Here is a 66,451-nt window from a genome sequence, read left to right on the forward strand (position 1 = left end):
GTCTTCTTAAATTGTCCTCAGGTTTGTATACAGCATTGGAGAAGCTATCCTTGGAGCCAATAGCGATCTTATTGATCTGTGAGAGACAGAAAAGTGTGTCAGACTCGGAGGGTGAAGTGGACAGCAGCCTGGGGACAAACCTTGCGTGAACTCTTCCAGGTGTTTTGAGGGTGGCTTGGAGAAGGATATATACAGATTGGGTTTGTCGGCAATCAAGAGAAGCTGGGCCAGCTGGTGTGGAAAAAATAGAGAAAGGTCTCCCTCATGTGGTGAGAATGTGAAATGAATTTACTGTATTTTGAACACCTGTAACAGTATATATACAAAAGATCAAATAAATATAAAAAAAAAATTTATATATATATATATATATATATATATATATATATATATATATATATATATATATATATATATATATATATACTGAAACCCTGAAACCCATGGTATTTATGGTTGTTATTTTATTATTATTATTATTATTATTATTATTATTATTAGTAGTAGTAGTAGTAGTAGTAGTATAGGAATAAAAATAATAATAATAATCTTCATCATCATCATCATCATAATAAAAGGACAGACAAATTGAAAGCTTGTACAGAAGTTTATTTGATTCTACTCAAACACAGTTGAAAAGATTATAACACACTATTTTCTACAGAGTGTTGTGGTTTGTTCTAGGGGCTGTGCGGTTGTGAGAGTGGACGTTGGGGTTGTATGGAGACGGGCCGGAGAGCTGAGTGGTTAGATTGGGGTGCAGACTCGTTTGAGGGGCTCACTGCATTCTCCCTGTGGGGAGGCGCGGCAGGCAGAAGTACGCTTGAGGGAAGTGGCTGAGGTTGATGGGATTGCCATCCAGGCGGATGTCCTCCAGCGCCTTCCGCTGGTGAGTGGTGTCGTGGCGGTTGCAGAACGTGTCTCTGTGCATCGTCTGGATGTTGTTGTGCTTCGGATAAAAACAGAAACAAGACTGTGAGAAAAAGAAATCCCATCCCACAGAGATAGAGTCATTTCCATATAACTCATACCATAACGAGTCAGTAGTTTTGTCCAGTTTCTACATTTGTTTTTCAGAATCGCTTGCCCTGATTCTGTAAAAAGAGGGCCTACAAGACCCACTCTACCCTATTTATACTACACTTATCTGTATGTGAAGTCTGGTATTCTCTGGTTTTCAACATGTTGGTATTAACCTTCATTCTCATCATAGTTTGACTAGTATTTAAGTTTTGTCTCTGTTAATTCTGACATAGTGGCACTCAAGCAATGAATGACAAAAGGAGGGTTGATGTATTATTATTATTATTATTATTATTATTATTATTATTATTATTATTATTATTATTTTATTAGCAGACACCCTTATCCAGGGACATTTACAATTGTCACAAAATAACACAGTACAAAGTATCACATTTCAGAATATCTCATTACAGATAACTGCAGTTGTAAAGTACAATACAATGTGACACAGGGATGATTAATATGACTGGTACCTGAATATGAAAACTTCGAAGACTCTCAGGAAGCGGTATAGGAATGAAGTCAAGCCGGTTATAAGATAGGTACAAGAACTCTAACTGCGTCAAACCCTGAAAAAAGGAAGAGATTACATAAGGCTTTGCAATAGCAAAGCAATGGACCTGTATTCAGGGGTAAAGGCAGATGCACTGGTATGAGGTTCTGGTAGAATGGCACTGCAGTGGTTGCCCTTCCCACTGTCACCATGCATGTAAGTTACCTTTCGGATTATGAAGGCTGTGTGCCAATATTCAAATACCCCTGAAGTTCAGAACATGACAAGAAAAAGATAAAGCCCTAAAAAAACGCCTGACACATGCATGCAAAGTGCAGAGTCTGGTAAAGGGTGCAGTCAAGTTTGAAAATGAAATCGTTGGCTTTTCTTCAGACTTTCCCCCCTCCCCACCTTGAAGGCCTCCGGACGGATGCCTGCGCTGAGGAGCTGGTTGTTGCGGGCGTCGATGTATCGCATGGTGACTGGCAGCTCTGGCAGCGACCGGATCTTGTTCTCTGCAAGCAGGAGCTCCTGCAGTGCGGGCAGCTTCAGGAAGGCATCCTCGTCCAGCTCTGTGATGTGGTTTCCAGTCAGGTCAATGCGCTTCAGCTTGTCTGAAACACACAGCAGGGCAGTGAAGATGTGTCCCCCAGGGTGCTCACAATAACCCAGAGATGTATATTAAAGGGCATAGGTGCAGAACGGCCTTGCCACGCTCTTTGCCTGGTGCAGAAAGACGGGCCAGTGTGAAACACATGAAACGTTTTCTTTGAACCCTAACCCTAATTAAGAACACATTTCAATCTTAAACTCTGTATTCTAATTCTCTCAGCTGACCCGTCACTGAAAAGCCTGGCCCGTCTTTCTACACCTATTACAGACGAGCACGACAGCGGACGTACTTAGGTTGAGAAAGTCGTTGTCACCGACTCGCGTGATCTTATTGAATCGGGCGTAGAAGTAGGTGGTGTCTTTGGGCAGCGGAGGAACGTACTCAAGGTCCACATCGTCGCAGTAAACAGAAGTGCTGAGACACACACACAGCAGGCAGGTTGGCAAGCCTGGGGAGACAAGAGCATAATGTGAAGACCCAACACACACACACACAATCATGCATGCAGGCAGACAGGCACGCTCACACATGCATGCCTATGCATCCACTTGACACACTTTTGCATTTTGTTCTTAAGCAATATTTAGTAAATTGCCATAAAAGAAATATTGCCAAAAAGACAGAAGCAGACACATTCTCTCCCACATACAGATATAAATATTAGGCATGCATCATACCCATTATCTGATAATATCTAACAAGGACAGGCGGTCAGGTATTTTCCTGCCAGAATAAAACAAACTAAACAAAAACCACTAGAAATGATTTTGTTAGAAACTGCTGTAGGTTATTTTCAACAGTCCTTCATCGCAATTCTGTCCCAGGACTCACCCAGTCCAGTCTGTGGTCCGAACAGTCCTGGTCCGGCAAAGTCCAGTCTGGGGGGTGGGGTCGTGGATCGAGGGCGAAGAGGCACCTCCTCTTCCAGGTCTGGAGGTGGAGTTTCAGGCGGTGGCACGTTCTGACTGGCCGGTGTGACTTTGGGAGGTGGTGCTACTGTCCCAACTTCAATCTACCCCCAGAAACAAGTTTCCAACTGTCAGCCTGCAGCTCATGTAATAAAAAATAACTTTCCGAAGAGTGATATATCTCACCACCACCCACACAAATTGTGATTGTAGGCCCTGAATGAATTCTGTGTCTGTTGTAAAACACATCCTATGTATATATTGCTGCCATTTCCTTCCCCACTGCATATAACATATAAAAGAAACTACTAACCAAGAAATCATGAAGTTAAGGAATTAAAAAGTGTAATCTGAACAATGTGTACAATTCAAAGAGATTTGTGAGTCACTGTGACGGGGTGCCCACCCCTTCTGTGTATTATTATTATTATTATTATTATTATTATTATTATTATTATTATTATTATTTTGTGTGCGGACGGTCGAAAGCTCTCCGTAATTATTATTTATTATTTGAGACCGGCGAAAAGCCAGTCTTATAAAAATGTGGTTTGCATGAATGGGGTTGAATCCCCAGCTCGTGAGAATGTGGCTGAAGCCTTAATAAGGTCACTGTTTAATAGGTAACTAAGGCTCCAGCCAAAGTATAAAGACCCACTCGGGCTCAGAGTACAGGAATGTTAGAGTAAAAGAGAAAGACAGAGCGAATGCTACTGTATTACAGCAAACAAACATACTCGTTTTTTTTTATAAGAATTGTTAGTGTGTGTGTGTGTGTGTTATTTTACTTTCGCCAATGTGCCATTTTCTTTAGGTGTGTTTTGTTAAACTGTTTTGTTTTTATAATATAATTTTAAAATAATTTATCATTTTTAACACCTTAAGCACTCTCTGGCTTTTTGTTTTTAATGTTGTCAATTGTAGGCTGAAATATATGCGTTGAAATATATGTACTGTCGTTCCAGTAGAATGGCGCTGTGTGCTGTACAGCAGGCGATGCTCACTCTCTCTCTCTCTCCCACCACGCTCTCCAGGTCCTCGTAGTCATACAGGTCCCCATAGTTGTTGAGGTCAATGTTCTCCCAGTCTGTCTCGCCAGTGAGGTGGTAGTTTTCCCTGGGCGGGGCGCACAGACACACCTCCAGCAGGGACAGTGCTAGCGCTAGACAGATCAGGGGCTGCTTCATCCTGGAAGCAGAGTGAGGGTGAACGTTTAGACACAGAACACAGAAACAACCCCAGTAGGATTACTGATATCAATAAATCATTACCCACCACGGGGTTAGGTGGTGAACTCGAACCCTAACCTCAAACCACTGTCATCACAATCATCCAAAAAAGATACTGTAATTCTGAATACACTTTAAAATACTGGTACAGTAACTACATGCACACACTTTAGGTATTATTTACTACATGCAGAAGAACACCAGTCTGTGTCTGTGAGAATGGAACGCCCTATGTTAATAATACGGATTTAAAAATATGATCTTCACAATCACATCCTTTTATTACAGCTGCAAAAATAGAATGCTGCTTGCAATAACGTAGCAGCGCAATGCCCGGGTGCCTTGACTCAATTCTGACATTTGCGCGAAACACAACCAAGTTCAAATAAACCAAATATATATATATATATATATATATATATATATATATATATATATATATATATATATATATATATATAGTAATCGATCCCATTTTAATACATGCAACATGCAAACGTGTCCACTGGATAAAGAAGTTTCTTAAGTTTTACTACATTTTAATAAAAGTGTATAAATCTTGCAACCAGTACTATATAAAGAATGATGAACACTCGGATATAACGCTCCTACAAACTGTAAACTGTACTTGGTCTAACTTCCGTTTCTGCCTCTCCCTTTTGATACAGTATGAACTGATGGAAAGCTGCGCTGGCACTTTATAACACAGACATCTTATTCAGCATTCGTTGTATAACTAAATAAATATTAGGCCTATTACGCGGTTATCTTTCCTAATGTATTTAATTTTTTTCTGCGAGAGAAGCTGCGGCTTTCTCGTAGAGACAAGACGCTTCAGCCCAGCTCAAGCAGCCAAACCCGGGGCGAGTCCATTCCCTCTCCCCATCTCCCCATCTCCCGACCCGCTCTCCTTCTCGCACTTGGTTTGATTGTCTGTCGCTTCGAACTGAACTCCCAACCCCCGTTTAGCCAGGCTATTTATCGCTTAAAAACTGCACATTTGTAAAAAAAATATAGCGTTGATTACATGCTGCTTCATGCATGGTAAATTCGCTGAATGCTGCGTTTTTGCTTCACTGTATGTGCATTATAGAGAGGGAGTTATTTTATTTCGCATTTTAGTTAGATGTGTGCTGTTACGTGTCCTGCGGCGCTCCTCACCTCCTGTGCTGTGTGTCCCGACGAGACCTTCAATAATACATACCTCTCTTGTTTTCTGTGTGTCTGTGTCTCTCCCTCTCTCCCTCGCTTTTTGTGTCTCTCTTTATTTTCAGAGGTCTTGCTAGTATAGGCTCAACTGTCTAGACCCCCTGTTGAATATTTTTTTTCTCCCCCTGAGTGACACTAACAGGCTACTGTGTTATGTGGAAGGAGGGTTCAAGAAGTTTGGGGGAGGTAAGGCGAGACAGGCTTATTAACTCACTGCCCCCTAATTTAACCCATTCTAGCCTCATTGTTACACTGTGCTGTTTACTGTGTAAGTCAACTGCTATTATCTAACAGGGGTGTCAGACTCCAGTCCCCAAGGGCCACAGGGTCATCTGGATCTCATTCCAACTTAAGCTCTCAATTAACACAATTGATCTAATTATTCGTTCAAATGGACACGTTTCATATTTTTCAAGGTCTTTTACAGTTGATGATCAAAAAACAAACAAACATTTGGGTCAATGTACAGTAGCTATAAAACATTGCAAGACCTGAAGAGAAGTGTTACCTTTGTCCAGTTAATCAAATCATTAGACCAACTGAGTAATTGAGGGTTTGGGTGGAACGAAAACCAAGAGACACTGCGGCCCTCCAGGAGCCCAGTTTGACCCCCCTGATCTAGCAGAATTATACAATACCTAAAATGCATCTAAACATTATTATTATTATTATTGTTATTATATTATTATTATTATTATTATTATTATTATTATGGACATATTTTGTAAAGCTCAACACATCTAAGTTTACTAGTTTAGGATAATTTAAAAAAAAAAAAAAAAAAAAAAAAAACAAACAAATGGTATATGAACATAATTTAGACGTTTTATTTATCATGTAATCAAAGAAACCACAAAAATCTACTGGAAGCCATAATAGTAGTACAGTATTTTATATACATACATTTTTCATTTTTTGACAGTTTTTTGCTCAGTATATGGAAAACTACAAAGCGGTATGGGATTCAATGTGTGAGACATAACAATATTCAGCAGGTTTCATTCAGGTTTCTATATGGAGGGTGCTGCAAATTGTTTGGCCATAGCTGAAGATTCCATTTTAAAAACTGGCATCACTGTCCCTATAACACCAAATAACCAAATAACAAATAACAAACAATTCAGTAACAATTGTTGTATTTTAACTCTGCAGGTGCAGAGCGTGTGTTAAGCAGAATATAAAAGCAAAGGCGTGTATGCATATAAGAGTTCTGTGCGTTGCTGTGATGGAATAAACTGATTCAGTTTCTCGTTGTTCCCGGTCACCTTTATCTTACTAATTACAACACAATTTAACCCTGCTAGAATGACTAAATAAATCATACATTATGTTAATCACAGTTATCGTTCTTGTGGCTATTTAAAACCTGTTAAAACGTTGCTATGCAGCAAGGAGAGTAGAACCATGACAACAGATGGAATTGTAGGGCAAGAGTAACTCCCACAGATAAAAATCTTGCACTTAGAGACTATCATCTCTTCAACTGGGGCCCTGGAAATAACCTTGATGTTACTGGTGTTTGCACTGGTCCCTGCCAATGGGATGCCGGGCTGTCACAGAGACGTTGGCTGTTTGTCCACTGTCTGTACAAATAGCTTATTTTCTTCTCCAGGTTTAACAGCCTGGTATAAACCTCTGCACTCAAGCACATTCCAGCGGTCGATCTCTGAGAGTCTGTATTCATCGGGGTGATGTGATGGTGCATTGTGTTTATCCCAGCTGCTACCATGCTTCACTATGGGGCTACCCATACTCGACTAGGCATCTGCTATCCATGCCTCACCAGGCTTAAAAAGTAACAGAGCATGTATTTTATAAATGCAATAACAAATATTTCTTCAGATTTCTTATAGTTTAGGACAAAACATATGCTATACAACTATCACAGATCAGATAGTTTGCATCAGATGGAAATAATGTCACATTAAAGTCAGGGGGCTTAGGGTTATATCTTGCAAACAGATTTACATGTTAAGTACACTGTAACTATGCATAACAGCATTGTAAGTACATGTAAGCACACATGTGTTTACTAAGTCACTACAATGCAAATACACTTTAACAAGAGACACCCTGTGAAATGTTCTCATTTATTCTTTTTCTTATTTAACATTATACAGTTTTATGGGAATATGGTAAAGGGTGCTGTGTAAGATCCCAGCTGATTTATTTGATTTGTTTAGGATTATGCAGCTGGGTAGCAGGAGATCTATCCAGCTGGAACAAGCTGCTCTGATTCTGTGCAATCTGGTTGGGGCACTCTAGCTCTTGCTGGGTCAGACAGAGGATTATGGGACCATGCTGTGACAACCTGTTATGTTTGTTACATTAGATTAGCCATCAGTATCAGACTATTGGGAAGCCCAAGACTTATTGGCCAGACTTCCTTTGTATGCTGATAGACCAATCACCACCTCAGGAATCTTGGTTTCTCCCTTAATGGGATAATTATGATGCATCAGTGAACCAAATATACTGTTTTCATGGAATTGCCCTGTGGGAGGAAAGCACCTGTTTTTAAAAAGCATTTTCTGGTTTTCTTGTAATCAGAACAATGTGCACCATATTTAAGCCCAATTAACATTAGCACATACCCCGGAGGTACTGAGGCAGAATTTCAATAATTTCTTGCAAGAGGAAAAAAAAGTAAAAAAAAAAAGTACAAACTAGAAAACACACTGTGCAAAGATTACTTCAGAGCTGCTTGTGCACGCTAGGAAAATAATGAGTCACTGCTGGCACCATCAAGACTGCTTAACACCATCAAAAAAAATGCTAACGGTCTTATTTTTGCAATGAGGTGCACGAAATAGGGTTTCAAATGTTCTGACAGATTGGATCTGGTTATCCAAGTTGTCAGTTTTCTCCTCATGATATCGCTCTCAAATATGCTTTAAGAAGGAACCGTTTGAACTTTGAGCTTTTGTACCTTCAGGGGTTAAAAGTTTACTACATGTATGCATCTCATGATTAGAGAACCCGAGAGAAATAACACAGATGCATGTGAAAAGCCAATAACATCTGTAACTATCAGACACTCAATAATGCCGAATGTACTGCAGAAATACAAAAAGAAGCTTGATAAACATATTGATAAGAGTGCTCACCAAGCTTTCTAAAATGATTTTTTTTTAATCTGTTATCGACATTACAATAGTCTTCTGCTGAAGAGCTACCGGTTCTTTATTTGTATTTTGTACTTTAATTACGCAGACATTTAAAAGACAACACTGTAGATAAATAACGTTGCTGCTGTTTCCTCATAATTATCACTTCATCTGTATTAGCAGCTCCAGTGGTCTAGATGCAATCAAACCCACAGCAAGGTACCAGGATGCAGCGCTTCATAGCGTTATAGTTGAAATACTGAATAAGCCTGAATAATAGTGAATCCAAATCACATTCCTAGCACATTCAAAGGAGACAGAAGTGAATAAGCCATTAAAGTGCTCTGTCATGTTCTCATGTGAGACTTGTCTGAAAGGCAGACAAAGCGAAGAAGAAGTGACATTCATTTTAAAGCATATTATTTAAAGTAAGAAATTCCCAGGATTTTATCTTCAGGATAGCCAACATTCCTCACTGCCTGTCCTCCATGAACTGCTCAAACAGGAATGTCTGTTAATCTCTGCCGAAAGCAAAAGTTTAAAGCACAGTCACTAGAATGCACGTCTATAGGCCTCTGTATTCCTTCTCTTCCTTCCCATTGTAGACATGCAATAAATTTCTTTTAAGTAGATATTTCATTATTATTATTATTATTATTATTATTATTATTATTATTATTATTATTATTATTATTTTATTATTATTATTAATAATAATAATAATAATAATAATAATAATAATAATAATAATAATAATAATAATAATTGTAGCAAAGCAGTTGCTCAGATATAGGTTTGTTTTTTTCACTTTTGGCGCGGATTATGGTAAGCCACATGTTAAAGAACATCATCAACATTTTCCAGTGTAGGATCTTGCGTAAATGCTTGCAACATCCTCCACTTCTCTTTATCTTTAATCAGGGGCAATCTAATCATCTATCAGAGCCATAGGCAAGGCAGGGTATTTTTCAGCAGAAGCACAGCATCTTGTTTTAGGGTCAGGCTCCGTGGGCTGACCGCTGTAGGCTGGCCGCTGAGAATGGCGGTGCTCGGTGCTTTCGTGCTGGAGCTCCTAGTCTTGGTCACGGTGACAGGTAGGGACTCGCAGAGATCTATTTTGGGGTATAAAATAAAAACTTAAAAAAACACAATAGTTAAACAAGTATTTCTGCTGCTACAGTGCAATAAATTTAGAGCTTTTATTTAACATCATGTAACCAAACAAATTACAAAATGATATCGCAAATGTCTACTGGAAGCCATAATAGTGGTACAGTACTTCATGTTAGATTTCAAAATGTAAATTTTTTTTTCAATTTCTGGCAATTTTTTGTTAAGTATATGGAAAACTACAAAGCGGTATGTCATTCAATATGTTAATGTAACATTATTCAGCAGGTTGCATTCGACTTTATGATGCAAAATGAGTTAATTCTATAGGATGATGTAAAACGTTTGACCATAGCTGTAAACACATTTGTATAAATGTAATTTTATCACCCTGACTATATGAAAATGTAAAAAAAAAATGAATAGGGTTTTATTTTTTAAAAGGAAATAAACAGAGAAATGTTTCATTGAAAGTTTCACGGATGCAGGCATCTAAAATGTCGGTCTGCTTGACTTATTTGAACATGAAAGCAGACGAAAGAGCTAACAGTAATAACACATGTAATTACATGTACACAACCACATGTATACATGCAGCATTATTCAAAAGACATTAGCAAGTGCAAGGATATTACCATGTAATTACCTATAATTAAAGCAAATGTATTTTTATTATACAGTCTTTTTCCTGGATTTTTTTTTTTTAGAGTTGCATGATATACAGTCCTGTCTCTTAAGATTATTATAACATACATTGAAAACCTTCCACTTGGTAGTATTGTCTGCTACTATAACTTAGTCATTATTAAGGTATGTAGAGTATTTACTAGCTTGTGTTAGTTTACTACTATCCATGTTTCAATAACAATGTTTTCATTAACACTGTCATTCAGTTCAGAACATGGATGTACTATTTATAAGGACACTGCAATCACTCACTGCACTGCTGTATATTATTGTATGTAATGTACAGAAGTAAGTTATTTAACTCTTATTATGCAACTGCACAATGGGGTCTATTTTACGACAGATCTAGCTAATGGTTTAGTGATGGCAGCCACAGGGTCAGTAAATCACCCCTTTAACGTAATTAGTCTGTGGGATTAATATCATGTTAAAGGTTGGCAGGATTCAGAATGATGTCTGTTTAGATCATTAAAAACACCCCAAACAGTGCAATTACAAAAATGAACGTTTTGTTTGTAAAGTTTTTATAGATGTGGTATACGGAAATTCTAGTGCAGAGCTCAAAGAGACGTTATAATATTCAAAGTGGTCCCATGTGTTTTGGTGTGCTTCCCTTTTATAGCTGCACCTACCCACGGTCCTGTGACCAGCACCAGCTCTATATCAACTCCCAGCCTGTCAGACACCAAGACCCTTATTCTCAGGTGAGCTTCTAGCATTGTGACAGGATTAATAAGCTTGACAGACGTCAAAGGGAAAATTAAATAAAAGAAGAGGTAACACTTTACATGAAATGTCTCTAATTGTTGTGTATTTACATAGTAGCTACACTGTGAATACATGTGTACTAACACATATTCACAATGTTATTATGCATAGTTACAATGTACTTAATGTGGACATATTTTTGCTTGATATATGTAAGCACACAATTGTATCTGAAAAGAGTTAGGGGTAAGTTTAGAGTTAGGGTTAGGGGACTTAGTCAGTTGCTTCTCCTTTAATAGTTTTATCCTGGTGATGTAACAGATGTCCCTCGAGGTCACAAAAGGAAGGATCTGTGACAATACAGACCTATCTGAAAACTAGCAAGTTTTAGAAAAATCCCATCATGGGTCCAATTTTTGTCCTGTTTGAATTGACGTAAGCCCCTCCATTTTGTTGTGCAAGAATGATGTCTGGATGTGGCTGAGAAAGACAGAGTTTGAATTCAGTGCAATAACCCATTGCTGCTAACACACTAAATCAGTCTCTATTCTGTTTCCAGAAAAGGAGCCCCGGTATTCTTTGGGATTATCGGGATCCTGGCTTTTGTTTTCCTTGTGATTCTAATCTTTTTCATTAGAAAGATGCTGAGAAACCGAACAGGTGAGTTCCCGAGCCCCAGACCCTTGGCCAGCAGGCTATTGGTTACCGTGGAGGCGGAGATAGAACCTTCAGATTTCACACAACAGCATGTCTAATCAAATTAAAGTGATGGTGGATGATTTGTGGTGGCAGGATACTTGAATGAAGGTTTGCATTCTTGTATATTAGAATAAATGCTTCCTTTTAGACTGCCAGTGTTTCTTTATTAAGACAAACATTTTAAAAGATTAGAGAGACCATATGGCTCACGTTTCACAAGGACATACATATAGCGATTAATCTAGGAACCTGTTACCTGTCTCCTAACTGTTGGACCAGCACACTAAACAGCAAACCGTAAATTGATTCTTTGAGATCAGAAAACGCAGAACGCTTAGCTGTTCCAAAAAATCGTCTTAAATCAACTGGAGCTTTTTGTAATCATTTGTGGAACTCTACTTCGGTTGATCAGGCAGTTTGAAACATTGGATTCTTTAAGGTCAAAATTGAAAACATGCTTTTTATTAATGTGCTTTTATATAACTGGAGTGTATTGTACAGGTGAGCTCTCTTGTTTTGTTTATAGCTCTATTTGATTGTGCTCTCACTTACTACTGAATTTATTGTATTGTATAACTGCTGTTATCAGTAATGTGATTGTAACAACTGTAAGTCGCCCTGGATAAGGGCGTCTGCTAAGAAATAAATAAATTATAATAACTTTGCCCAGTGCTCTGGGGTGCCACGGTGCCAAGGCTGCTATATAAAAATAAAAAGCATTGGGGCACAATGGAAGATGTATCATTTTTTTTTTATTAATTGCAGGTGTTACACTTACTGAACAGAACAATGGAAGCAATGTTCGGCTGCAGGACTTTCATAACACAGCCACCTCCCAAGCAAGCAATAACTACACATTCCCTCAATACCAGCAGCCCACCCCTGGCACCAGTAATGTCTATGGTACAGCTGCTTCTATTTCACATCTCATTCCACGGGTGCATTCTTCGATAGTGAAGTTTCCATCCAACTCAATGCCCGATCCCAACTCAATTTCCATGATAATGCGTCCTGCCATTTACCACAACTCTGTTCCGTTTAACCAGCTAGTCAAATTAGACGATGGATGTTAATATTTAGCATGGCACCATTCATTTTGGGATTGCGATTCATAAATGGATTTGGCAGGCATCCATTTATGAATTTACCTTCTATCTCACAGTTGACAGGCTGACAGTTCATTTTATTTTCCCTTCTTGATCTTTCTCTTTTTTTAAGGGGATGATGACGACACTTCCACAGACAGCTCAGGCAGTTCAGTAAGTAAACTATAGTGCTAACTTTGAATGAATGAAGAAGTAACAAAGAATTTGCTTTAATTCGATTTCTTTATCCCTCAGTGCGTGCATCCTTTTCATTCATCCATCCACTGAATTCATTCATTTCATTCATCTTTGTATAAGGGGCACATCTAAAAAAAAAAAAAAAAAAAAAAAAGATAAACACATCTGATAAACTATTGCCAAGCTACATTCAAGACTTTGCAATTGGGTGTAATCTCTGGGTTGGTAAACGGATATCATTGATGGGGGAAAGATTGTAGGGGAAATTCTCAAGCATTAACAGTGCAATTGTACACTGATTCCGATGTGGCACTTACGGCTAGACTACTCAGTGTCACAGAGGAAGTCTGATAGTGCCATCTTACTGCATGTGCACTTGAAGAGTTGATACAGAACATTGCGAGGGGTGCATGAGAACTTCAACTGAGAGCACTGCTCCCTTCACACACGTGTCTTTACATTGCAGTCTGCAGAGGAGGCCAGCAGAGGCATTGGCTTCTTCAGTGAGGTGAAGAGGGACAAGGCAGGGCAGGAGGAGGACGATGCCAACGACTACGTGAATGTTTCCAAAAGAGAGCCGGAGGAGTCGGCAGACTATGTGAATGTAGACCCGTCTGAGGGACGAAGGAGGGGTTCTGATGATTATGTCAAGTTGGAGTCTGCCACAGAGCCTGATGAAGAGGAGGAGCGAGCGTCTAGAGGACTGGAGGGAGGGGGAGAGAACAGCCAGGATGCTGTTGATTCTGACACTGAGAGCGACGAGGACACTGTGGTTTACACCCAGATTGCGTTCAAATAGGGAGGGCCACAGTCAAGCTCTGATGTCTTATATCTGGATTGGTTATCTGCACTATTCACGCAACAGTCACTCAAAATAAGACAAATATTCATTCACAAAGTGAAGACATTGACAAGAACATCTACATATAATGCCAAGACTAAAGATGTTTTTTTTAATCCATTGCTTATTTTATGAAAACTTGTTTTCCGCTGACAAATAAAATTGTGAACTTTATTTCTGCTTTTAAAAAACAAATACAAAATAGCATATTCTAAACCCAGATCTGAACCCCGTTCTACAGTTGATGACAAAACACCAGTTAGTAACGTTAAGGTTACATGTTAAGGTTACATAATGTTGAAGCCATGGGTGTTCCTGCATCTAGCAGACGAATCAATAACCTGCTTAGAAGACAGTACGAGACCCCGTCCAGCCAAGGAAAATGTAAACAAATCCTGAAATAAAAACAAAACCTCCTCCCCCCCTTCCCATTTCCCTTGGTCACCACAGAATACGGGAATCTAAAAAAAAAAAAAAAAAAAAAGATGTTTAGGGACTCATTTCCAAGACTAAAGAGGCCCTACAAGCTTCTGAGATTTTTTTTTACTTTCTGAAGAGCTAACAATTGTCTTTCAACAAAAAACCTAAGAAAAAATGGAAACTCTGTTTCCCATCTTGTCTGTGTGTTTTTGCACAGACAGCTGTGATGAAAATTGATGGGTAACACTTTGCATGAAGCGTCTCTAATTACTGTGTATTTACATAGTAGTTACTTAGTAAATGCATGGGCACTTAAACACAGTTATAATATAATTATACATTGTTACAATGAACTTCATGGATTTTTTTTTGATGATATAACATAAATCCTTACCTTAACAGCAAACCCTATCCCTAACCCTAACCCTTTTCTGATACAATTGCATACATATGTCGTGCAATAATATTTACACATTGAGTACATTGTAACTGTGTATAATAACATTGTAATTATTTGGATGTACACATGTATTTACTATGTAACTACTATGTAAATCTACAGTAATGAGAGACACTGAATGGAAAGTGTTACCCATTGACGACATCTCAGCACCTCAGCAGGTTTAGGCCACAGTGGGACTTTCAACCCCAGTATGCTTCTAATGCTATAGACTGGTCACAGCAGGTGGAGGAGACTCATATGTACATTAAAATTATACCTTTACACTCTGAATTTGCTTGAAATGTATATTTGTGTGTGTGTGTGTGTGTGTGTGTGTGTGTGTGTGTGTGTGTGTATATATATATATATATATATATATATATATATATATATATATATTTGCAAGGCAAAAGAACTGAGAAACAAAGCTAATTTATTTTATTATAATAAAAGAACCATTGCTAATATACAGCTCTGGAAAAAAATAAAAAGCCAATGCAAAATTTTTCTTAAATCAACATCTCTATATGTACGGCAGCCATTCCATTCCAGTGTCTGTTGAATTCCAACACAGGCACACCTCATTCTACTGAATGAGATACTGATTAGGGGATCACCTGAACCAAATCTTATTTAATGAGGAAAAGTATAAAAACCACTCCTGTGGTCATCACTATCCTCTTGCAATAGGACCAGCTGGATGGCAAAACAGTGCTAGTAGTAACTCAAAAGTAATTGGAATCAAAAAATAACTACTGACCATGCCCAAAGAGTTGAAAAGGAAAGTTTTGAGTGAGGAAAAGAAGGGTTCAATTCTGGCTTTACTGGTAGAGAGATACACTGAGCGTCGGGTTGCTTCCATCCTTAAAATTTCAAAGACGGCGATTCATAAGAACAAGGTCAAGCAGCACACATTGGGGACAACAAAGCTACAGACCGGCAGAGGGCGAAAACGACTCTCCACTGACCGGGATGACTGCCAACTCATTCGAATGTCACTCAGCAACCATAGGATGACATCAAGTGACCTATAAAAAGAATGGAAAACGGCAGCTGGGGTGAAGTGCACGGCGAGGACGGTTCGACAGTCGTGCAAAGCTAGAAAACAGCCCTTCATCAATGAGAAGCAAAGAAGAGCCAGACTGAGGTTTGCAAAAGACCATAAGGATTGGACCGTAGAGGACTGGAGTAAGGTCATCTTCTCTGATGAGTCCAATTTTCAGCTTTGCCCAACACCTGGTCATCTAATGGTTAGACGGAGACCTGGAGAGGCCTACAAGGCACAATGTCTCGCACCAACTGTGAAATGTGGTGGAGGATCGGTGATGATCTGGGGGTGCTTCAGTAAGGCTGGAATCGGGCAGCTTTGGCATGAATCAAGCCAAGTTCAAGGTTGTCCTGGAAGAAAACTTGCTTCCTTCTGCTCTGACAATGTTCCCCAACTCTGAGGATTGTTTTTTCCAGCAGGACAATGCTCCATGCCACACAGCCAGGTCAATCACGGTGTGGATGGAGGACCACCAGATCAAGACCCTGTCATGGCCAGCCCAATCTCCAGACCTGAACCCCATTGAAAACCTCTGGAATGTGATCAAGCCATCAAACAAAGCCGAGCTGCTTGAATTTTTGCGCCAGGAGTGGCATAAAGTCACCCAACATCAATGTGAAAGACTGGTGCAGAGCATGCCAAGACGCATGAAAGCTGTGCTTGAAAATCAGGGTTATTCCACCAAATATTGAATTCTGATCTCTTCCTAAGTTAAAACATTAGTATTGTGTTGTTTACAAATGAATATGAACTTATTTTCTTTGCATTATTCGAGGTCTGACAACAATGCATCTTTTTTGTTATTTTGACCAGTTGTCATTTTCTGCAAATAAATGCTCTAAATGACAATATTTTTATTTGGAATTTGGGAGAAATGTTGTCAGTAGTTTATAGAATAAAACAAAAATGGTCATTTTACCCAGACACATACCTATAAATAGTAAAACCAGAGAAACTGATAATTTTGCAGTGGTCTCTTAATTTTTTCCAGAGCTGTATATATATATATATATATATATATATATATATATATATATATATATATATAATATATATATATAATATATAAAATGATGCACTCAAACTGTATACACATGCTACTGTACATGCCTTTGTAAACACATGCACACATAGACACGCTGTACAAGCATAAATATTATATCATTTTCAGAATATAACATGACATTTTGAAGAGAATTTCTGCAATATATATATAAAGGCTGCTTGTTGCATACAGTGAGTAGTATACTTTGATTACAGAATTCCATCTAGTATACTTTCGGTTTTTTGAGTATAGTATACAAGAGATGTAACCCAAGGCATCTTAGAGCTCATACACAGAGCTCATGTTGTATATAGGTTATTATAGTACAGACATACATAGGCATGCTTCTAGTGTGATATAGAAGAAATGTATATTGCTTTGTTGCATTTGTTTTTAAGAAAATGTTTTATTGTTTATAATATTGTGTATTTCTAATCACTTTCCAATTGTAGGATTTTTTTTTTCTTCAACATAATATACACGTGGCTTCGTCCAAATAATACACATTAACAACAAATGCTACTCTTTGTGCGCGTCTCTACATTGAAATACTAAGCTGCTGTTTCTGTTTGCCTCTGTGCCACTGTTCTGGTTCTGCAACCTCTAATTTTAACACTGAACTGTAATTCTTTCCTGTTGTTTTCACTGCATAACTTTTTAAATCTTTGATCAAATGCATCAGGAAGGAAATATACAGAAATAGACACAGCCAGAACATACAGCTGTGGCTATGAGAGGATGTGGGGTATAGCATGCACTTTCGGAAGCTGTGCTATCATAAAGGTGATTATTGATTTGTTAGGTGGCATGCAATTATGGGCAAGACTGAGGTGTCTCTAATTACTGTATTTACACAGTAGTTACTTAATTACAATGTTATTATGCACAGCACTTAACACATAAATCTTTTTGCACAATATATGTAAGCACCCAATTGTATCAGAAAAGGGTTAGGGTTAAGTTTAAAGTTAGGGTTAGGGTTGGAGATAGCATTATATCATGCAAAACTATACATATATGACAAGCCAAATTATCAATTTAGAGATATCTCAAACTGATTCAGAGATATCTTTAAATAGTGTTTTGCTAGCATGGTACGCCAAACTGTCATTTAGAGATATATCGAAATAACTTACTTCTCATTTAGAGATATCTCTAAATGATTTAGATACATCTCTAAATGAACATGACGTTGTTTCAAGATATCGCTAAATGATTTTGAGATATCTTAAAATGATTTAAAGATATCTGAAAATACATTTTAGATCTCTCATTTAAAGCTCCATTTAAAGATATCTGGAAATCATTTTGAGGTTCTTTAAATGCTTTTCTTAAAATTATTTTGAGATATCTTCAATATTTAGAGATACCAGGAAATGATTTAGGGATATCTCTAAATTAATTTGTGGTATCTCTAAATGATCATTTGACCTGCCAAATGCATGATAACATTGTAGTTATGTGTAAGTACACATGTATTTACTAAGTAACTACTATGTAAATACATAGTCATTAGAGACAATTAATGTAAAGTGTTACCAACCTTCGTGTGAATAAATGTACAAGAATAATGCAGTAAAATACATTTGGAATAAAAAATGTATTTTGCAAAAATCATTTTTAGTATTAAAACAAAATTCTGTATCTTTCAATGTGATTAAACTTTCTAATTAGTCGCTTTCAGGGACATTCAAGTTGGCAATTTTCTGTTTTCCAATTAATTGTTTTTTTACTGCAGGAAGCAACCATTTTTCTCTTAAAATAAACAAACAAATGCATAAATAGATAAATAAATCAGTCCTGTTAGAAGTATCCTGGAGGAAAGGGCAGAGGAGGTGGCTTTTGAAGGAATCTTTTGGGTGGTGAAGGTTGTTTCTGGTTTAAGAACAATATCTGAAATACACACATTTCAAAAGAAAGAAATTTATTTTGAGTATCACTGCTTTCCTAGTTAATAACTGTATCTCAGGAATAGTCTGTTTCTCATGGACTGATGCGTCTACCGGCAATATGGCTCAACTGTTTATAATACCACAAGCGTGTAATTAAGGTTTTAAAATTCGTATTCTTGCCTCTTAGAATGATCAGTATCACCAATGGTTCCCTTTTCCACTGTTAAATATCTTTTGTTTTTTTTTGCTTGAATATTATTCTTCAAATTACAGAAAGTTTATGCTATAGATGAAAGCAATTGAAAGAGATAAGGTAAAAGAGGGAAGCTTGGCCTGTTATGGATGCACGAGGAGTGGGGTTGACTGATATTGTCCAAATATTCCCTGAACAAGTAGATCAAGAATGAATCACTCCCGAAATCCGTACACACCTGTGCTTGTGATATTCAGGCAGCTTCTCAGTTTCTTCATCAGGGGGTAGGTACCACTGCCACAGAACTTTCCACTGAAATCATCCAGATCCATTGAATAGATCATCACTCCACCTAGCCTGCTGTTCTTCATCCACTCAGCCTGAAAGAAGATACACTGTCTTACATGCTAATGTACAGTACTGTGTGTGCTCACTACCTACTGACTGCCTACAACAAATTGCACTATAATTTACAATACCAAGTTGATTATAACAGTAGACTACACTGGATATCTATATTTGATGACCACTTCCCATATATGAACAAAAGCTTGAATTCCATTAGGTTCATGGGCTTGTCTTTAGGCGTGTAGGCCCTGTCTTTGCAATACTCACTTTCCAATGAAAGTTTTTCTCGTCGTCGTAGCCAATCCACTGGTTGTCTTTGACGACACAGGGCACCTTCTGGTCTGACAGCCAGAGCGAAGTGGCCCCAGCGCTAAGCTCAGAGCAGACCTGAAAGATGCACATAAAACAATGGATGAATGGACACCAGACTCTTTATTCTCTACAGCCAGAACCAGCTGCTACACACTCTGGGGAAGCAAGGAAAGCGTAAAAAACTCTTGAGCAAATGCCCAGATTTATTAAGAGCACATTTTGGATCATCAACCCCGATTGGATGAAATATCATCTATCTCAGCTTTGATTGGTTGAAAGTGAACCTATCTGTGGCCCTGATTGGTTGATACCTCGTAGTAGGACCAGAATCCAGCCTCTTTGGTGTAGTTTCCAGGTTTTCCTGTTCCAGTGATGGGTGCACCCACGCCATTTTTGGCCGGATCAGCAAGAGTGAAGCATCGGCCATAGGTCGGGAAGCCCAGGAGCAGCTTGCTCGCTGGTGCTTTGAGAGTCAGCCAGTATTTAATGCCAAATTCCTATGGAGAGGTAAGATTAGGGTTAGGGGCCAGAGGATATACTGTACAACCTTAACATGTTGGTGTTAATGTCTTGAGAAGAAGGAACGCCATTCATGTTCTCAAATATTGAATGCAGTGAATGAGTGTAGGGACCTTATACAGCATATTCCAGGTGCCAAATTTACTGCTAGTTAACCAATCAGTCAAAAACGTTATTTATCCAGATGAGTCAATTGAGAACAAATTCTCATTTACAATGACAACCTGGCTCACACCACAACAGCAAACATAAAACACAATAAATAAGCAGTAAAAAACCCCATAAAACTCAGCAGCAACCTCAGATATGAACTGTTCTAATTAATCAATCATGTAGATCTAGACTAATCGATCAATAGAAAACTCCTAATATATATATATATATATATATATATATATATATATATATATATATATATATATATATATATATAATATATATATATATATTAAAGAAAAATTAAGGACATTTCTTATGCTGTTATATTCTGACCCCAGACCCCAGTCCTGTCCTGGCACAAACCCCAAGATTCACTTACCACAGTTGCTTGGCTGTTAGGGTTGTCTGCTGATGCATAGAGTGGACTGTGGTGGCTAGTGACCATCATCCAAACACTATTTAAATCATAGGTCATCACACTGATAAAATCCACATACCTGGGGAATAGAAAAGTACAGTCAATATTGCTGTAACAATTATTATGTAAAAGAACTCATCGTATCTTATTACTATTATGAGTGTGATCTACATTGCTTATCAATCATTATTAGAGAAGTCAAAGCAACATTATCATCATTTAAGGACTCTAAAGTACAGTATTCACAAGTTTTATCCCAGATTTGTGACTTAACACTGGTAATTCCTTCCATACAGACTGGAGAGAATTGCTTTGAAAGTATCCTCAGCACCTCCTACAGTAAAGTTTTTAACAAACTACACTTTGATTTGCAGATGGACGGAAATGTTCAAAATCTGGTTTTGGTTGAGATTGAGAGAACGTCTATGTGCCCCTTTACAAGTTTTACATACCTACACGCACACTCTCTCTCGTATTGTATTACTCAGTAGTTAGTTTGCAGGAGGGACTCACTGGGGGAAGAGCATAACCTAATAGGCAGCGTCAATGACGGCTTTCCCTCCAGGTGGACACGTCGCCACAGAGATCAGTGACGGTGTCTCTAGGCTGGCTGGAATCCTAGGCCTCCTTTCGTGAAGACTGAACGCAACACTGTTAAAGACTCGCGGAGGACTTTGTATCCGCAGCACTCCTTTAATACAGACCTTACATTGCTATTGTCAGTAGAATAGAAAATACACTGTAGCACTTTACATTGTGTCTCTAATAACTGTGCATTTACATACTAGTTACTTTGTAAATACATGTGTACTTACACATCATTACAACGTCGTTTTGCATAGTTACAATGTGCTTACTGTATATTTGTTTTACCTTGATATAACCCTAACCCTAACCCTATCCCATATATCGCGCAAAAGCATTTACACGTCAGGTACAATGCATAATAACATTGTGATTTTGTGCAAGTTCACGTGCATTTACTATGTAACTACTATGTAAATACACAATAATTTGAGACACTCAATGTAAAGTGCTGCCAAATCCTGTACATTTCCTGAAAGTGAATGTCCCCTCTAGGCTCCAGTAGGAAACCCAAGGTAGTGGTCACTGTCCTCACCTTTACAAGCAGAGTGAAGCGCTGCTTGTCTTCAGCGGGACTCCCATTCCTGGCTGGGAACTCCCAGTCAACGTCAAGCCCATCAAACCTGTACTTCTTGAGGAAGGCTATGACCGAGTTGATGAAGGTGGCTCGATTATCTGAGGTGGAGACCATTGTTGAAAAGCTGCAACAGCAAGGTGAATGCCAGGTTAAACTTTCTCACACCAGTTTGGGAGGTCGGCAAGCATCTGCACTTTAACTGAATCCTAAACCTTTAAATTAATCCCAGCACTAATCAGATTGGCAAAACTTCAATTTCAGTCCCCTTGCAGGATGTTGAAATATTATTTTCTAAGACAATACATTCCACATGGTTCACTGAGTACAAATCAAAGAGTTACATATGAGCACAATATTCCATCACTGGCAGAAAAGATAACTCAAAGTATGTTATTGAACAAGTGGGAGCAATTATTTCCAATAGGTTTGTTTTATTTTATTTTGGTTATTAAACTGTATGAAGCAAAGATAGCAGGGTCTATGCAGCTGGTTTAAAGGGAAGTATATCAGATACCCTGATACATATAAAAACAGAAATAAACTTACAGATTTACCCCAAAGTTCCATCCTCCTATAGAAATCAGGGTCTTCAGTCCAGTGTTTCTGGTTTAAAAAGAAATAAAATGCAATGAAGAAAAAAATATTAGCAGCATACCCATTTGTGTGTGGTAAACAGGCTGTCCCTCACAACACAAGTTCATCTATTTGTATGTGAATGGAATTGTTTACATGTACAGAGGACCAGCACAGGACCAACAAAAAGTTGCCTTAATAGGTGTGTGGCTTTACTATTGAGGAAACATTGTTAAAACATTTTTCAAAGAATTTTGCTCAGATGCTATTTAATTCAATCTTGCAACCTACCTGAGTTTCAGAGCGTTGATTTTGCCATAGGCTGTCTCATCATTATTCTGGTAGGTCTTCAGTACCAGGCTGTCTGTAAAGGTTGCGACGGAATAGATGATATGGGTGCAGATGGACGGATCCACATTTTCAGGCACAAACCTACCCTTGTCTGGACGATACTGAGACCAGTTGGTGTAATAGCACACATATTTGTAGCCTCAGCCTGGATAAAGGGAATGGGTCAACTTTGAAATCAATTAATAAAAACAAAAGAAAACAACAAAAAAAAACACATTAACTTAATTTTTATATTTTATTCAACGTCATGTGATCAAAGAAACTGCAAAATGATATTGCAAAAGTTTATTGGAAACAACAATAGTAAAACAATATTTCATGTTAGATTTCAAAATGTCACATTTTCAATTTGTCAATTTCTCGTTAAGTATATGGAAAACTACGAAGCAGTATGTAATTAAGTACGTTAACGTGTCATTAAATCAGATGGTTTTATTCGACTTTATGAAGCAAAATTAATTCAATAAGATGACGCACAACGTTTAGCCATAGCTATGCACTATATGTATAGTTTACATGCGTAAACATTTGTTGCTGTAAATATGTCCCTAGCGAGACATCCATAAAATGTGCCGTAGATATTCCCTGTTGTGCAGTATGCATATTAGTTAAAAATACCGGTATGCACCTTTGCATGATGAAATTTCACGTAGCTCCGCAGTTATTTTTCTTAATGTGATTTGCACAGTAATTAGGTAACAATGTGTATTAGAATGATTGATCCATTTCTGGAATATTTATTAGAAGGAGCGTACAAACACTGTTTACTGCCTTGGTAGGCTAGTAATGATGTCAGTTCTTGAATACCTGCCGATAAATACTTCTTAAAAGACAGTTTCAAGTAAGAGTTGCACATTTTTGCCCACCCCTGTTTACTAGGAAACATTAACACACACCCAAAGACATTTGTCCGGTCCAGGCCCTACACACTGTAAACCGGGGCTTCCCAGTCCTGGTCCTGGTCCTGGGGACCCCCTGTGTCTGCTGGGTTTCATTCCAGCTGAGCTCTCAGCTATTCATGAGATTAAGACCTTTTTAATTGTTTTCAGCTTTTAAACAACAGTTGAAGATTTCAAGTTAACTCTATGATTTTATAAGAAACTTGAAATCAGCAACTTTTTAGGAGCAGAGTACAATTAAAAAGGTCTAACTAGAGCTGCTAGCAACTATAAAGGCTTCCAAAGAAAACGTGGTTCAATCATCGTAAATAATCACCGATACAGTTCGCTACGTTTCCTATAATTAGTTAATGGGCTACTTAAGTTGTATCGTGTACAGAGCATAATCTTACGCTGAAGTTTACACACATTATTAGTTCAATTAAGGGTTTAATTAAATAATTGAGAACTCAGTTGGAATGAAAACCGGAAGACACAGGGGGTCCCCAGAACCAGGGCTGGGAAACCGTGCTGTAAACAGCATATGCAACAGGATGCACGGAAGCCAACTGTATAATGCTGTATATGGATTTACAGATGTAGCTTTAAAAAGGCAATGGACTGAGCCCTTTATATCTGGTGTTCGTTTTTTTTTTGCATTTTTCTGTTTAAAAAAAAAACAAAAACATTAAAACAAAACAAAACAAAGTGAATACTGCAGACTTACCCAAGTGAAGCTGTAGCAAAAGCAGCAAAGCAACTGAAATGGATAAGGGATCGAGAATAGCGAGATGTGCATGCGCTGCTCTGGACATTGTAACAGAAATTAGAAACAAACTGTGTTTCTCAATCATTCGCAATACAAATATTTCCTCTGAGGTTAGAAAGGGTTTTGAAACGCACTGACTACCAAACTCTGTGTGGTTATTCAAAGGCTGAATTGGGTTTAAATAGATAGATAGATAGATAGATAGATAGATCGATAGATAGATCCATGGACACTATATTGTATTATAATATAATTTAATTTCTAAGCATTTCCTTTGCATTTAATTAGTATAATAATAAATGTAAAAACAGTCAAACAGTTTATCAAATAAAAGATGTTGAAATTTACACTAACATTCGGAATACGCTTTGTTACAATATAATATAATCTAATATAAAGAAACATGCAAGCTCACAGTACCTGTGACCAGTCGTGTTGCCGTCATGTAAAAAGTGTAGTTGACAAATTGCTCCCTCCCTCTTTCTTCATACTGTATATCCCCTCACAGTAATGGAAATGCTGATTACCCGGATGTGCAATCCCTTTGAATGCTCAAATACTTATCATAGCTATGCTGTCAACTTTTCATTCCACTATGAGTTGTGCTTTGGCAAATATGAATAACGGCACCATTGTCATTTCTCTTCTTTAAAAAAAAAGAAGTTTGGAAACTTGCTGTTGTCTATAGTGTTCATGTCTTTGGGCTGTAATGACTAAAAGGGCAAAACAACCCCTTGCGTAATTCCATGGTTAAAATAAGATTTTGGGTGCTGTTGTTTTTGTCATGAAACCCATAGGCGCACCTGGAGCCTGAGGCACGTGCTTTGTTTGCCGTGCCTTCTTTGAAATCTGTGGGCAACTTAATTATTTAACCTTTAGGGATAATTGCCTTTCTTTCCTTATTAACGGTTTGTAGATATATATATATATATATATATATATATATATATATATATATATATATATATATATATATATATATATAATAGCCCAAGGCTCGGTGTTGCACCCTTTAAATAGTTAACCCTGACACATGAACTGCAAGTTTAAGCAGTTTTGTACACTTTTATTATTTGCACAAAAGAAAAGCCTATCTCCATTTGGAGAGAGAGACTAAACTTGTGTTTCCCTAACTAAAGTTTACCAGGCTGGGCAGCAGGTAGTCTCCCTCTGGTGGTGGATGCAGGAGTGGCAGGTAATCGGGTACGCTGAAACCCCCGCAGTAAATAGTCTGGCCCAGCATTCAAATTGATGAATCTTTGGACCTGTTCTCTACTGAACACGACTAGCACAAGGCAATATCAGGAGAGCATTTTAGATTGGCGAGATCTGAGCGGAAGGAAGGCTTGGAAGAGAGCCATCAAGAGGCTTGATTGAATTATCGTTTAGCTCATGTAATAAACATAGCTAATGTAAAGTGTTTTTAAATGGATTCAATTAACAAATCACCACAGATAAATTTGAAGAAAATATCCTAAAACAATATTGTTTCACAGGACCGTTGTACACTCTGTTTGTAACCACGGTGACCGTGAAGTGCCAAAACACAAAAACAAAAGGAGAGAATGCAAGCACGAAAACAGAAAACACCAATGCAAAAAAAAAAAACCCACAACACAACGGAAGCCATTTCAAAACGGAAACACATCAGGATCGAGGCTCCGAGACATCCCAGCTCTTCAGGGCCACAGTAGAAACAATCACGTAATACCGAATGGACAGAGTAAAAAAAAAATTTTTGTGCGGTTAACATGACCTTTTCAGGCAATCATAAGTTTATGGTACATGAAACCATAGACTTGAAAATAACGTGTTTTTATCAAAGTATAGTCTGTCTACATACAGAATGTAGATTAAACAAAAAAATATCCTTAAAGATCTTACACTAGGAGCCAGGGATCTGAGTGGCAATTCACCAGGCAGATGCTACAAAATGAAATAAAATGTATGGCAGTCTCCTGTGTTCTGAAGATAGGAAATTCCTGCTGTATTACTTTATTTGTCTCAAAGTATGCTGACATTGGAAACATTAAATGGATGTATAGAACAGTTTCAATCTTTAATCTTTTCAACTTTTTTTTGGTTTTCATTCTAACTGAGCGCTCAGTTACTTAACTAACCCCTTAATTGGCCTTACTTAGGCCTTTTTTAATTGTTCTCAGCTCCTAAAAAGTGGCTGATTCCAAGTCATTTATAACATTTATAAAGATAAGTTGAAATCTCAAAACTGTTTAGGATCTCAGAACAATTAAACAGACTAGTTAAGGGTTTAGTTAAGTAACTAAGAGCTCAGAAGACACAGGGGTCCCTGAAGACCGCAGGGGACATTTATAGGGCTGGGGATGTCATCAAAAGGAGACAGGTTTTGCTCTTGAACGGCGATGTACCATTTCATAGATTGCTTGCGATAGCTGCCCGTCGCACAGATTTAGCATTGCTTTGCCAAATAATACAAGAATGTTTTGTGGATGTAGGCCAAGTAATATCTTTTCAATAACAGGGGTTTCACTGTTATTTTTCTACTTTTTTGTTTGTACGTTTCATAGGGTTGTGTTGGCCCCTTCTCAGATTTTTTTGTTTTGTACTTTTTTGTGTGTGTGTGAAAATGTAGCATTAATGTAACTTGTGTGTTTGTATTTACAGTTAATGCAATATTCTTTTTTTTTTTTTATGAAAATACATTTTCAACTGAAAAAAAATGAACAATGTATTTTTTTGCAATACAAAGAACCAGTGGCAACAGCAACACAGTTTATGAACCGATGCTTCTGCTGTCTAGTACCTAATCACTTCAGGTGCTGTTGTTCAAAGTCACCCTTCTGGTCTGTCTGCATTCAGAACGCGGGGCCTACAGCAAGGAGACCAGGAGGATATAGAAGACTCTCCATTTTAAACATTTGCAGAATAATTAACTACATCGGTCACAAGAGGGCGCCCTGATCCTGTTGTACAATAGATTGAAAATGTAAAAAAACACCTTAACGAGACCACATTATGTCCATATAAATTATAACAATATCTGTTAGATATATCGTTGCGTAGTTTCCTACCCATATCCCTTAAAATAACTTCCAGCTCTTTTTCAGCATTATAAACTGGCCCGGGTAATGTTTTATCAGGGTTCGGTTGTCATCTCTCGCCCTGTTACAAACCGGAGACCAGTCATTCCTAATTGTCATTTTGCGTAGGTTATGCATTCATCTATTCGTTTTTATGTTACGGTAAATTGATTCCTGCAGTCTTTTGAAATCAAGTAGGTGTTGTTTTTTTAAGCAGCAGGTTGATGGTTGGAATTCTATGTACAGAATCTAAATTGAAAATACATAAATGTATATCTGATCTATCGCCCTTTGGCTGTTGAGTTTTTAATAGTTATGGACAAGGTGCAGTACTTTTAATTCTTTGCGTTTGTACAGAAGTACAGTTGCATTTGGTCTGAATCCTGCAGAGTGGTTGAAAGTGTGAAGTCAGTGGCTGGAATACGTTTTCAAAGGCAGTAAGTACCGTGATGAATGTGTTGTGACCAGTACGTTTTAATCAAACTTTGAACTTTATTGTTATCTGTTTATTTAGCAGACGCTATCTAAATCGACTTACAGAGACTAGGGTGTGTGAAATCTGCTGCACAGTCACTTACAATAACGTCTCACCTGAAAGACAAACGCAAGGACCCTTGCTCAGGGTCACACAATAAGTCAGGGGCTGAGTCGGGATTTGAACGGGGGTCCTCCTAGTTACAAGCCCCTTTTCTTTAAGCACTGGGCCACACAATCTAGATATGCCTCGAATAATGATGTTTTCTAAACATGCAACTCAGGATTCAGAAGATTTTGAGAGTGTCTTGGCGCTTGTAGGCAAACTGTACAATATAAAACAAAGAAACTGCTGTAAACACGTTTTCAGTTCTATTTTTTAGTGACGTATTTGACTGATGTTTTTATTTTTTATTTTTATTTTTTTTAACACCCCTCACACATTGCTTAACATTCAATGGATATGCTCATTTCACAGTTAATATATGACCATAACCAGCACTCAAAACACTCTCTGGAACATTTAATCACGGACAAAATGTATAAATTGTCAGTTTGTTCTGGGTTTCAACTTTCAGCTTTACTTGTGTTCCAGCTATGTGAATCACTGCTGACCCCTGGGGGTGAGACAATGCAATCGAATAAACACGTTTGCAATATCACCCCCCCCCCCCCCCCCCCCCCCCCACACACACAAAGCAAATAAAAACAATGCATAAAGATGGAAAAACTTTAGTAAACTGCAGATCTGCCTTTCCAAATGTTGACATTGCTTGAAAAAGTAAATGCAGCCCGTTTGTGAGTCATTTTCTGAGTAGCAGCTGCTGAGTTTTAGCGCTAGACAAGAGGTTTCCTTTTCACATTTGTCGGTACATATATATCAACCACAAATATGTATTTAAGGAGGCTCATTTCTTAGAAGGCAGCATGGTGTTCTTTGCGGTCTCAAAGAAGATACAAAAAATATAACGATGATTTCATACGTTGCGACCTGCAGAATGGAATAATTATATGAAATTATTTTAACATATTAAAGCTAATATCAATTTCACTCACATTTTTGCTAAAATTAGCTGTGATGGAAGGAATTTATTTTTCCACACTGACCTGCGTTAGGTTTTAGCCGACACTTACAGTACCGCTCCTTTTAACACAATGCTGGGGCCCTGTCATTGACTGTGACCCACCCCCAAGCAGCTTGCTTATGGAGTCTTTAGCTAAAATGCATGTCTTCTTATGAGTTTCTGACAGAATTTATGATTTAATTTTGGGTAACACTTTAATTACTGTGTGTTTACATAGTAGTCACTTAGTAAATGCATGTGTGCCTACACATAATTACAATGTTATTATGTTTAGTTACAATGTACTTAATGTGTAAATCTTTTTGCATGATATAACCCAAATCCTAACCCTAACACTAACTCTAAACCTAACTAACCCTAACTCTAAGCCTTAACCCTTTTCTGTGTACTTGCATATATCGTACACAAAGATTTACACATTAAGTACAATGTAACTATGCATAATGACGTTGTAATTATGTGTAAGCATTCATGTATTAATATGTAACTAATATGCAAATACACAGTAATTAGAGAGACAATGTATCGAATTTGAGTTTGAATCGAATGCCACTTCCTGCAGCCCGAACTTTTCTCAGAAGTCATCATGTGGTTTGAGGTTCGCAGTTCATGTTCTTGTGTTTATCTCCTGTACAAACTATTGATTTATGGAAAACAATCTCACTCTGTCTCATCATCACGCCATGGGTACAGAGATCTTCCTGCCAAGAAGGGCAACAACAGCCAGCAGTAACAAGAAATGCATGTCACTTCAAATCGCTGAAAATAACTAAAACAATACTTTGAAGGCATTTGTTAAAACTATGCAACTGCTATGCTTACAGCTTGGAACAATATTCTGAAGCACATGTTACTGACGTGAAAGATGTTACAGTGATCTCACACTGTGGCCTTTTGCATTTTAATCTGTTCGGATCTGGAGATGGGTAATTGTCGTAAATCCCCTTTGAGCTAATATGAGATACATTTGTCGTAAATTGAGCACCTGCACTTTTAAAAGGATTTACTGAATTGTAAATGTCCACATTACCAGTGGATTAGTTGTGAAAGCATCAGTCATCTATAAATGTACTAATTGTAGCACAATTGCCTTTCACGTAAACACTTGGCAAGTCGTCATTTTCAAGTAACAGCATGCGGAGCTTAACCCTAAACCTATGTTGAAATGTGAAATTCTTTTCATTAGAACACAGTTATACAAAAGAAACAAAAAACACAAAATCACGTTTCTCTCTGAATGGCTAGAGATAATAATTTTAGATGCTGTTCATTCTCTCTCCCATACTGTTTCCGTTTGAGTGGAACCAGTTCAACAAAGCGAAGCTGGACTTCGTTACTAGATTTAGGGCATGTGGAGCTCACCTGTGAACTTGAGAGCAATCGGGTCACTGATTCAGACTCACCTGGAAGGTCAGCTGCTGGTAAATCAATCATTCATGTTTGTGTCAAGCTCTGACGTCTTTGAACTAATCAAAGTGTATTGCCCAGCCATGCTGTATGCATACTTATGCCAGGCTTGCTTGCTATGGGGTCCATACAGTTCATCTGCATGCTTGTGTGTATATAAATAGGACATTGTCGTGTAGTCAAGACTGTCCTTGGACTGACTTTTGCTTCTGCATTTTGATTTGTGGCAGAGTTTCTGTTTTTCAAATTCCAATGGCTTTCTCTGGGTCATAGAACTCCCTCTCTCTGGAAACTGGGAGAAAAGCTTAAATAATAATAATCCATCCATTATCAATAACCACTTAATCCTCTAGAGGGTCACAGTGAGCCAGAGCCTATCCTGGCAGACACAGGGCGCAAGGCAAGACTACACCCTGGATGGGATGCCAGTCCATTGCAGGGCACCACACACACACAAAGGGCAATTTAGAGTGACCAGCATGACTTTGGACTGTGGGAGGAAACCGGAGTACCCAGAGAAATCCCACGTGAACACCAGGAGAACATGCAAACTCCACACAGACAGACAGATTTGAACCTAGGATCCTGGCACTGTGAGGCAGCAACGCTAACCACTATGCCATCATGCCACCAATAATAATAATAATAATAATAATAATAATAATCCTCCTCCTCCTCCTCCTCCTCCTCCTCCTCTTCATCATCATCATCATCATCATCCATATACAGTACATTTCCTAAAGGGTGTCTAAAGCAATGGCAGTCTTATTGTGTTTTTGTTCTGAATTAATTATATTAATAAACGACCTATGTAACTTATTTTGTTAGGGATTACTTCAGGTCATTATTGACAATGTAGAGACAAATGAGGTAGCACAAGATCATTGTACTAGCACGCTAGTTTTTAAATCCGAACCTCTGACAAAATAATCACGAGGCAAGGGTAAAACAAATAGAAATGCCGTTACATTCTAATTTGATACATATGCTGTGAAATTCTATTATTTTTATTGTTCCCTTATAATTTACAATTTGCAAATGTTGCATGAGAACCTCATGCAGCTACAGATATGTTGTGTGCTTCCATGTGATTGACATTAGCTTTGAGGCTTTTAGAAAATAACAAAACTGAAATGCAGAAATGTTTTGGTGAGCTGCACAAACAGCTCGGCCATCCACGCTCCCTATCAATACTAATTGTGAGGGAACAATAAGTTTTCAGACACTGTAAGGGTGTCACGCCTAATTCCATCCCTAAACTGTGGGTTCCGGGGTGTTTAAGAGGCTTATTGAGTGGTTTGAATCCCTGACTTCCTCATTTTACTTTGGTGCAAAGTAGTTTGACTCATAGTCCCCTTCCCCTCACACCTCCCAGTCTATTGCACCAGGCTCCTCTTCCCATTAGATTCATACACGTTCATAGAGCACCCTGGTTATTTCACTCATGAGGAAAGCTAGAAACAGTCTAGAGCTGAGAAGTCTCCGATGACCGCTTCGTCGGTAGGAGAAAAAGACGTCATTCAAGTTTTTCAAAGAGAAGTTAAAAGATATATATTATATATATATATATATATATATATATATATATATATATATATATATATATATATTATATATATATATATATATATATGTTGTGACAGTTTCCTGTAAAATCCTTTCTATGGCCATATAAAGACACATAGATTCCAGAACTAATGTGACACAAGTAAAAGTTCTATTTCCAGTACCTGAACTAATGCAAGCAACAAACTATACAGTGAAAAGAAGGCAGGGATAAAGCAGGATTATGTGTTTTATTATTAATATCTGCCGCTAGACCAGTAAATAAATAGGCCTCAAAATGCCGCAAGAAACAAAGACTTATAAGAATGCATGTGGGTAAAGAACAAAGTAAAGAACAATCTCTTTAATAAATAGCAGGGCCAATATAATCAAAAGCATATGTACTGCATTGGATCTTATTTTCGTTCTTATCTGAGAATAGAACGCTATCAGACACAATCAGAACTGCTGAGCAGAACGACATTTCACCATAAGTATGTGTCCTTGCTACCAGCTAACCACATCCTGAGCTGTCTCTCCTGCATGTCTCGCTTGCTATGTATATGGTTAGAGATCAGATGCAATTTGTTTATAAGAGGCTAATTAGGTCATTGAAAGGAATACATTGTATTATTTTAGCAACATATTGATGTACTCGCTTGTTTTTTCCCGATATGCCCTTTCTTGTTTGGTAGATTAGTTGAAATCAGAGACAGGTAGTTGTTTTTTAAGACATACTGAACAGTCTTTGTGACATGTCTATAGCAGGTATAGTGTACCATCACTGTGACACACCCAGTGTATGGAACAATACCTGGACACACCTGTACAGTACCATTGCAATATAATACGTAAGCTTACTGACACTGCCCTTGGTGGGCACTGGACCGTGATAAATCTGGCCAAAATGTTTTTTTGTTTTTTGTTTTTTTTAATAGCTACCTCAGAAACAAATCGCAGCGTGATTCTGGGCCAGACTAAAGCAATAAATGAGAACAGCTACTTTATTTATGTAACTAGATTCTGTTTCTTGAACAAAGCAATTTTTTTTTCTGTCTGGTATAATATACTGCATATGAAAAATTCTGGCTTGTGAGGCTGGATTTAAAACTAATAGTAATATAGAGAGGTGGCCAAGCATTGTATCATATCTGATATTACGGAGCTAATAATTTAATAATTTAATTAATAAAAAAGCATCATTATGAAATCGCACAGAATTTATGTCTATTGCAATTGATGAATCCTGTAGCATAAACGACATTGCCCAGTTTCGTCCTCTTTTTTTGATGGCAAATCTTTTCCAGAGGAGCTGTAATATTTGCTACCTTTGCTTGGCCAAACCAGAGGAGAAATTATTTTTGGCGAACTGACAGAGTTTTTGTTTAAATAACCGTCTGGATTTCTGTAAAATGAACTCGAATGTGACTGACTGAGCTTTGTCTTTGGTTTTCAGAAAGGTATAACCAGCCGGCTGGCTGCACAAAACCCAGCTGCTGTTTCTATTCACTGCCTAATTCACTAGAAAGGGCTCTGCGTAAAATTGTCCATGGGAACTGGGGAACATAATGGCTTCACTAATGAAACTTCATGGGAGCTCTAATCTTCAGCATTTGTGCTACATTTTACAGAACGTAATACAGTCAGCATTTTTATTTGATATATCCATTACACATTAAGTGTCTATAGTCATCTGCTGTAGAAGCATAACAATATTACTCATCCTGTTTCTCAGTCTTACATAGTAACCCATTACGCCCTGCCCTGCTGCACACATATATATATATATATATATATATACATATATATATATATATATATATATAGATATATATATATATATATATATATAATATATATATATATATATATATATATATATATATATATATTGTTTTAATGTGTTATTCATTTTCCTGTGCATTTGTAATTCTCAGTGGTGCATGTCAGTTTTTGGCTCGGGCTTTATTTACTCAGACTTTGACCATGCCATGAGGTTACAGTATCGCTGTTGCTTTAGCGGGGAAACCGCCTGCTATGCCAAAAAACCTTCAGCTTCTATTCCTTTTCTAATCCATTTACAACCTGAAATGATTATACAGTCCTCCTGTATTGTGAAATAAAACACATTTCTGAGCGAGAAAGCCAGGAGGGACTGCAGTAGGTAATGTTTCAAGACCTGGTATGCCAGTAGGACTGCATGGAGAGGTGTGGTTGTACTTGTGCTGTGTTTTGATGGATATTCCTTCCCTTGATCCTATTGCAAGCCTTATTTCCACTGCTGTAATAATCAGGCATGACTACAGTAATTTATTTTGCAGTTAAAGGGGCATACACAGTTTAGTAAAGGGAAGAGAAAACCCCAGTTCTATTGCAGCACCTGAGGGAAAGCTACAGTAACGGAAAATCTTGGAAAATTGCCAAAATAAGCAAATTAGTGATTGTCTATTAGTTGACTTTAATATGCATCAGACTTTTTAGAAGCTGCTTAAGATGCCTAAATCAAGCACAAAGTGGTCACTTTCACACGAGTGACTTAATTCTATATCACCGATTACTGAACGAACACTGAAATTCTCCCAGGTTTTCATGCAGTTTGTATATAAAGGATATAAATGACAAATCTTGAGGTGTTCTAATACATTTGCACGCTATATATATACACACACACACACACACACACACACACACACACACACTGTATATATGAAGCAAGAAGACAAATACACAGAAGTATAAGCACATTTATGTTTTTTTATTTTATTGAGTAAAGCAATTGCATTAAATGGCAAACTTTTGACAAAAGGCAGGTCTACATGTATGCAAAACGTGAGCTTGGTAGGTCCATAACCCTTAATCTAACCTGAAAATGCACATCATACATTTATATTTAATACTGCAAGTGTAAAGACTGCAGCCAGCGTCTGACAATAGATAATGTGCTGATAAAACCTGTCATGAAAACAAAAAGAGTGACCTTGACACTGCAGGGCCAATACAACTGTGGGCTATAATTACATAACATGGACTTTTCCTGTCACTTACAATATGGGCTGTTTTATATATATATATATATATATATATACACACACACACACATATATATATATATATATATATACACACACACATACACACACACTATTGATGTGGGGGTTAAAGTTCACAGCCAGGGCGTTTTCCTGTGTCGTGGGGGCAGATGAAATCCAATTCAACAATAACAGTGCAATAATATCCCCCTGCTGCAGAATCCAATTCAACAATAACAGTGCAAAATATCCCCCACTGTAGATTCCTATCATGGTTTTGGGCATGTCTTCTTCCACAATCGACATTTTTGGCTGTGAATTATCACCCTCCAGGATACAACTTGTGAAAGGGAAACCAGAAATGTTACAAAACTACAGCGAGAAATGATGAAACCCAAAACTGAGTAATAAAAAAAGAAGGGCTGAATCGCTGTTAGGGTTATACATTTCCTGGTACCTGGCAATAAGGAACACATAGACACAAAATAGAGATGGGTTTGATATTTATATACAGGGTTACACTTCAGTGATTGCTCAATGGCTTTGCTGTGCAGTGTTAGTGCTTTGAGATCCTGTAATTACACATGTAATTGAGAAGAAACTACACAACTACTTGTGTAATAACCAACAATAAATGCACAGTATACTTGAAAGGAAATGATATAGCATTGCTGTCTGCTGCAACTCAGCACTATCACGAGTGGTCAGAGCATCTTGCACATATACAGTACTATTCCCCAAACTGACTTTACTTAAAGTGCTGTTATTCTCATATACTTATTTTATTATGACTATCTTAGTATTTTACTGCAATTGAATTTATTTCTTATTTTAAAGAGGGTTCCGAATAAGAGCGTTACACATCCCCACGTGTTGCTACAACGGTTTAGATAACATACCTGTCATTTTTCTTTTCATTGTTAACATCCTGACAACTTTTTACACTTATAACGTTAAGCTCTGTTTCAAAGCTCTTTTCAAAATGTCTGCTCTAGTGCACTGGGGTTTGAGATCTGTCCTCTAAATCAGTGCAGGAAGAGCGAATAAAAAAAAAAGAAGAAGTGCTTTGGCTTTTCTGTTCTGTATCATATCATGGATCATTGTTGCTGTATTAGCACTAGCACAGAAACAGAGCTTAGAGTTATAAGTATAAAAAGTTGTCAGGATGTTAACAATGACACGTTACCTACTCGTTAAACATAGTAAAATATCATCTTTAATTGACCATGTAATTAATTGACATTGGATGAATCCTTACAGGCCCATGTGTTAGTTCTACTCTCACTTCGCCCACAAAGACGGTTTTATGATTTTAATTTATTTATTCAAACAAGCATTCATAGCAATGTGTGTAAAAAAAAAAAATAAATTTTTTAAGCATTTTTATATTATAATATTTACATAATTGTATAGAAATTTTCACCGTGCTATTTTGCAAACGTTAAACAATTATAAAAAATTTTACAACAAATAAAGACTGTCCGCAATGGGAATGCATAACATATATATATATATATATATATATATATATATATATATATATATATATATATATATATATATATATATATATATATATATAGAAGAGAATATATGAAAACTAAAGCCTATATTTATGAACACAGACAACATTTACTTTGCGTTTGCTCCAGTCCAAAACCTGCAATTCATTTTTTTAAAGAATTAATAAACCTGTGCTGAGGGAGTAACACATTACACATACTGCATTACTGTAATGTGATTCCATTTTTTCATAGCTTGTAACTGTGATAGATTCTTCTTCAGAAGGTAACACAACACATTACATTTTATGAGAAAAAATACTTTTAGTTACATGAAAAAAAAAAAGAAATCAGAAAAACGCATAATCAGTGCAAATCTTGCCAGAAAATGGCATCAGAAGAGGGAACTAAAAATCTCTGTAACGATTTGTAACTGTACTGGCGACCTTTATTAAAAGCACATTAAGATTTCTGCACATGAGGCAACATGACTATTACAATTACATTTTGTTTGCATGTTTTCAAATTGTATTCTACTGTGTGTCCTGTAGCTAGAAACAAAATCTGCTACTCTGTGGAGGCAACACAAGATTAAACCCTGCAAAGTACAGCAGAGAAAATAAAACCAAATGTGGAGCATCTGTAGAATTTGCTAATAGTTACATTACTTAGACAGTAGTAACCAAACAGGGACCAGTTAGTAATTAACACATAATTAACACATAAGCCTGTGCCGAGTAATGAGTGCAAACAAATACTCATGGCAATTTTATACAATGCATGAAAGCACCTCCTAGTTCCTATGGGGCAGTGGTGACTGTCAAGCTCAAGTCTAGAGAGAGAGACTTTCCAATCCAAGGGGAAAGGAGGCATGACCCTCAGCAGTATGACTCTCTGAACTAAGCCATGCATCAGGCATTCATCGCTGTCCCAGTGGAGGCAGCACAGCTGCAGTCACTGAACTGTTGCATTACGTTGAAAAAAAAGGACAAGTGTCTTGTAACCGAAAGTGTGGTAACTTGTTGACTTTCATTTACTAGCCAAGTTTAATTTTTATTTTTTCTACCGGATGTAACAGTGAGTTTCCTTTTCATTTGAGAGAACATTGATTCGCAACGCATGATTTGTACTGGAGGAATCACTTTAGTAAAATTGTCCTACCATTTCATTAGAAATAAGATAATTGGCCATAACATTAATACTCATTCATAACAGCTGAGTAAAAGGTACATAAACACTTTAGTCAGGTGGACAGTGTGTTGACAAAAGAACTTCAAAAATACCCAATTCAGTCAAAATGTTTTCTTTTATGTTAAGATATAAATATTCCCAACCTGGGGTATATCTAAAAAGACTACCCTTTTACCTCTGAAATTGCCATAAACCTGTAATGGTCACTCTGCTCATTCGAAAGGCGGTTGATGAAAATGATAAGAAAGAAGATAGATAGCTGTAGACAGCAGGTAAGTAAAAATAGAGGTAAGTATGTAGGTGCAAACAGAAGGACAAACGGTATCACAAAATAGAAAGGAGTGTAGTGTTTGGAGGGTCTCCAATAAACCCCCACTCACAAATACAACACACAGACACAAACAGAGAAAGACAAAGGCAAATGAAATAATTACAGATGAAAGGCAGTGACTTCTGGGAACAATCACAGTAAACAGTCTCTGTGCCACTGGTGGGAGAACGACAGGTAGGCCCATACAAGTCCAGTAGTAGCAGTGTAATTGAAAACCATAACCATAATTGAAAACCATAACAAAACCAAGAAAATATTGGAAACCAAAGCAGCAAATGAAAGTCGAAAAATCCAACAAACCAAAAAGGAATAATCTCACTGAATGATGAAGCCCCGAAATGAGTCCAGTAAACAACGCAATGATGTTGAATGCAGAAGGTTGAGGAAAAAAATTGAGATTGTTGAAAACGGTAAGCTGGTCCAGTTGTGATGGGTTGAACGGTGTAACAGTTGATTAGAAAAAAAAAGAAAAATCAGGAGACTTAGAAAACGAAGACAACAAACACTAAACAGACCTTGAATCTACAGCTAAACTTAAACAAGCAACAGTGAACAAAAAAAAAGAGTTTAGACAAAGTGCAAACATCAGAAATGATGCACCCGTTTTATCTAAATACACTGAGATTAAGTTTGAAGATGCTGTTGTTCGGTAAAGGGCTGCCTCAGACTAAGCATGCCTTGATCACAGCTTTTTTCAGTGGGGATGCCCGATATGCTCGGCCTCAGTCAGGAACTTCATCCACAGCAGAGATGGAATGACTGATGACTGTTGTCATTCCCAACTGGACACTGTAACTGCCTTTCGGTTGTGCAGAGTGACCGTTACAAACCTATACTGTTAATCCACAAGTTAATACGAGTTACTGCACAAATATGGACGTCATTATTAAAACTAACATTGCTTCTACTCTGGAAAAACACCATCTCTCATAGTACACCCAACAGATATTCTTCAAACACTGTTGTATCAGAAACAGTCGATTATTCTACAGGTTAAATGGATGAACACACATGTACTGGCACCTGTATTGACAGAGATATACTGTGTAGTTTATTTAGAAGTGTGGCAAACTCGTAATACGGAGAAACCCAGATAATGTGTTCTTCTTAGAGGTTGAAATACTTTAATTTGAGGCACAGTGGAAGACTGATTTGCCCTCCACTGTGGTAAGGTCAACACTGCTCAGAGCCACAGTGATGGTCAGATATTGTATTATATGTAAGGCAGTAGTACATGTCCATTGATCCCTCAAAGGAGACTGTACAGTGGTATTGTCTGAAAAGCAGTCAGAGTGATTTAGTCCAAGTGTTTTGCTGCTTCACTGGGGCTCATCTTTGTATTCATGTTGTCTTAACATTTTTTTTTCAATAGAAAATCCAGGCCAAGCCATGTGCTACAAACAATACCAGCCTCATAGTCTTTACCCCAGTCATCGAGGTCCATGCTTCTGAATGTATTCCTGTCACGGCTCAGCTCCTGTCCGGGGATTTCTTGGGGATTTTCTCAGTTCGCCTTGTGAGTGCAGTCGAGCGAATCTTGCCAATTCTACTTATCCTGGGGCTATAGGGCTGAGCCTGCTGAAGAGAAAAAAATGTTTTTTTAAGTAAACCCTGAAATCGTTATTTAACTGATTTAAAGGGAGCTGTCAAATCCATTCGCTTAGCAGTATTCTCACTCAAAAGTCCTCCGTTGTTTTGCTGTTGACTCTTTTTTCAAAGAAATTTCAGTTTGATTCAGGTCCAGTTATCCTACTACAGGTTAACATGACTTGATGTGCTGCAGGCAGTGTAGAGAGCTACTGTTTATGGGGTCTGGTTAAATAGGCAACAGGGGTTCATCTTTAGTTTAGGGATCTGCTATAAGAGGTTATATTCAATCTATAAATATGTTATGAAATATGCAGTCAACTTATTACAAATAACATTGAATTATAATACACTTTTGAAATCTTTCTTTTGCTGTAATGAGGCTTTGCCTGGTGCCAAACTGCTAATGTACGCGCGCACACACAAGCACACGCACGCATGCACGCATGCACACACACACACCTCAATCTTATGAGGTCATAAACAGAGGGAACTTTGAGGATCATATGGTATAAGTTGTTACATTATTTATTGTACGTTTTTTGTTGTTATTTCAACTAACCTCCTTTCTGGCTATTTCAATTACAAGATAACAGTATTTTAGCACAACATCCCTTGTTGTTTTAAACTGTGCCAAGTAATCTGGTTTCCGAGCCTCTCTCTCACACTTGTCCTCGTTCGTTACTTTAGAATATGAATCACTGGAAGGACATTGCTAGAGTTGTTGTGTTTGTGTACACTTTGTTGGTATGTTTAAAAAAACAAAACAAAAAAACCACAGACTAATACAAATAAAAAGTCAGTGAAACAAAACCAACAAGTTATAACAGAAATAGCATCCTGGCAAAGCCGAAGGAAGAGGGTCCAAACCCAGCTTTCAACACAGAACACAATGAGGCGCATCTCACCACACATTAAAACAAAGTGGAATCCATGAAGAAAGAACAATAAATGAAAGAAACGAATAGCGTTCTCAATCATTGTTTCAGGCTCTGGCATTGTATTTCACGCTGGTTAATTCCTTACGCATACATAGATACAGTTATTCTTTGATTAAATAATAATAATTTACAAACAAACTTACACTGTCTCTTTAACAATGTAGATTCCTCCATCTCGAGACAATGGCTGTGTTGCTTTAACCTGAAATTGGGACAAAATGAATATATTCTTAGGGTTATTGCTGTACAGCATTATCCCCACCGACCAGAAAAACACACACACACACGCACACACACACACGCACACACACACACACACACACGCACACACACACACACACACACACACACACACACACACACACACACACACACACACACACACACACACACACACACACACACACACACACACACGCACACACACACACACACACACACACATGCACACACACACACACACACACACACACACACACACACACACACACACACACACACACACACACACACACACACACACACACACACACACACACACAAACACACACGCACGCACACACACACAGATGTATATATGTGAGAAAATAAACGCTATATTACCTTTCATCTTGTTCTTGTTTGTGTAGCCTTGCCTGAAGTTTCTGCAGAATAACACAAATAAATGAATCCAATCAATGTTGTACATTCCATCCTTCTATAAAAATCACCGGGCCACATCCATACATGGAAAAGGTTACCGGGTTTTTGGTGTTGCAGCTTTTATAGATCCAGTGGAAAATGTCCACATTTAAAGATGGTTCCAGATGGAAACTGAATTGCCATATGGGAATGATTTGGGATATTGGTAAGCCAGCTTTTTAACGGTCAGTCTTGTAAATACATCTATGATTCAGAATTCATGCAATATATAGATAGATCGATATTATCCGTCCTGGGTCCTGGCCCAGTAAACTTTTTCTATAACAATAACATGTGATTATTGCTGGTAATACAGCAAGTGTAAATAGAAGCGTGTATAAAACCTGTTTGACTGGGCTGTTTGGAGTGCTTTGTGGTGTGATTGGGGATTTTTAATGTTAAGATACAACTAAGTGAATATACTAGTTAGATTAAAATGTAGTAAATAAATAGCATCACAAATTCAACCAATTCAAACTGAACTGTAGCTGCTGCAGCCCTTAGCAGTAGCTGTACTGAGAATTCTAAACAGATCTAAAGGCAGAATGTTGAGCCTGGCCAGGAATTACCTGGCAATGTGTCTCAATGGTCTTGTACAGCTTTACTTTATAGCCTAGTAAAACGGAACTGTCTATTTGATTAACAGCTAATGAGGTAAAGTTCTACACTGTGTGGTATTTTGTATTAATGATGGCTAGGACTTTTGCAGTTCATTACACTGCTGGAATCCATAGCCAAAGCCAAACTTTTAAACAATAAGGAATCCTAAACAGTTTGTTCTGGAAGCCTTGGGTACATTTTAATTAGTTTCTTGTTTTTTTTTTTTTTTTTTTTTTTAGTTAACTGTTAACAGGAGGCAACTGGGGCAACGCATGACGTTAGCTCCCTATTGAACAACATGACAAAGATATGGGTCATAATACAAAGTTTTCAAAAGAAATAGGGTTAGATTTAGGGTTAGGGATGGGGTTACGGTTAAGGTTAGGATTAGAGTTATATCATCCAAAAATAAATTACACATTAAGTAACTAATAACATTGTAATTATGTGTAAGTACACGTGTGTTTACTGAGTAGCTACTATATAAATACACAGTATTTTTTAATAGTCTTTTTGAAGATAACCGCTTTCATGCTGTATATAAATGCTTCAGACACTATAGTAGTAAGTGCATGAGTCTTTGTCTATATTACCTTTTTCTGTATGAAGCAGTAGATTGCGCAAATGCCCAGCAGACCTCCGCACACAGCTGCAGATATGAAAAGCTGCTTGTAAGGGTTTTGTGCCTCATACTGGGATTCCTTCTCGGACTGCCTGCCTCCCCTCGGACCATCTGAAGGTTGGATCTCTCCTTCACCGTGTCCCAGGATTTTGGATCCATAACCTGCAGGGAGACTTGAGAGGTCAAGGATATCCTGCAAGAGGGTCTTTATAATTTTAAAAGTAAATGGTTAAATCTGAAGGCTGAGAGACTCCTATACAGTTCTGCCACCAGTACAGTTCTTCCTCCTATGCAGATTTAATAAAAGCACGTACAGGCTAATGATTTTGCACAGGGGTGATCTTCCACTGAGGCTAATTTCCCGCTCCCCAGTGATGTCGTCTTTGAAATCTATTGCTTTTATTATAGGTATGATTCAGAGCCCAATGGAAAGACACGACCTTGGCATAGTGTTAATGTAGAGTAACTTCTTTGTAAACTCTTAATTCTGGGTTCAAACACAGAGGCAGTACTGTCTTGGAGGCTCTGTAGATAATATTAATTCACAAAAAGAAAACACTTTTGGTTTTGGTTCCATGCTGAGTCATTATGTGTGTTAGTTGTTTTTACAGCAAGCTTAGAAACAGGAGGCAGTGGTTGGGGTTTGTGAGGCAGTGAGGCATAGTGGTTAGGGCTGAAGTACTGGGATGCATTACCTGATTCATTGCGTGAGTGCTGAGCATGCCACTTGACAAACTTTTAGTCTTGTTTCGGATTTAATATTTGGAGTGCAGGCACTGGAAGCTGTGCGATTCATTTCATAAAAGTGGCAAGGATTGTGCTGCTATAGTAAAAGATACACTACCTGTGTTGATATTTTCATTGTCATGAATCCTGATATGTGTTTTTCTGTGAAGCAGAACTGATGAAGAAGACTCATCTGCAATATCATCTGCGATACCAAGGGGCTCAATGGGAACAGTCCAATCTCTATGTAACTTGCTTTCTGAACTATCAAAAGATCTGTCTACTCTAGGATCTATTGATCTCTTGGCTCTAGGAGAGATAGCTGAGCTTTCAGTGGGAGTAGTGCTGTCATAAGGAGGGATGAAGGTGATCAGGTGGTCCATGGATCTTTTTGTGGAAGGCGTAAAGCGTTTTTTCAATGGGGCAGTTAGAAGTTCTTGACCAGACAGGGCCTGGTCAGTAGTTTGACTGTGCACTAAAGATTTGCTAAAAGGTTTTGCTGTTTGAGAACCTGGAGAACTTTGGGATACATCACCTTGGGCCTCAGAGCTTGTAGGAGTATACTCAGATGTAGGTGAACCAGTATTATCTTCATCTTGTGGAGATGGTATACTAGTAAAGGAAGGAGAAGTAGGATTCTTCTCGCTGCTGGTTTGGAAATTATTTATCGAAGCCCCAGAAGTAGTGTCTGTATCAATTGTCCTGTGTCTGTAGGATCTTGTCGTGCCAGGGTTTGCCGATGGGATACCCCATCCTTCTCTAGTGCTGGGGCTGCCTGTCTGGGGTTGTGGCAGCTCAGTGGAGTAGGGAGTGTTTGGTATGTCAACGGTGGGGTTTGGAAGGTTCTTCCAAAGGTTGATGGCTGTCGTGGAAGCTGACTCAGAAGCACTGCCACCTACAGTTGGGCAAGAGCACTGACATGCGGTCGTACCTACAGGAAATTTGAACAAAGGAATGTTGTAATCTACCATAGTTTCTGATTGGGTGATTGAATTTGGCATGATAAATGGTTTGGAACACAAGGGGAGAGGAGAGCAACTACGATAATTTCAACATGTTATTTTCCACATCTGCCAAATGGACATCAAAAGCATGTTACGTGAGGGATAAAGTGCTGGTAGTGGTGGAGTTTTCATTTTGGTTTTCTTTGTGTCTTATTGACAGATTTCTGAGGATTTACTTAAAGGTTTGTTTGTTTTCCGACCATAATGTTGTATAACTCAATTTAATTTAGTTTATTAAGGGAGCCATAATCTAATTTCTGACAACTATATCAAAACTTTTAAGTTCTCAGACTAACAAGCCAAAAAAAACCCAAAAAACCCCAAAACTGAATAACAGCTGACTGGAGGGTATTTTAATTACAGTTTTGGACATATTCCCAAGAAATGTCGGAAAGCTTTAAACCAAAGTTTAGCAAAGGCTCAAGAAGGAAGTGTATCAAAAATAAAAATTAAAACCGTGTTCTTGATGCGGCAGCTTACCTGTGGGCAGGGTTCCCTCGGTTGCTGGTTCTACGACATCCTGTGCATACTGGTCAGCACAATTCCAGTTTATTGGCCTGTTGTTTTCTGTCAGCAGCTCCATGTAGAAAGACATGACTTTCCGAATGTGACCTAACACAGCTGCAGGAGAGCCTGCATAGGCCTTCACAAACTTCTCTGGGTCGTCCTTTAAGATTGCACAATAAAAATACAACATGAATACAAACTGACTAACTGACCAACTAACACAAACTAACCATAGCCATGTTTTACAGGGGAAGCCTTAAACACTGAATGCAATGGGCAGACAATGCGTTTCTGAAATAGAACAAACAGTGCCCCCATTTCCACTGTACAGACTTCTTTGCAAATTATGCTATAATCCCAGCAGTCAGACATGAGAAGCTGTATTACTGTGCCCAAAGTATTGCACTCTAGAGTGTGGGCACAATGAACATCTACTGATAATTCCATTACTCTTCATCTGAATGGCAGAACGGATCTGTGATATTTATCATTTCAGACAATGGTGCTGCATTTCATGATGACCTGGGCTTGCATTAATTTCCGACATGCAATTCACATAAAAAAAAAAATACCCAGATGAAAAACTAAAGTTTAAGGCTAAGGACAAGGGAGTTTGGAGCGGAGTATTCAGTTAATAGGTAACACTTTACATTGTCTCTAATTACTGTGTATTTACATCGTAGTTACTTAGTAAAGACATGTGTTCTTATACTATTACAATGTTATTATGAATAGTTACAATGTACATCTTTTTTGAATGTTATAACTCTAATCCTAACCCTAACTCTAAAACTAACCCAAACCTTTTCTGCTACAATTGTGTACTTACACATATCATGCAAAAGATGTACACATTAAGTACACTGTAACTATTCATAATAACACTGTATAGGTACACAGGTATTTACTAAGTAACTACGATGTAAATACACTGTAGTTAGAGACACTTAATGTAAAGTGTGACCAGTTACTACTCACCATTATTTTCAAAAGGTTCAAGTCTAATTTTGCATCTGTTTTTTTTTTTTTACTGAAAGACACATGCTTTGGATCTTTTACACATGCTTTGGATCTTTTACACATGCTTTGGATCTTTTACACATGCTTTGGATCTTTTACACATGCTTTGGATCTTTTACACATGCTTTGGAACTTTTACACAGCTTTGGATCTTTTACACATGCTTTGGATCTTTTACACATCTTTGGATCTTTTACACATGCTTTGGATCTTTTACACATGCTTTGGATCTTTTACACATGCTTTGGATCTTTTACACATGCTTTGGATCTTTTACACATGCTTTGGATCTTTTACACATGCTTTGGATCTTTTACACATGCTTTGGAACTTTTCCTGAAGTCATTAGTATGCATGGGCATCAACTGAATAATTAGTTGCGTTCACGTCTATCGTTTCATCTGCTTTATTGAATTCAAAGCTCAGATAAAAAAAAAACGGAGTTCAATACCAAGAAGTTAAAAGCATATGTGTTTGACTTCAAAGTGGGTCAGCTCCTTATTCAATAAAACAGATTCAATTACAGACATGAGAAAACGTTGTGCTCCAGAACAGGCTTAAGCCTCCCGATTCGCATCACATTTTAAAGATGCATTTCTGGAAATTAAACAACACTGTCTGTTTTAAAGATATGAAGAACACCTCTGTTTATCCCTAAAAAAGAGTTGATACAATGTAGGTAGATTACCTAGTACTGCAATACAGTATGGCTTTTTACTTAGTGCCTTTCATAGAGGACCACCATGACAAAGCGCTTTACAAGATACGAGACTAGGGTGTGTGAACTATGCATCAGCTGCAGAGTCACTTACAATAAAATCTCACCCAAAAGACGGAGAAAGAGGAGGTGAAGTGACTTGCTCAGGGTCACACAGTGAGTCAGTGGCTGAGCTGGAATTTGAACCCTGGTTATAAGCCCATTTCTTTAACCACTGAACCACACAGCCTCCTAATCAAACGAATCCCTCAGTGAAAGTACTTTTTTATATTACAGGCCAATCTGATTAATTGTAAACTACAAAAATGTAAGTCAGAGGAAATGTAATCAATTAAAGCTAAGTTGTGCATTTAATCAAATGCAATTCCTATTTGAAGTGCAAAGAATACAAAGCGATATTCAAGCATGAAAAGCAAACACACTGTACATACCTCCACACTCACACTGACTTCGGGAATGCATTCAGTCCTGTAGATATTATTTACCAGTGTTTTTAACTCGTCCACATATTTAAAATTGACTGAACTCTTGTGATAATTGAAGTGTTTGGTCAGAACGTCCAGGACTTTGGGGAAGGCAGCTTTGACGTAACAGGTTTTGCTCTGAAGCAGGTCGGAAACAAACAGATGGTATTATTGAAAAAAAGATCAACCTAACTAGACAAACGTATTGAAAAGAAAGCCAGTGATAACATGAAAAGACATGTGCCGGAAAGCCTGTCTGAATTCCTTTTTAATGCTTCTGGTTAATACTGCACAGCTTATATAAAGATATGGATATAATTAGTCAAATGTTAGAATACATGTACTGTATTATGGAATTGCTAGATGGAAAGTCAAACAATACTAGTATATACATGTCAGATATGTCTTATTTCTTGTACTGTTCAATAACTAATATAGTTGTTCTTTGTATATTATGCTATAGTTTCACTGGTTTTCAATATATTATTTAAATGCACAGTGATGGCAAAATATGATGTAATATAAAATGTTATATTTAAATAGAAGACTAGATAAGTCGTTTTAAATAAGTACCATGCATGTGTGGAGCATTATACTGTGCATATATGGAAGTGCAGAATTGTGCATAAATGAAACACACATACCAAAGATCCTTGATCTATAAACTTGTACTCGATTGAACAGCCATTTTCAAGTTGGTTTACAATCTATAAAGATAAAGGGGAAAAAAAGAAAAAAAGTGTATTTAATTGGTCAGTCGATTCCAGTCAGTGAATGCCAAAGACTGCAGTAGAGCAGACCTATTTACAGTGCTGGTAAGCAGACAGGGCATTAATGCATCATTATAACACAGATGTTGAACAGCAGAAGCTTCAGATATAGAAACGCTTAATCTGTTAATGAATAACCTATTGTAAGATTTGAGCTGACATAACCATTTTACACTTCTCACAACCACTGTACAGCTAGCTACCCTAACCCTAACCCTAACCCTAACCCCTCCCCACATTGCTTTTGTTTCTTTTCTGTTTTTCTTAACGTGTATTTGTAACTTGACCCTGCAGGTGCAGTATAATGAACAAATGAACTCCCTAAACTTAACACATTCTCCAATTTAGTTAACTTTCCATTTTCCTTATTCAGTTACTAGTACATTACTCCTTTTTTTTCATAATTACATCAACTCATGCAATTAGTTCATGAAAATGTCCCATGGCTATATATATATACATATGTGTATGTGTATATATATGATCCGGTTGATTAATGACTCAGGAAGATCATGATTAACTTCAATAAAAAGAAAAATAATCGCAACTTCTCGTGTTCCCCCAGCATTAATCTTTAAACCCTGAACTCGGAAGCATTAGTTTTGTTTTATGCATCAAAGAAAACATCTGAATGCAGTGTGCATGTACTGCCTGATAACTGATCAAAAGAGCTGTGTCTCGGGTTACTGAACTATTACCACAGCCATCTAGCAGATATTGCCCACTGGCTATTACTGTTGTATTATAATAAGTATCATGGGGTAGATCATTTACGCACTGTATTAAAATGATAAGGAACATTGGCGTGGTTAACTTACTTACTGAATTAAGTCAATCATTGACGTTACAGTAGTGTTGTTGAAACACATCTTGCTCTGAAATGACATTCTACTTCATATCACACGTCATAGAAATGTCTTACCGGTAGTTTGAATTTAGCAAAAGAGTGCTTCATGCATATTTAAGAATATTCTAAAAAATATGCCAAAAAAGTGCTTTGTGTTTGAATTTTTCAACAAAATGTGTCTAGCTCTGGTACAATTACATACTAATTCTTTAAGCAAAATTCTTACCAAGTACTCACCCATAGCTATAAAACCCTAATGGCAGGTCCTATATCCAGTATTACTGAAAAAAGACACTAAGGAAGGATTGTAGTTTGTTGTAGAATTGTATGTTTTAAATGGACGCAGTAGTTAACAAACCTGTTCCCTTTTAAGTACTGTGCTCACATAATTTACAGCACAAGTGCAGTTCAAACGTTTTACAGAAACGTTGTGGGTAAATAAGCTCAATTTCAAGTTAAGTTTAATATTAAGATCTAAGACATCTTTTACAGAAGTGTACAGAGCAGAACCAGCCACAAAGACAGACAGCAATCCTGCTCCTTTCAGTAAGCGTTTACAAGGTAAAAAAAAAAAAAACAACCAAACACATTCTTTATGTAAATGAATGTGTTAAAACCCACTCTGGGAACCACAGCACCTTTTCTTCCATATCTTTTTTTTTTAATTTCTGGCACCACCAGCTGTCCTGTCTTTTGGCGTGTGTTTGTTGGTTTACTTATTCGTCATTCTAAAAGTTCCTTCTACACACAGAGAGAGTTCACTGCCCTCAACATCTGACTTGCTTCAAGTCCAAACATCCTATCACCCTATACAAATGTGCAATTGCCTTCTTTAATTGCATTGTAGGACTAGTTTAAAGGGGAGTTGGAAATAGCGTGAGAAAGTACATGATGTGAATGTATGGTAATAGTGTCTGGTAAACGGACAGAAACACAGCTTAATATGTGAAAGTGGAAAATCATATCCACTACACCCTATTTGTCAAGGCTTTTGTGCAGTCTGTCCCATTGCGTGTTAAAGGAAGACATGCCAGCTGAAATGTTACCAACTAGATTGACTTCAGACTCTTTTAAATGACCTCTCGCTTTACTTCTTTCTATTTTTAATAGAATACAATGATATATCCTGTTACAGCTCGGGCAAAACATGATTTTTTTAAAAGAAAAAAAAAAGATTTCCTGTTGCTACTTTGAAACATTGCAGCATGTTCCCTTTTCATCTAGAATCGTGTTTTAATTTCCATGATCAGATTTACAGAAAACAAGATAATGCATTTCATATGGCTCTCATTTGGAGACAAAAAATGATAGTCGAATAATACAATATAGAACTTTTGCACAACAGGTTTAAAGTTCTGCAATCTGAACGTTTCTAAATCAAGAATGCAGTATATCACACAAACAGCATCCATCGTTTTTGCTGGTCATGGAAAAGGCTTTTGATCCATGACAGACAATTGGGTGGAATAAACAAAACCAGATAACGTCAAGCACCAGCATGTGATTGAATGACATTACTGAATTAAATGACTGTCTATGAACGCACACAACTAATGCCTTCACCAGAGAGTAGAAGCCTCAGTTATTGCACCTTTAAGCACACACAAATCAGTCAGGAATGTTCAGAATGGCTTAAACTCCCACCAGAATGATCAGCATTCCTGCTCTACTTCAGAGCCAAACACAGACAGGGTCGGTGTGCCTGCGAATGTCAGTGTGATGACGAATAGTATCTGAGGAGAGAAAGTCTAGCAACAGATAAAAGTTATTCATTTTCGGAGCTCAAGTAAGTTTACCATCAAAACGGTTTTACCGACCCCTCATTGTCTACTTGTAACACCATTCATACAAACCTAGCACAGGAAACTGGCTGCGTTCTCTTGAAGGCTAATAATAGGGAAGCAGTCACTGCAATAAAACTATATTGCTGCAATACAGCAGATTGTCTCATAAAACTTGCAGTATCCGGCTTGTTGAGTGTATAATAGCCTCTCTTACTTCATCTTCTTCTTGTTTATTTAAAACATCAGAAGGCGATTGCAGACTCAAGAGAATGAAGACTCATAGACCAGTCTCTTAGGCTTCATTTACATTTGTCATGTTTTTTTCAGTATGTAGCATTGGAAAGTTTCCAGCATGGTCTGTTAATGTGCCTGGATCACTCAGATTTCACATCTACTTAACCTTGTTAGGTGATCCTGAGCTGTTCTACTGAGCATAGCTGTGAATAGCGGGTTAGGAAGGAAAACCAACTGGTCAGGAGTGTAGGTGAAAAGTCCCCACACTGAGTTCTCACCTCCAGGGCTTAGTGGCTTGGTAACATGTGTTGCTTAGGTTGAGCAGGTGAAAAGAAAAAGGATTTGCTCGACTGGGGAACTGTTAATCTTCAGTCCTTCAGATCCGTAAGTGGGTGATATGGACCGGAGTGAGCAACTGGCAACAGACACGCACAGTTTAATGCGGGAGTCGTTTTTGGAATCTCTTTCGAGATTAGTAAAAATGGAAAGAAAGCATAAATTTCATTTTGGACACAGAATCACACTTCCCTTTCCCTGCACTTTCGCTGCAGATGAGATGCTAAATTTCAGTTGGGCTGACTGATAGCAAGGGTTATTAAAACTCAACTCCTGCATCCTGCATGACCTGAACAGGATTCAATATTTATTGGCTTACAAGAATGTAAGCCATATCTCTAAATTTAACAAACAAATAAGAAGCAACTTGAGTCAAATAGTAAGATGAAGAAAAACAAATGGAATCATAATGCCCCTCCATAAACTGGGTTACCCACACTTGATAAACTACTGATATTTCAAATAAGCAATGAAAACTTTTGAAATAGCAGTAATGAAAAGCATGCCACAGAGTGCCCTGTTTAGTGATATAAAGGACAAATTTAGATCAACTGACTTTTTGTCAAAACATTAGTCTAATTTTATAATTCAATTTCGTTTTAGTGCTTGAATATTCCCGTTACAGTCCGCCCTAATCATGGAATTCTATTTGGTTCGCTAGCTCATCGTAGGAACATCGAGATCTACAGATCAAATCTTGTTTGAAAGATGAGGCTTCAATCTGCTCATCAAGCCTAGTTGTGACATCATAGATGCTGAAGTGCGTAAAGAACACAGATAATTTGCTGGCTGTTGTGAGAACATGGCTCAGAAACAAACCGTAGAAACAAAAGCTGGCCCTTCAGGACAGCGATTCACCAAAGAACAAGTCTCAGAAATGCCTTTTGAGAAGTCAGAAAGTCATAATTATGACAACTGATTGCCATGTGGGACCTGCACCATGCCTCTGTGAAACACAGGAGAGTGTCTGCACCTACAGCCACAGGCAGTGCCCAAAGAGCTGTCCCACAGAGGAATGTGTAGACATCACCACCACCAGACTCACCGGCACCAGCATCACAGCAGGGGGGAGAGACAAACAGGTGGCGAGATAAGGAAGAAAATGATACAGCTCCAACTCAGCCACGGTTTACACCTCGTCACAATCCAGGTCCACAGGCAGATACCCAAAAGCTGCTTTGAAAAGCTTTGACTTTTGAACTGGCAGGGGAACTGCATCCCTTCCAAACAATATTGGTTTCTACCTATAATATGCAACAGTTGCCAGAAACAACTGCATGGGGTAGGTTAGGGTTCTTCAGAGTCAAAGGCAACCCAAGGGAGACAGTGCTGTGCTTGCTGCAGTCAAGAGAAGCGAGTCAAAAAACCTGCAACGTGCCTCTGTGCATAGCTGTTGACAGGAATAGTTTTTCCAGCTGGCACAGAAAATAAGTATTTGTGTTACAAGCACTTAGGTATATAGTTATTCATTTCTTGGAATTTTTTTGTTACTTATCTTCTAAGAGACACTTTTGGTTAAAAAAAAAAAATTGCTAACTCATATCTTGGTTATTTTTTGTGCTATTGGGCTGAAATTTTGTACTTTCAAAAATATTGGACTTTCATTCCAAATTGTCAGGAGCTTTCGTTATACGTGCTCTCATGGTTTATAACCCAATAAAGTATTAACTTTTGTAAATGCGTTTTTTTTTTTTTTTTTTTTTTCACATTTTCTCATCTGTGAGGGTCTCTGAAGCATTATTATTCTAGTTAACTTCATAATATACGAAATAATCTTGTACTTTAAATTTTGATATAAAGATCATGCTTCTAGGACATACAAAAATGTGTTTTTTACAGGAGAAAAGACAATCTGGCTAAAACAGGCAAAAAAAAAATTGGATTGCATAGGGTTATTAGACTTTAACTGAAGAAGACTGTTTGGTCAAAACGATGTTTGCCTATGATTGTTTTTTTGACGTTATGGATTATGAACTGTTTAAAGCCTGCATGCTCTTTTATTGAAATCCTAATAACTGAACAGCAGTATATGCCAAGACAGCACTAATATGCTTGTTAGGGAAGCCTGTGGACTGTAACATGACCTGGCATGTTCTCTTCACACTCCCTCCCTGGTCTAAGAAAACTCAGGTTGTTTTTCAAACAGGAGACCCGCCCGGTAATGATGCACATCGCTGGTGTAAACCCTTGGCCTACAGGACCCATACCAGTCAAGAACGACAGGAACTTATTGAGGAGTAAAGAATAAATAAGGAAACTAATACAACGGAATGGCCTTCAGAGGGCAAGAGAGCAAATACGACAGGGTTACATCAGCTGCGTCTGCTACCCACTTCTCTGGCTCTGTCTTGTTGGTGGGGATGGCGGGTCACTGGATCAGCTGTTCTGCCAACACGGGCAGCTTCAGAGGAGGATGTCATGGGTAAAATGCTGTCTTACTACGAAAAGCATGGCCATCTTTGAAGATGCAGCAATACAAATCATCCAAGATTCAGGAATTGTGCGAGTACCTCATAAAGATGGAAGATTAAGATATTGCTAAAAAATGTAAATGTGATATAAATGCACTTATTCTTTACACCCTGTCTCTTGACAATGCCTGGCGAATATCTACAGTCTGGTAAAGGTCAGTCACTGCATGCATAACCTGCAGCTCACCATGTTGTACTATGGATGACTGTGTTTCTTCAGTATTGAGTGATTGATTCTGGGGCCTGTTTTACAAAGCACTGCTAGCAATTAGCAGGCTGATAACTAGCAAACTATCTTATTTTTATTTGTTTAAATTCTAAGCTAGAAAGATAAAGTTTAGTAGAATTTCTCTCAGCCAGGATAAATGTGTTATCCTGTTCCTATGAAAGTGAATTGGATTTAGCAGACTGCTTCAGGATCGCTAGCTGGTTGCCTTACCAGAGTGTTGACGGTTTGGATATGGTCATTCGTCACAGAGTATTTGCATGGACCAGGGACATCCCCAGAGGCCAGGTGGAAACACAGGAGGACCAAAAAGCACAGCTGCCTAGCCTAAAACCAAACAAATAAAAGAATAGGATGAGGGACCAATGTTTCAACAAATCTTTCTTCATTTTATTTATGAAAGTTATGATTTCTAAGGTAAAACTATAAGAAACAAAGTCAGATGGACACATATTTTGGCACGTGCCTTCTTTAGTGTACCACCTACAGTTTTACCTTTCAGATTGAGCATTCTAAAGTTACAGTTTACACCTCAGTTATTATTAGGGATGAAAGTGACATGCAACAGCAGAACATGCCCTCAAGCACTATGCAATCAACCATATTTCACCCGATTACATATCGTAAGAAGGTGAAATCGTCTGTGCAAACAGAATCCCACTAACATCAAGACAACATGCAAAATGCATGTAGCCACATGTAGGCTGGCACTGCAGCATATCAACTGGATTATATCCTGTTTGGGCTGCTTGCACACCCACAACCATTCTCCCTTCGTTAATCGCATTGTCGTGGGTACTGTAGCGTGTCATTCAATACACGCAGCATTAGGAAATCAAAAACAGTTTGCTGTGCTTGTTGCTATGGCCCATCAACACTGAAGTGATCTAGGAGGAATGGGGAGCAATTCTAACAACTATGCAAACCCATCTTGGAGGAGATAGCTGCTGCTGCTGGTTTCTTGCATTTCAAATGACTGCTCCCATAAGGGAGTTAATTGTTTTACAGGGCTGAATGATTCTGTTAATGATGTTAGTGGGTTGGAAACGTTGCAAAGTAAACTGTGGGTAACCACATGTCTTAGTTTAGAATGCTACCAACAGTAGTGAGCTCCTGTAATGATCTAGTCTAGTTTTATGTACTGTTAAACTCACCCTAGCGTTTTCAGAATGAACAGCTAAGAATTTATATCATGACAGCCATCACAAGTTTTTGTAATAAGCTGAAAGGGGTTACATTCAACAACATAAAATATTGGAGCCAAGCTTCTGATGCAGTGCCAGTAAAACGAAGTTATTAAACTCCGATCTAGGAGCTGATTACATAATAAATAATAAAATAAAAAAATAATAAATAAAATACTGTCTTTGCCAGTAGAAACGTTAGGGTAATATTATTCGACAAAAAGATACACATTTGTAAATTTAAGATTACAGAAATGCAGGGGAAAAACGCAGGTGAGAAATTCATAAATTGCAAAACGTTACGATGAGGAAAACTTGTCTTGCCGCTTCAGTTTTAACTTCTGACTTGAAGACTGTTCTGATCTGAAGTGCATTTGATATATTCATATGCAAAATACTTTTAACGCGTTTCTTAGTTTGATACATTCTTATCTTACAGTGTACTGGTGCTCAGTAAATATAAGTCACAAAATGTACCACACAGCCGGATGTATTGTTCGTGGGTAAGGTACTTCACTTCGTTCCTAAGGTTCGTTGCTAAGGTACTTCACTTTAGGAAAGCTGCATTTCTTTTGTGCAAAACGATTTACAGTACAGAAAGGGATTCACTTCCCTCACAGTAAAAACAAAATATTGTTCAATGACAATGAAGGCATCAATGATGACTGACAGATAGCCATGCATTCCACACTTAATCGTACAGTATATGCAGCCGTTATACTTTTCCATACAAATAGCCCTTTGTGGTAATCCATTGCTTTCAGTTCAACTCGTCCATTTCCACTGCAAGTAAATAGTTCTGTATCTTCTGCGCTGTACCATACTGCAGACTGTGTGAGTCGTTGTAATATCAGCAGCCTGTCACAATTACAAAAGACAAAGCTTTGCCCAGCCTCCCGCAAACTCGTTTCAGTCTTTCCAGGATTACATTACCTGTGTCACTTGTAAATGTGTTCCAGCAAAGGGCATGCTTCGAGGCAAGGTTTATTTATTTATTTATTTTTATAGTTAACATGCATCTTTTCTTTCATATGTGAGAAAGTACCCATTTAGTGTCAAAACTTGAATTAAGGTCATAAACCCTCCCTACAGTTGAAGCAACACGTGGGGCTTTGTAACGCTATATTTTTCAAAACCCTACTTAACCTTTAACATTGCATTTCAACAATATACAGGTTTAAGCTATAAATCTGTATGCTAGGGGCACGCAGACAGTTGACAGGTCTGGAAGGGGGTTCGTGACAATGCAAAGTCTGGGAACCGCTGAGCTAGATAATACAGGTCTGAGATAAAACATAACATCTATGTAAAACTGTTGCCATGTCAATGTAAACAACGTTAATACGTACAGCTGACCCTGGCTCTAATGGTCTAAGAGTGTCATTTGTGCGACAAAGTGCCATTAGTTTTTCACCAGTGAAGTCTAGTGGATATATTTTGTAGTGCTGGGATGAACACAGGATTTTCATGCTCGGATATTTAATCATACTTTAAATATTCTGATATTTGTATGTTTTCAAAAAGTAAGTCTTTATATTTTGCTCAGAACGCAGGCAGAGGGTGCACAGCAGCAGGGGGCGTGGCCCCTGCGGGTGCCTTTATTTTACAGCAAGAAGTTACACAATGTGTAAACACGTTAAAGTAAAAAATCTCCCAGGAGTAAAGAACGCGTTGTGTAGGAGTTACTTTACCCCAGTGAATTAACTGTAAAACAAATCATGCCAAATAACGTTGTTTTGTTTATTCCCCAAATAAATAGTACACCAAGTTTTTTTTTTTTTCTTTTTAATTCCTGGCCATTGCGGTTTCTTCACAGTAACCCGTGATCATAGACACGTTTTCATAAAGTAATATAACACGAAGTTTACTTTTTTGTAGGTGAACAATCACACGAAAATATGCAATTGCACTTTAAAAGATTCAAATAAACGTGGAAATGGCGTTGTAAATTGAAAACTCGGCATTCTGGTTCTCGTTTATTACATTCCACATAACAGAAAGTCACAACTATATATAAGATACTAAGATAGTTCCAGATAAGTGAGCTGCGTGCTTACCTTGGCTTTGCACAAAGCGTGAGCTGCTTTCAGTTTGTTCATCTGGCTTGCCGATGCAGATGGAGAATAGCAAAGTCCACAGTTTGATGCATTGGAGCAGGTTTCTTTTCTCCTGTGTTCCCCCCCCCCCCTTCCCCTGCCCTTTTGTTGTTGTTGTTTGCTGTACTTGTTATTGTCTCAGTATAGAGCTGACAAGAGGGTATCTGTGCTCTGACCTGTCTTCTTTTCACTTTCTGACTGTGCCAGATGCCTTGCTGTGCTCTGTACTGCCAACGTGAGCCTGCGCTTTATAAGACCTCCTTCTTCACTCGTGGTTTACAGGAAATTACTTTTCTGGCTTAGCTTCAAGCTTTGTGATTTCAGCTACCAGGATTTAGCAACTAAACTGATCTCACTTTTTTTTTTTTTTTTTTTTTGCAATTGTTTTGTTTTTCTTAATTTATTTAATTATGTGTAGCTTTAAAAAAAAAAAAAAATTAGTACCTATGCAACGTTTTACTGCACTTCTTAAACTTAACATCCACCTGTCTGTCTGTGTCTGTCTGGCTGTCTGTGTCTGTGTCTGGGTGTCTGGGTGTCTGTGTCTGTGTCTTGTCTGTCTGTCTGTCTGTCTGACTGACAACATGGACGATACAGCACAGGGATGTAGGCAGTCCCTATTAAAGCTAGCAGCACTAGAGAATGCAGCCCCCTGTCTCTTTGACTGGGAAGGCACACCATGTAATGATCTTACTTGAAAGCTGACCCCATCCAGTCAACAGGGCAGGTACAGCTCCGGTCGCTTCAGGGCTAAACTCAGATTTGTACCTGACTGTAAAAAGCAAGAATTTATATAGACATCATTTGTGGCCTCAGCATTATGGTTCTTGGGTGAGCGATGAGGTTCAATCTTCTAAAAGTTTGGAAACGTTTTTATCAACAGACTTTTGGTGCTGATGTATTATACATGCCTGCACATACAACTGGAGGAAGATCTGTCTAAGTATATAGTTGTATATATTGAACGGGCCAATTCAAATTCAGTCATGGAATTAGCAGAAACTCACCACTCAAAACAGGTGCAAAGAATCACAGTGCCTCAGTGTACAGAGAATGTGTGGCCAAGCTAAAGTTTATCACTCTTACTGTGACAAGGGGTAACAAGGAAACCACTGGCATGCTGTGGTCATCCTGGGAATGGCTGACACCCCATATGTCAGAAAGACGAGCTGACAAACTTCCAGGGTGAGACTGGTGCCTCTCATTGTGGCTTCCCACAACATCCTTCCTGTTCCCATCCACAGCAGGGTCTCACAAACACTCTGGAACTGCAGCGTCATCGAACACTGGGCTTGTACCAGGTTGTACTGTCCTTGCTGCAGGTCTCTGCTGCTGCTGTTTGCCGTTTCATTTTCTTTTTATATATATAGAAAAAAAGTGTTATAATGTAGGCACTTTATATGGGCTAAATAATTGATAAAATGCGAACAGCAGTAACCGCTAAGTATAGTATAGTCTCCTTATCTCTACAGCGCGATAACCCTATGATTACTTGTTTAACTGCCCTGTAACTAAAAGTGCAATTTCATTGCATTTCTTTCTTTATATATTTATTTTTGTGGGATAAATTATAGGAATCATGACCAATGCGTTTTGGTGAGTCTGTGCAAAGATATGCTGGTTATGCACTTGAGTCAGGGCACAATGCTGCACATTACAGAGCTCATAAACACCTGCTTGTCAGAGCTGGAGGGGGGGCAGTCACTGCTAATGCATTCTGTCTGAGTGTCTGCTGTAGTGACTGTGCATTTAGTAGGGAAATGATTTTCACCCAGCTGCCTTGAACACTGCAGACACAGCTCAGACGGAAACCAATCTGACACAGATACAGTGCAACTATGGGGCCAATTTTTCTGTTAGCCCGTCCGTTATTACGGGAAACACAAGCTCTTAACACCAGCAAAAGGGCGTGCCCAAAGAGAAAGCTAATAACTCACTGGCACACACTAAGGAGAGTAAGCCCCGCCCACAACATCCAACACAGAACCTTAGAACTCTGGCAGGAAAAAAATGCTCGGCAGAGATTATTAATAATACTGCATGGGGGACCGTGTGATAAATTAGAGTTTAATGTATGGATTATGCAGCATCCCACTCCTTGGATGGGCATTAAATTCTCATATCACACACTACCTCATAATAATAATAATAATAATAATAATAATAATAATATTCTTTATTTAATTTTTACGTTTTTAATTTATGTGGTTTAAACCAAAAGACTTCTGAAGAGGGAAGAATTGCAATCCATGCTCACAGGTCGTCTGACAAATGAAATTATCCACAGCCCTTCATTCATACCGTTAACCAACCAGCTGCTTCCCTGTTAACTGACAATCAGCCAGTATCACACTTTGACCTAGAAAACACTGGGAAAACAGGAGTGCAGCGGTAATAGACTTCTTGAGTGCAAGACATGGAAACGCACAGTGACTGCAGGAAACGCCAGCTATACAGGCAGCACCTCTTGTGAACACTGGGACAAATAAGAATCAGGAGGGACATGACTGAAGTCTTTACAATCTTAACATAGATAACCCTAAGCAATACTTTAGAACCAGAGGATCCAGTTGGAAACTAAGTGGAGATAGACTTAGGACAGAGAAGAAGGAGACACTTTGCACAGAGTGGTGAGGGTATGGAACGGGTTACCAAGTCATGTTGTTTAAGCACAATCACTTAGATGCTTTGAGATCCGACTTGACAAAACTCTGAGATCAATCAGCTACTAGGAAACGGGCGATCATAAATGGGTCGAATGGTCTCTTCTTGCTCATTCCTTATGTTCTTATGTTCTGTAATACTCTAACAATTAGGGCTGCAGTGGTAACGTTAGAAAACTAGCAAGAAACAAGTGGGACTTTCCAGGGCTGTTTCTCTCATATTCTAGGCAGCCTTAATGTCTGACATTTCACCCAGCAGTACTGACTGATTAAACTTAACAAAAGCAGCAGACAAAATAAATGACAGCGGTAAAATATTCCCACAAAATGAAAGACAAAATGACCAATAAGCCGTGACGTCATCCTGCGCGTAAGAGTTTCACCTCAAGGCGTCTGATGTCAGAAGCAGATTGGATCTAGAACGACTAATTTGAGAGGTAGAAAGAAACAACTGAGGGCAGAATCATGTCTCTGTTCTTAAAATAAAAAAAATGGAAATAAGCAATTTGAAGTGGAATGATATCACTGTAAGTCCAGGCCCTAGAGCAGGGCTGTCAAACTCCAGTCCTAGAGGGCTGCAGGGTCTTCTGGTTTTCATTCCAATGTAAGCTCTCAATTAACATAATTGATCTAATTATTGGTTCAATTAGACATATTACATATTTTTCTGTCTTTGACAGTTGATTATTTTAAAAAATGCACTTGATTCAAGTTACACTACCTGTAAAACATTTTGAGGCCTGGGTGGATGTGTTTAATTTGTCCAATTAATCAAATAGTTAGACCAAGTAAGTAAGTGAGAGAACTGAGTTTGACACCTCTGCCCAAGAGCGTACAAGTGGTTTAATACATTAGCCTTTCAACATTGGGGGCCTGAGCTCAAATAATCGCAAGTGAAATATGTCTGAATATCAAAAATAATCCCTCTTGATAACCATTTCAAATTGAATTTAAACAAGCACACACAGAGAGAAAATAGTTGTTTTTCGAATTTTCACAGGGCAATATAGGGAAGTGTTGTATCTATGCTGTGTGTATAGAGGAGATTTCAGTGCAGTGTTTCTCACCTTGCCTCTTTCTGAAATCTGCTGCCTGCTCTGCGGAAATTGTGTTAGTTCTAGCACCTTCTACGTGGTGGGAATCAGCTCCACGACACAGAGGAGTGTGCTCATGAAGAGTGTGGTGTGCAGTGTCTCAGTCAAGTGAATCAGCTCCACAACACAGAGGAGTGTGCTAATGAAGAGTACGGTGTGCAGTGTCTCAGTCAAGTGAATCAGCTCCACGACACAGAGGAGTGTGCTAATGAAGAGTACGGTGTGCAGTGTCTCAGTCAAGTGAATCAGCTCCACAACACAGAGGAGTGTGCTAATGAAGAGTACGGTGTGCAGTGTCTCAGTCAAGTGAATCAGCTCCACGACATAGAGGAGTGTGCTCATGAATAGTGTGGTGTGCAGTGTCTCAGTCAAGTGAATCAGCTCCATGACACAGAGGAGTGTGCTCATGAAGAGTGTGGTGTGCAGTGTCTCAGTCAACCAGGGTCTCCCTCTTTGCTCCGCTTGTATACCTCAAACCGGCCCTAGACTGGAGGGATCAGACTTTCTCTGGCCTCCAGAGTATAAATGTTTCTTATTTCACTCCTTGTCAGTGCAGTTTGTGGTGGATGTATTGGCTGCCCCTTTGATGAATTGATGTTTCATGGTGATGTTACCAGTTTCCACGGCCTTCTGCTGATTAGGGCAAAGTATTACTCCCATGGACAGATGTCAGCCTATAATCGTTATTCTCAATGCATTACATTTAATAAGCAATTAGAGGACATCTTAGACCTTTATAAGGAGAAAGACCTATTGACCTGACCTGGAGAATCTGGACCTGTTGGCAATGGATGGTTTCATGAAGACAATACTGCAATGCATATCACAGACGGGTAAACTATCTTCACATCATCATGACTCAATGGTATTTAACCTTTATGGGCCAGTATGGAGAACAGACTTTGCTGCAGATTTCCAGGAATCAGGAGTCAGTAATCCCTCATAAACACAGGTGTTTCCAAAGTGTTTTTTCATTTTCGAGGAGGTTCAACGCAATGTCTTAAGTGTCATATATAATCATATATATTTTTTAAGCATATTTCAGCGATCATTCTTCCCGCATGTCCATTCGTAATGTACTGTTGGTCTCACGTGTGGATCTTGCCATGTTGCTGCAAAGCAGGTTGGTCAGTCGGGGAATCAGATGGTTTGTGATTTAAAAGAAAAAAGAGCTGTGGACAGTTTCACTCTTTTAAAAACTATGAACTACCTTGTTTAGTTTTGTCTTTTTTTATTTTAGGAACATATATAAGTAAATGTAATTCTTAATCACCTTTTTTTTATCTATGTCAGTATTGTATTCCAGTACATTAAGAAGCAAAATAAGCATTCATATTCAATTCAATATTGGCCTATTTATCGTATCGGTTTTTTTTCTTGCATTTTTTTCCCTTTTGGTCACCTTGGCAACAGGAGCTGAATGCCCAAGGGTTTCTGGACATTCGTAGCCAGAACATTGCAGCTGCTCTGAAACCAAAACTAAAAATTCCAAATGTCCTTGTGAAGATTCAGGGGAGTTTATTTTACCAACAAATGAAGGGGTTTTTAAACAGTGTTGGGGCTTTTTTGTTTTTATAATAACTTATTTAATTAAATATTTTTTATATGGTTTGATTTGTTGTTTTATTAAAAAAGAAATGGACGTGCAATCTCCTTGCTCAGTGAACTCTAACATCACTACAGTTAACACAGCAGTTCTGTAGTATGGGAACTGCAATAAACCATTTTGACCACCTGGTTTAATGGGAAGATGAAACTAAATATGAATTCCTTATTTGTTATACTGCTGATTGTCCTGAACTATTGACCTGACGTATTCTGCAGTTAGTTACATTCACCAGGGTCCATTGAATAGGGGGTTAAAAGCTCCTGTTTCAATGTTTGAGCTGAAACACAGAGGTTTGAAAAGCCCAGCATTTGAGCTGCAAGTCTTCCAGAGAGGTGGAGAGTCTTGTTATTAGTAGCAATGTTATTATGCATAGTTACCATGGACTTACCCTGTACATCTTTGCATGATATACATGTAAGTACACAATTGCGTCAGAAAAGGGTTAGGGTTACATTTAAAGTTAGGGTTATGGGGGTTAAGGTCAGGAATAGGGTTAGGGTTAAGTTTAGGATTAGGGTTATAGCATGCAGAAAAAAGAACACATGAAGTCCATCGTAACTATGCATAGTAACATTGTAAGTGTGTGTTAGTACACGTGTATTTACCAGGTAACTACTATGTAAATGCACAGTAATTAGAGACACTGCATAGAAAGTGTTTCCTCAATCTCCTCATTGCAATCTGTCCATCCTTCTCCCCAATTTGAAGCTAACCATTCATGAACCAAAGGAGGGGTTTCTGCTTCTGTTTACTAATGTGCTTGTTTGTCAACCTGTTTTTCTGAGTGTGCAGTTGCTTGTTCGTTTCAATAAATCACTAATTTCTGTGTCCTGATTGCTCTGGTATTCACAGTTATTCATAATTCAATTAAAACATATCACTTTGTATTGAGTTCTCCTGTGTTCTTAATGAATTCAAATAAAATTTAAACGTATCTCTTTGTATTGAGTTCTCCAGTATGTATAATTAATTCAAATTTAATTTAACTTCTTGTGTTGATATTGAGCTGCGTCATTAAATTAAATTAACTTTGTTTTCCTTGGTTTTAAGTGACAAATGTTGCTTTAAAGCTAGATTTCTAAGGAGCATCGTAAAAACTGAAAGTTTCAATAATGTCAACATTTAAGTAGAATTTAAAATAATGCAAACTAAAACTAGTGCATGGATTATATTTCACATCAGTTGGTCTTTTTCAACAAGTTTACAAAGAGTGTTTGTTTGTAATTGATCTATATTCATCTAAGTTCTTTCTCAGTGAATCTTTTGTAAAAAAAAAAAAGAAAAAAAAGAAAAATGAGGTTTGAAAATATATTTTAGCAAGACGTACAGAACAGGATGTGGCAGGAACAATAAGGAGCGAGAATTCTGTAAGAATACTAATGTAATAATCTGTTTTTATTCCATGTTGATATACAGATAAGATTCCTCTTCTTGGAAATCACACCAAATTTCCTGTAGGGATTTTCCAATAACAATGATAAATGCATACCACATTGAAGACTCAGAAGACAGTGTTATATTGTGTATCTAGAACCATGTGTTTCCTTTGGTTTACCCTGGAACACTTTGTGGTATTGGGTTTGTGTTCTATATAACACAGTGCTGAAATGCAACATGATGTTATAAATCACATATACTAAATCAATAGTTACGGATTTGCAAAAACTCCAGTACATCTCATCCAGTTGGGTTTCATTTATTGAGGGTTATAAGTAATGGGTTCTAAAACAGAACCTTTTGATTTAGGGGGTTCTAAATATGAAGCATCATATTATAGAACCCTGAATGGTTCTGTTTAGAACCCTTTGGTCTTATGTTCAAGCCAGTACAATATATGGAACCCTTAACAAAATTTTAGTGTAGGCAAAAAGGAACATATGGTTATATAGACATCCATGCAGGCACCACCATGTTAAAAATGGTGTTAAAAAGAGTCAAAACCCAATATGATTGCAGTATAATTCTGGAATGATGAGATTACCTGGCACTTGCAGATGGAATTGATCCATTTACTATTCTCCTTCCTCTAACAATGAGACCATACAAACCTTGAAACAAGATGGCAAAACTCTGTGAATCGACTCTGCTGTGAAAGGAAAAGATATGTTTGAAGATAGGGAGGCACAAAGCAGACACTTGTAAAAGGAAATGATGCCATTATCTTAAAGAGCAATTGAACGATTAGTTGTAATTCTTGTTGAAGTTTTATTTTCTACCCCACTGTCACAAAGCTCAACAATTTGTCAGTTTTTAAATTCCTGACAGTAAGTCTAAAACAAAAATAAACAGAACTTTAAAAGTTCATTTCAAATCCCAGCTCACTCACTGAGTCACTTCACCTCCTTGTGCTCTGTCTTTCAGGTGAAACTTTGCTGTAGTGATTCTGCAGCTGATGCATAGTGCACACATCCTAGTCTCTGTAAGTCGTCTTGGATAAAGGCGAATAAATTTATAATAATTTTATTGGCTATGGTTCTGTAAAGGATTGAGGTTAAATAAAGGCTTTATTTATTATCACAATGGTTATGTGGTTTTTTCAGTAATTGGGGGAAATCCAAACAGGTCCTGGAGAATAAGTTGGTTTTCGTACGATATACAGTTGGAATTCATTAAGACAGAGAATAACTAAAAAGCTGAGCTGCTAAATTTCTAATTCCATTTAAACAGGACACTTTTTAAAAAAGATTTTAGCTCCAGCTCAAAGTGTGGTGTTACTTTTTCTATTAAGTATTGTCTTGGTGCACTGTTTCAAAAGCTGTGATGGTTGATTTTTTATTTTATAAAACAGTGCTGATGAAAATTTGTTTCTGCTTCAGTGTAATATGATTCATCTCAAAGGAGTTACTCAAGTCGAGGAAGGGGAGAAGGCTTATTTACCACCAGCTTGAATATTTACTAGATTAACACATCCCTAGCAGGGGGACTTGGAAGCAAACAGTGACTACGTGAGTCTGGCAGGAAGGGGCACTAAAAATGGAAAATCCCATTCTAGTATGTAATTTCCATGGTGCTGTGAACTCCTGAGCTGTTGTTCTGAGTGCAGACACACCTACAAAGTTCTGAGTTCTTTTTCTTTATCTTCTTAGTATTACAAAGTGTTGCCCTGTATATAAAGATATAGCTGAGACCCATAGTTACAAGCCTGTGATATGGTGTTCCACTTTGTAGCAAGAATGAAAGTGCATGAGTAACGGCAGTATGGGCTCAATGGGAGCCTGCACCATGCTGCTAATAACAGGCTCCTGGCATTAAGGTCTGCATCATAAAGGGGAGCACTGTAGTAGTATTATTATTATTATTATTATTATTATTATTATTATTATTATTATTATTATTATTATTAAAATGATTACTGATCCATTTTCATACACTAATCAGAAAGCTCTTAGGAAATTCAGTCAGCATTGCCACATGGCAGAGGGTTGAGGAAAAGTGTTTTCGAAAAACTGAACTGCAAAAGCTGTAACCACAAGCCACCAACCACCCAGGGATACTGTGCAGGGATTTTCTGATTGTGTTGACTTCTCCCTGTTGCAGATTGACCTTTATCAGTAGGATCCGATTCCAATCATACACCCACACCATTTTTGGCAACAGCTCATGATCTAAATTAGTACCACTGATGTGATCACATTTACTGTGGGCGAGACTTTCTGTAGGAGCAGGAAAGAATGGAGGGAAATGGAAATCAGTCTTGCGATATGAATGACCCTTCATCACTGAACTCTCACAGTCAGCCTACATTTCATTAAAGGTAACAATGCTCATAAGAAGTAAAACAGCTGTGTTGCTGTGAGTCAGCTCTAACCACTCAGTCACAGACTTTATGAGGAACCCAAATAATCTGTTAGCCCTGACTACAGTGTATATGTTTGATTGTGACCAGCCAGTAAATATCTTGGTTTCGGCCAGTGGAGTGCAGTGATTTGTGGGTTTGTGTTGCAGAAGCATGCATAAACTATCAGTTTTATACCCTCAGAGCTACCAGCGAGTGGCAGAGAATCAGGGCTGGCGTTCCACTGACTGCCTGGAGAATGGTGATGCTGCGAAACCCATTCATTCTGATGTGCTCAACTGTAGCTGAAACATTTAGGTGTAATTGTGTAATTTGGCCTGATATGTACCTAGAGTTTGTGGTACCCTGGTTTAGTTTTTTTTTAGGGAATACGGTTTGATGAATTTTACTCTTTAAGAAAAATATG

General features: G+C 38.0%; 4 protein-coding genes and 1 long non-coding RNA gene across 9 annotated transcripts; 1 reads left to right on the forward strand and 4 right to left on the reverse strand.

Annotated features, from left to right (window-relative positions):
• Window positions 1-592: 592 nt before the first annotated feature.
• LOC121299966 (epiphycan-like) lies at window positions 593-5,637 on the reverse strand. Of its 2 annotated transcripts, none has more exons than XM_041228262.1 (7): window positions 5,474-5,637; window positions 4,045-4,228; window positions 2,964-3,144; window positions 2,422-2,580; window positions 1,931-2,133; window positions 1,500-1,595; window positions 593-949 (listed from the first exon to the last, which is right to left on the reverse strand). In XM_041228262.1, exons 2-7 carry the CDS (start codon window positions 4,225-4,227, stop codon window positions 779-781), a joined length of 993 nt encoding a protein of 330 aa, XP_041084196.1. In that variant the 5' UTR covers window position 4,228; window positions 5,474-5,637; the 3' UTR covers window positions 593-778. The 2 variants fall into 2 exon arrangements, with proteins under 2 accessions (XP_041084196.1, XP_041084195.1); XM_041228261.1 differs by lacking the exon at window positions 5,474-5,637 and adding an exon at window positions 5,297-5,313.
• Window positions 5,638-9,486: 3,849 nt separating this feature from the next.
• LOC121299967 lies at window positions 9,487-14,256 on the forward strand. Its single transcript, XM_041228263.1, has 6 exons — window positions 9,487-9,679; window positions 11,005-11,086; window positions 11,650-11,750; window positions 12,555-12,692; window positions 13,008-13,048; window positions 13,539-14,256. The coding sequence occupies exons 1-6, from the start codon at window positions 9,625-9,627 to the stop codon at window positions 13,869-13,871; spliced, it is 750 nt and encodes a 249-aa protein (XP_041084197.1). The 5' UTR covers window positions 9,487-9,624; the 3' UTR covers window positions 13,872-14,256.
• Window positions 12,525-14,321, reverse strand: LOC121299971. Its single transcript, XR_005947487.1, has 2 exons — window positions 14,255-14,321; window positions 12,525-13,200 (listed from the first exon to the last, which is right to left on the reverse strand). It is a non-coding gene; the product is annotated as an uncharacterized LOC121299971 (long non-coding RNA).
• Window positions 14,322-18,343: 4,022 nt separating this feature from the next.
• LOC121300204 (acidic mammalian chitinase-like) lies at window positions 18,344-22,935 on the reverse strand (the record flags this gene model as incomplete). Its single annotated transcript, XM_041228699.1, has 8 exons — window positions 18,344-18,761; window positions 19,192-19,333; window positions 19,569-19,688; window positions 19,925-20,110; window positions 20,671-20,818; window positions 21,762-21,995; window positions 22,418-22,474; window positions 22,736-22,935. Coding segments are annotated over 8 exons (1,224 nt in total), but the record flags the coding sequence as incomplete, so codon positions are not given.
• Window positions 22,936-36,618: 13,683 nt separating this feature from the next.
• On the reverse strand, window positions 36,619-57,121 carry LOC121299961 (macrophage colony-stimulating factor 1-like). 4 transcript variants are annotated; one of them, XM_041228253.1, is made up of 10 exons: window positions 56,845-57,119; window positions 53,817-53,930; window positions 47,580-47,642; window positions 46,903-47,073; window positions 44,707-44,893; window positions 43,758-44,153; window positions 42,468-42,658; window positions 41,197-41,237; window positions 40,737-40,795; window positions 36,621-39,643 (listed from the first exon to the last, which is right to left on the reverse strand). In XM_041228253.1, the coding sequence occupies exons 1-10, from the start codon at window positions 56,884-56,886 to the stop codon at window positions 39,627-39,629; spliced, it is 1,281 nt and encodes a 426-aa protein (XP_041084187.1). In that variant the 5' UTR covers window positions 56,887-57,119; the 3' UTR covers window positions 36,621-39,626. The 4 variants fall into 4 exon arrangements, with proteins under 4 accessions (XP_041084188.1, XP_041084187.1, XP_041084186.1 ...); XM_041228252.1 differs by having other exon boundaries at window positions 36,621-39,640; window positions 43,341-44,153; XM_041228251.1 differs by having other exon boundaries at window positions 43,341-44,153.
• Window positions 57,122-66,451: the final 9,330 nt, after the last annotated feature.

The sequence above is a fragment of the Polyodon spathula genome, chromosome 25, assembly GCF_017654505.1.
Source record: "Polyodon spathula isolate WHYD16114869_AA chromosome 25, ASM1765450v1, whole genome shotgun sequence".
Taxonomy (NCBI): domain Eukaryota; kingdom Metazoa; phylum Chordata; class Actinopteri; order Acipenseriformes; family Polyodontidae; genus Polyodon; species Polyodon spathula.

Bases quoted from the DNA above. Each gene is read 5' to 3' on its own strand.
- LOC121299966 (XM_041228261.1), bottom strand. The intron at 2,134-2,421 runs GTACGTCCGCTG...TGTGTGTTTCAG, and splicing joins CAACGACTTTCTCAACCTAA to ACAAGCTGAAGCGCATTGAC. The intron at 950-1,499 runs GTACCAGTCATA...TTTTATCCGAAG, and splicing joins TTCGAAGTTTTCATATTCAG to CACAACAACATCCAGACGAT.
- LOC121299967 (XM_041228263.1), top strand. From the start codon at position 9,625: ATGGCGGTGCTCGGTGCTTTCGTGCTGGAGCTCCTAGTCTTGGTCACG. The intron at 9,680-11,004 runs GTAGGGACTCGC...TCCCTTTTATAG, and splicing joins AGTCTTGGTCACGGTGACAG to CTGCACCTACCCACGGTCCT. The intron at 11,751-12,554 runs GTGAGTTCCCGA...TATTAATTGCAG, and splicing joins GATGCTGAGAAACCGAACAG to GTGTTACACTTACTGAACAG.
- LOC121299961 (XM_041228251.1), bottom strand. From the start codon at position 56,886: ATGAACAAACTGAAAGCAGCTCACGCTTTGTGCAAAGCCAAG. The intron at 44,894-46,902 runs GTATGTACAGTG...GCAATCTTAAAG, and splicing joins AAGTCAGTGTGAGTGTGGAG to GACGACCCAGAGAAGTTTGT. The intron at 42,659-43,340 runs GTAGTGTATCTT...GTCTCCCTGCAG, and splicing joins CAATGAAAATATCAACACAG to GTTATGGATCCAAAATCCTG.